Source organism: Thunnus thynnus, chromosome 22, assembly GCF_963924715.1.
Source record: "Thunnus thynnus chromosome 22, fThuThy2.1, whole genome shotgun sequence".
Lineage (NCBI taxonomy): Eukaryota > Metazoa > Chordata > Actinopteri > Scombriformes > Scombridae > Thunnus > Thunnus thynnus.
This window is the reverse complement of record NC_089538.1, coordinates 15,555,061-15,627,149: the sequence shown is the minus strand read 5'-3', so window position 1 is coordinate 15,627,149 and position 72,089 is coordinate 15,555,061. Positions and strand designations below refer to the sequence as shown.

At 36.7% G+C, this 72,089-nt stretch overlaps 3 protein-coding genes and 1 long non-coding RNA gene across 4 annotated transcripts in view; 2 read left to right on the top strand and 2 right to left on the bottom strand.

Annotated features, from left to right (window-relative positions):
• The first annotated feature begins 22,220 nt into the window (after nucleotides 1-22,220).
• On the top strand, nucleotides 22,221-27,450 carry LOC137174649 (uncharacterized). Its single transcript, XM_067580070.1, has 4 exons — nucleotides 22,221-22,318; nucleotides 22,459-22,559; nucleotides 26,227-26,376; nucleotides 26,527-27,450. The coding sequence occupies exons 1-4, from the start codon at nucleotides 22,231-22,233 to the stop codon at nucleotides 26,980-26,982; spliced, it is 795 nt and encodes a 264-aa protein (XP_067436171.1). The 5' UTR covers nucleotides 22,221-22,230; the 3' UTR covers nucleotides 26,983-27,450.
• A 10,705-nt stretch (nucleotides 27,451-38,155) lies between these two features.
• LOC137174715 (E3 ubiquitin-protein ligase RNF19A-like) lies at nucleotides 38,156-41,091 on the bottom strand. The gene is made up of 4 exons (XM_067580173.1): nucleotides 40,792-41,091; nucleotides 40,535-40,635; nucleotides 39,149-39,298; nucleotides 38,156-39,019 (listed from the first exon to the last, which is right to left on the bottom strand). Exons 1-4 carry the CDS (start codon nucleotides 40,856-40,858, stop codon nucleotides 38,558-38,560), a joined length of 780 nt encoding a protein of 259 aa, XP_067436274.1. The 5' UTR covers nucleotides 40,859-41,091; the 3' UTR covers nucleotides 38,156-38,557.
• An 11,882-nt stretch (nucleotides 41,092-52,973) lies between these two features.
• Nucleotides 52,974-54,013, top strand: LOC137174719 (uncharacterized). The gene is made up of 3 exons (XR_010925446.1): nucleotides 52,974-53,048; nucleotides 53,152-53,277; nucleotides 53,911-54,013. It is a non-coding gene; the product is annotated as an uncharacterized lncRNA (long non-coding RNA).
• A 14,155-nt stretch (nucleotides 54,014-68,168) lies between these two features.
• Nucleotides 68,169-72,089, bottom strand: part of LOC137175111 (ubiquitin carboxyl-terminal hydrolase 47-like) — a 6,567-nt gene continuing 2,646 nt past the window's right edge. Inside the window, exons 7-13 of the mRNA XM_067580807.1 lie at nucleotides 72,075-72,089; nucleotides 71,297-71,392; nucleotides 70,995-71,126; nucleotides 70,784-70,909; nucleotides 70,616-70,653; nucleotides 70,491-70,531; nucleotides 68,169-70,379 (exon numbers count right to left, since the gene is read on the bottom strand). The exon at nucleotides 72,075-72,089 is cut by the window's right edge and continues 111 nt beyond it. Coding sequence (XP_067436908.1) covers nucleotides 69,283-70,379; nucleotides 70,491-70,531; nucleotides 70,616-70,653; nucleotides 70,784-70,909; nucleotides 70,995-71,126; nucleotides 71,297-71,392; nucleotides 72,075-72,089 — 1,545 coding nt within the window. The 3' untranslated portion in view covers nucleotides 68,169-69,282. The remainder of the gene's footprint in view (nucleotides 70,380-70,490; nucleotides 70,532-70,615; nucleotides 70,654-70,783; nucleotides 70,910-70,994; nucleotides 71,127-71,296; nucleotides 71,393-72,074) is intronic.

The following is a 72,089-nucleotide window of genomic DNA, read 5'->3' as shown; positions in this document are numbered from 1 at the left end:
TCGGCTTGTGGCCATCATCAGGGTCGTCATAAAACACATTACAAACACCATTTAAATAAAGTAAGTTGGGTATGAAAAAAGGCAAAAAAAGTTATAAAAATATAAAAGACAACCAATCATATACATCCAGACAGATGTCAACCAATGGGGCATCTACAATGATGGGTTGGATGTATGGTCATGTGGCTTCAGGCCAATCGTTGTCCAAGATTACCAAAGGCAAGAGGAGTGTCCAAGAAGGGACATGGGTGACACCATATTTGGTCCATTAACTAGAAAGGTGCAACTATGGGGTGGTACTTTGGTTTTTTGTTAATCCAAAAATGTGCCTATCAAATATGGCATACATAAGAAACAATTTGATTAGGATAATAACAATAATAATAATAGTAGTAATAGTAAAGATAAAAGGCTTTATAAAGTGCTGTGTATAGAGAGAGCAGAATGATGTAATATAGAAAATGTTGCTCCTACAGGGTCAGGATCCACACTGTCCCAGAGGATCACAGTGGTGATCTGTAGCCGTGAAAAACTTTGAATATAAACTTTCAGTGTTGAGACTTTAATGAATTCTTACTTTGTGTGTGACTCATTTGTTGTTTAAATTATAATTTTGATGTGAAACAGAAAATCAATCAAATAGTATATTTTGACTTTTATTTAACAGGAAATCGAGCAAAGTTTAAAGGAAAAAGAAACAGTAAAATAGTATAATAATAAACAACAAACATTGATATAAACAGTAGAAATAACACACTGAATAAAAACATTATAAAGATGAAAATGACTAAATAACAATGATAATGAATATTTTATGACAAAAAAGTAGAAATTAAAGTATAACTACATGTGTGTGTATATATATATATATATTTTTATATATATATATATATATATATATTTATATATATATATATATATTAGTAACAGGCAGTAATGTGAACTTGATATGTTTAGTTGTCAAAATAAACAAAAAACAAAGTTTTGAAACAATAAATCATGATATAGACAAAAATTTCCTGGGTAATTGAAAATACTTTTTTCACAAATAAAACACTTATTCCAGGTAATTTACAATTTCTGAGTTGCTAAATGCTTCAGATTTACAGTATATGTTAGATTTGTCATCTTCATCATTCAAGCCTTACTTTCAAACAAACAGCAGTTATGATGATGATGATGATGATGATGATGATGATGATGATGATGATGATGATGATGATGATGATGATGATGATGATGATGATGGTGGCCTATGCTGCCATTTTCTCTCAAGCAAAACACACAGCTGTGAACATTCATCAAAGACCACAGTGTTGCATCAACAAACACACAGTCTGGTGTTGTTAAGATTATTTCCTCTTCCACACAGGTATAGAGGTTTGTCTGGGGGCGACACCACTGGAGCATGGTAGGCAATATGAACTTGATTTCAAACACTCTTTGGTGGGCTTCAGACACACAAAGCAGAACTCCACCTTACATCGGGGACAGACGATGTTTTTAACTGAGTTCTGTTATGCTCCACCAGTTGGCCACAGGTGGGACAGGCACGGATGGAGGGACAACCAGTGACATCCTTCACAGACTCAAAGATGATCTCTGGACACTTTCTCAGTGTTTCAAGTGTCTGATTGATGCAGTCATAATTTTCACAACGATCTGAACGTGGAAATGGAGCTTTCCATTCCCTCGAGCACTGACAGCAGAATCTGTAGACCTTCTTTTTGTCAGCTGTGCAAACTGAGCAGAGGACACTCAGATCATTCAGGTCAGCTCTCTCCACACGAGACTTGCAGCCAGGACACTGTTAAGTTGTGTTGTAAAAAAAGAAAGAAAGAGTATTTTTTTAATTTAACTTTCAATTGAACTTTATTTAATTGAAATGAAACCTTCCTTTCTATGTAGGAAAATATAAAAATGTTATCTAAAATAGTTAAATAGTCATATTTACCATTTAGACTCTTAATTCTACAACCAGCATGGATTTTATGAAACCCTCTGATGAGTAGTTATGTGGTTTGGATAAAAAGAAGACAGGTTGTAAACTCTCCTGCAACAGAGTGACTGACACAAACACCACTGTTGTGTGAACACAATCGACTTTAAAAACACAGGGTATTAACATCAAACACACCCACAAGATTAAACACAAATTTACATAAAATTATATGCACCATGTACACAATATAATAACCAAGATCACAAAGTGATCACCATGCAGTGAACCTGGTGCCAAGAGGAAGTTATTTCACTACATGTATGATGATGTAATCACAAGGTTTTATTGAGGACTTTCCAATGTGCTGTTGCAAGTGAAACTATTTTAGTGCAGCTGCATGTGTAGACAGTTTCCCACAGAGAATAGCGCCTTATAAAACAAGGGTGTAATCACATGATGTGTATTCTAACTGCTGGTCTAATCTAATCTAACCGTGATAATATTAAATGTAGGTGATTAATTTACAGTTTCTAAAAAACTGTCCTGACTTGTGGTTTGAAATGTGACATGATTTGAAAGAGAAAACAAACAGCAGTCTACTGTTGCAAAGTTCACTGTCATGTTACAGCCTCACATGACCCCAAATGAGGAAAATGGTAAACGTTTATATACGTCATCTGAACTGCCAAACCTGTCAAAATGTCCAAAATGATTTGCATTTCTTACATTTTCCAAATTCTGTGAAGCAGGAATAAGTGGTCAGCTCTATATTTTTGTCCATTTAATTGTGATCGTTGCCATTTCATTGCCAACCCAATCGCCAGAACAAAACATTGGCATTGAGTGTTTGTGCAAACTATGAATACGTTGAATGTCTACGTTTCAATGTTGGCCATTATCTGTTGAATAATGATGTTTTATGGTGTGACAACGCTGTGGTTAAGGTCTGGTTAGGTTTAGGCACAAAAACCACTTGGTTAGTGAAAGATCATGGTTTGGGTTAAAATAAAACAAAAAATAAAATAAAAATGGCTGCAGATGTCCCAACGTCTCACTAAAAACACCCGGTTTTGTCAATTGAAACAGGAAGTGGGCATTAATTAATTGGTCCAACACTTCCACCTCTTAATAAGAAAGTCATCTCATATAGATCTCATGTGAATTACGTCACTTTGGAAATGTTAATATGATACGTATTACATGTGTTGAAACGTAGATATTCAATTTATCTGTTGTTTGCAGAAATGTACAATGCCAACGTTTTATTCTGGTGACCAGGCTGTTATTGCTATTGCAGCTCCACATTTTAACTCTTTTTTCCTCCTCTTGTTCTTCAGAGTGAGTGTTGGAAAAAGGAAAATGACTCAGCTGAATCAGCTGAAGAGGACTGGAGCGGAGAAGTCTTTGGCTTTGATAGTCGTCGTTTCTTCTCCGGCCTGAACAGACAGGTGTGTGAGTGTGAATGTTTCTCTGTTTACCTTTTCAGAGTATGAATATGCATCTTAACTCCTTCCTATGTGTAACATTAATGTCCTCTCTCTCCACCTGTCTCTCTTTTAGAGTCATTTTCTCTTGTCCAGCAGCTCTGCAGAGGGTCACTGTTACAGACACAGGTGTACTGGACCTAACAGGTACCAGACCCAGGTGTCTGGTTCTGAATGGGTGGACTGTCCAGCAGGAGGCTCCATTCAGGTAACATGACACAACACTTTATTGAACGTAACTACAGTATAAATCAGTTGGGTTGTTGTGAGATACTGTTCATGCTAAATGCTGGATCAGAGGTATTTTAAAATGTATGTTCCTATTACTTAAATAATAACTGTACAGTATACAGTAATATTTTGAAATATGTTTGACGCATAAGTTCTTATCTTTAGTTAACTGTAAGCAGGATAACTCCAATCCTCACTGTACAGGATCAATGGAAAAATGTGCATCCTGGTGAATGCAATTGGACCCAGAGGACATGAAAAGCTCATCAATCTGTGCGAAAATGAAGAGCAGATGAAGAAGATGACTGTGCAGCACCTAAGAGAGAAAACCGTTCAAGAACTCAAACCATCTACAGGTACATTTAAGGGCACAATGGCTCCTCTACAAGACAGTGCCTCATGATCAGGTGAAGATGCAGGTGCCATCTTTAGGCCCTCTCAATGTAAGTTTGTGCCATAGTGGTGAACAATACAGTGGCCCTGAAACTGTAACAGCTAAATGAAATTCTGCCATCATTAATGTTATTATTTACACCTGTTCTTTTCCTACTGTGTCATAATATGTCTTCCAGGAAAAAAGACTATTTATTGACAGTAAGACTGACACTTTTGCATCTGCATCTGCATGCATCAATGTTGTTTTGTATGAATCATTGCCATCACTGCAGCTGGCACATAGCAGGTATTTACCATACTTGAATAACAAGAATACACTGTAACAAATTTCCTTGTAAAATTACAGTTAACTTCTGGCAGCTGTAGTTATACTTTAACAGTTAATTGGTGTAAAAAATATTACAGCATTTTGCTGTAGAATGTGAGGTTTACAGTTTGATACTGTAGTTAGACCTGCAGTAATACACTGTATTTTTACAGTGTTGCTCTTGTAATTTACATGAACAGTTTCACACTGTAAGTGTTACAGTAAACAACTGAAAAGTTTTCTTCTTATTCATATGAATAAAAACAGTATAATGTAATGTATGTAATAATGTAGAACAAATCTAGTACTTCAAGATTTTCAGATTAAGGCTTTTTCCAAATTAATTAACAAACATTTTACTGTTAATTTTAACTATCAAACAATGACAGAGATGACAGCCTTTCAGCTTTGGACCTCAAGGACCTCAAAAGGGAAAAGATTGACCATGTGGACTTTAAAACAACACAGAGGAGTGTATCTGATGCCCCTATTGGCAGTAATCAGTAGGACAACATCATTTGTTTGTGCTTCCCAAACCATTACACATCAGTGTTAAAAATAATCATGTTAATTATGCGACAACACTGTGGTTAAGGTCTGGTTAGGTGTAATCACAAAGAGTGCTTATACGTATAACCAATTTGGACATAATTAATTTTATGATTTACATCTGCGTTATTTCCTACTGCGTTATATTATATCTTCCAGGAAAAGGGACTATTGACAGAAAGGTGGACACTTTTGCATCCCCATCAGCATTTATCACTGTTGTTTTGCATGAATCATCATCATCATCATCATTATTATTATTATTATTATTATTATTATTATTATTATTATTATTATTATTATTATTATTATTATTATTATTATTATTATTATTATTATTACTATTTACCATACTTCTGAATAGTTGAAGTACCTGCTTTTGTTGCTTAGTAATCCTGTGACCTTCATGGAAGTAATTGGTTTACAGGCTTGAGAAGATTCGTGTCAGATCGAAATATTGTCTGCTTGATTTATTATTTGTTTGAATTGTGTTATGCTAGAAGCTGGCACGGGGTATTTAGGCCTACCATAACCTATTATACCTACCTGTAATAGCTGACATACCTGCTTTTGGTGCTAAATCATTATTTGAATCACGTGAAGTTCTATGGCCTTTAATTGATTTTCAGACCTGAAAAGGTCCTTGTCTTATCAACATTGTCTGCAAGTGTTTTCAGTATAATAGTCTATATGCAGTCAGCACTGCTGAGGAGATAACAGGTGGGATTTCGTTTCATTTGAACTTCCCAAAATGGCAAGAATCTAAAACCAAAGAAAAAGGCTGTCTAATCGGATGCAAATCAACCGATTCAGATTTTTTCTATTGTGCTATTTTTTTCCAAATTGATTTGCAAACATTTTACTGTCTTCAATCAAAAGAATGACAGGACGATAAACATTCAGCTCAACCTGAAAACAAAAGAAAATCTCTATAAAATGATTTTAAATGTGAAAATTACTAGAGTACTTTCTTTGGTTGCAGTTTTTAAAGATTAAATAGGTTTAAATAGTTTAAATAAATAGTAGACAGGTGGTAGGCAAAGTAAAGCAGGTCCTGAAAAGTCATCTGAATGGGAGGAACAAGGTACGCGCCATCAACACCTACAGCCCTGCCAGTCATCAGATACCCTGCCGGTATAATAGGCTGGCCAAAGAAAGGAGTGGCGGATCGAGGGAGGCTGAGGACTAGTGAGTGTCAGAGCCACTGTCCAGGATGAAACAACCAAGATCCAGGAATACATCAGGAAGATGGCCCCCAAAGATGAGCTGCTAAGTGAACACCTCAGGCAGCAGAAACCCGATGATGCAGAGGAGGAGGAGGAACCATCATGGAGGGACAAGCCCTACACGGCATGTACCACCGACAGATAGAAGAAGTGGCTGATATCAAGAAATCCTACCAGTGGCTGGAAAAAGCTGTACTGAAGGACAGCACAGAAGCACTAATCATGGCAGCACAAGAACAGGCACTTAGTACAAGATCAATAGAGGCGGGGATCTACCACACCAGACAGGACCCCAGGTGCAGGCCACTATAGGCTGTGCAAAGATGCTCCTGAGACAGATCAGCACATGATAGCAGGGTGTGAGATGCAGGCAGGAAAAGCATACATGGAACGCCATAACCAAGTGGCTGGCATAGTGTACAGGAACATCTGCACTGAGTATGAGCTGGAAGTCCCAAGGTCAGAATGGAAGACACCTCCTAAGGTGGTTGAGAATGACCAAGCCAAGATCCTGTGGGACTTCCAGATCCAGATGGCAAGCTGGTGATGGTGAACCAACCGGTCATCGTGTTGATCAACAAACAACAGAAGAAGGCAGTGGTGATAGACGTAGCAATCCCAAGCGACAGCAACATCAGGAAGAAAGAACACGAGAAGATCGAAAAATACCAAGGGCTGAGAGAGGAGCTAGAAAGATGTGGGGAGTAAAGGCAACAGTGGTGCCAGTGGTCATTGGAGCACTGGGGGCTGTGACCTACCAACTGGGAGAGTGGCTCCAGCAGATTCCAGGTACAACATCTGAGGTCTCTGCCCAGAAGAGCACAGCCCTAGGAACAGCTAAGATACTGCGCAGAACCCTCAAACTCCCAGGCAAACTCCAGAGGACCAGAGCTTGAGGAAGACACAACAACCCCCCCGGGGTGAGGGGTATTTGAGGTCACTGTGGCCACAGCGCTCTGCTTCACTGCTGCTGTGTGTCTCCTGGCTGCAGTCATGGTGTCTTACGGGAAATGTTGCTCCTACAGGGTCAGGATCCACACTGTCCCAGAGGATCACAGTGGTGATCTGTAGCCGTGAAAAACTTTGAATGTAAACTTTTAGAGTTGACAGTTTAATAAATTGTTACTTTGTGTTTGACTAATTTGTTGTTTAAATTATCATTTTGATGTTAAACAGAAATAATTCAATCAATCAATCAAATATATTTTCACTTTTATTTAACAGGAAATCAAGCAAAGTTTAAAGGACAAAGAAGCAGTGAAATAGCATAATAATAAACAATAAACATAGATATAAACAGTAGAAATAAGAGAATGAATAAAGACATTATTAAGATGAAAAGGGCTAAATACCAATGATAGTGAACACTTAATGACAAAATAAAAAAATGAATTAAAGTATAACTACATGAAGATACTTTATATATTATGTAGTTATGTGGCTTAATCAAAAGCAAACTGTATATTTTCTGATAAAATGTCTTTGAATACGAACTTGATGTGTTTAGTTGTCAAAATAAACGCCAAAGCTTTGAAACAATAGATCGTGATAAAGACAAAGGTTTCCTGGGAAAATGAAAATAGTTTTTCACAAATAAAACACTTATTCCAGGTAATTTACAATTTCTGAGTTGCTAAATGCTTCAGACTTACAGTATATGTTACATTTGTCATCTTCATCATTCAGGGTCTTACATTCAAACAGCAGTTATGATGATGATGACAATGATGGCCTATGCTGCTGTTTCTCTCAAATGTAACACGCAGCTGTGAACATTTGTCAAACATGGAAAATCATGTCAAAACAATTTAAAAATAAAATAAAAAATTACAAAATCTGAAAATCCACAAGCCTCATTTTGTGCAAAAATGTGTTTAAAAGTTTATCTGAAGCTAATATGAAGCTTCAGTCGTCCAAATTCATCAAATCAAGTAGATATCTTTCAAAGTTAGAGTTTTTAGTGCCAAATTCATTCTTTTTGTTACTATACTTCCACTGCAGCTCAACAGGGAAACACTGTGTGAGGAAACATAAAGAGGGAATTGTTTTTACTGAAAAGACTGTAAATGTGGCAGATATCCACTCAATTTGTCTAAGTACCTGTTGTCTGAAGCCTCATATAAGTCTCAGATCAACTTTTAAATACATTTTTGCAAAAATAATACAAAATAGCAAAATAATTCAACTTCAGCAACATATGAGCAGCCTGTTGAAATCAACCTGAAGCCAGACTCTGTATAATCAATTATACAGAGTTTGGCTTCAGCACCATTAAACATTCAATAAAAGGCGATACTGAAGAGAAAAACCACAACAGACTGTCCAGAAGTCATGTGGATTCCTGTAAATGTGCAAGAAACTGAAAGTAAAAATCTAATCTCAGTGAACACAGTGACACAGCACAGTTTATTAGATATGTATTCAGGGCGGAGGCCAGGTGATTGAATTCTCAGCCTGTATGAGTCAGTGGAAGAGGTATTTATATCTCAAAGATGTATTTCCTGGTACAAAGTGTTCTTGATATTATGATATGATCTCAGGTGAAGTTAAACTAGAAGAACAAGGGGAAAAACACCAGTCACAGATTGTGGTTGTCACTAGACTCTGCCCCAAAGAGGTGACAGATCTGATGATTTTAAGGACAAGTAACATTCAACAGATTATAAATTCATACAAAATTGACATTTTTATCAACACAATTAATTGCATATTTATTGCATATATATTATTTTGTAACTGATAATCTCTTCAACCATCATAATCTGTGACCTTCCACAAAACAATGATTTATTTTGTTTTCTTTTTCTTTTTTAAAATTTTACATAGTGTGTGTTTTTTATTTTTAAAATCACCACCAGAATCTACAAATGACACAGAAATTTAATGACAACACAATAGTTTGGTTCAAAGTGATAAACATTAAATTCAAAGCATCTTATTCTGTGGGCAGTAATGGTTTACAATTATGCTTTTCTATTTAACAATACTGACACCAAAAGGAGAGTTACAATAATTCAGTACATAACAGTAAAATGACAAAACACATAAAAAGTAAAAAATGAAATATTTATACGAACATTTACATTACAGGGTCTGAGGATCGAGGATGTTATATTGCTGTACAGATTGTAAAGTCCCCTGAGGCTAATTTGTGATTTGTTTTTTTATTTATCTATTTATTTTAAGTGATAAACATAAAATCTAAAGCCTCTTACATGAAATTAATATGTGGGCAGTATTAATTTACAAGTGTAGTTTGCTTTGCTGATAAACAATGAGACCAAAATGCCTATTTTAAGAGAGTTAATTTAACACAGTAAAATAAGAAAACATAAAATGTAAAAATACAAAGATTTTCATTGAGAATGTCATTTCCTTTATAAACAATCTCTTGACTGAAATCATATTACACATTGCATTCTGTGCCATCTATTCATATATTTATGAACATTTTAACTAAAAGTAACTCATTAAACCTTTTACATTTGCTGCTCCTGTGGAAAACAGGAAGTGATGCATTTTATATGATCAAAAACCAGCAAAGGTGATCTATTACAAAGACTGAACCACACTGAACAAAGAAAACAGACACTCAAAATACATCAACAAAAAAGTCAAAGGGAAAATATATCACAGTACTGTCCACACTGCCTGATTGCTAACTGATCTCTGGCAAGTACAGAGAAAAATAAAGCATCAATCAATAAATAAAAACATCAATCTTGTGGATCACCATGATCACATGCAGTGTTGTAAAATAACGTCTCTTATCCTCATTAAAAAAATGTATTTTATCTTATTGCAACTCTGAAATCTAGTCTGCATTTTTCTGTTTTCTTCTTAAAGTACAAAAACACCCAGAAGTTTTGTTCTGCTTCTTTTCTTCTTTTCTGTGTTGCTTCAGTGGGACATTGAGATTTTTACTCTTTTGCCATTTTTCCAGCATTTGACTCAATTGCGCTATTTGTCTAATTTTCCTCTTCTACCTCCTGGTAGAACTGAATCATTTAGCTTTAAACTGCGAACACGCTCTGACAAAGTGTTCAGTTCATCTTCATTTGGATCAAATTTTTTTATATCTTTACTTTTATCATCACTTAACTGTCTTCTCAAGTTAAGCCCAAAGGTTTCTGTTTTCGTATTTATGTTGCTATTTTGAATACTACTATGAGTTGTTTGAACTTCGTTTGGACGGCCTCCACCCTCCATCACATTTTCTGCCACCTTGATCCTTGTCTCAACACCAACATCTTTGTGTCCAATTTCCTTTTCCAGTTGCTCCTGTGGTTTGTCCTCCACACCCTCACTACCGTGACTCCCTGATGTTCCTCTCCTTTGTGCACATTCATTGTCTCCTATCTTTCGCTGTCTATTTCCCTTACCATCCGACTTCTCTCCCTCTTTCTCCACCAAATATCTTGAAGAAACATTTAACTTGCCACTGATTTCCTGTTTGCCCTCCTGCTCATCATTTGGTTTGTTCTGTCTAAAGTCATTAGCTGTTCTATTCTCCACGAGAGAATTTCGTCTTGATCTCTGTTCCTCTCTAACATCACCTAATTTTCTACTGTCCTGGTGTGTCATGGATGTGTCTCCCACTTGTGCATATTTACACTCTCTTGTCATTTGTTTCTTGTCTTTCTTAACATCCCTGTTCTCCTCTCTCAGTTGCTCATGTCTGGTAGGTGAAGTGTTACTGATTCCCTGATTGTTTGACATGTTCCCATAAAAATAAACAAGGTCATATTTTGTGAGCTTTTGACTCACTGATGCCTTTTTTTCCATCAGCTCCAGTTGTACTTTTCTTTTCTACCTTAACATCTTTTACCAGCTTCTCATCTCTCTGTCTGTCTAAACAAACAGAATCTTGCTCCTGTTTACCTTCCTGATCATCTACTCGTCTCTTCTCCTCATTTTCCTGTTTCTCCACAGTGTTATGATGCTCTTCTGCTGCTTCCTCATCCTCCTTTCTCTTTCTGGTCTTTACATCACATTGCTCTTTGCTATGACTGGTATCAGACTGGGAGCCTCCATTGGCGGACCCCTCCTTGATGTCTTGAGAAATGTCTGTAACTTTCACTGGAAAGTGAAACAAAGATAAAAGTAAAATTAATTCAGACAAACTACTAATGTCCTTCAATCATTCAGACAACACATCAGTGAGCATAATGGAAATGGTTGCTATCTTACCAGTCTTTTTCCTGTAAAACAGAAGATAAGCACTGTTGGATCTAGCAGGAAAAACATGACAAGAATGAAATGTCTGTTTCATATTCAGCAAAATGTATGTTGAGGAAAAATAGATGAAAACTTACTTCATAATGTTATCCATCTGTATTGGCTGGTTATCAGGCTGTTGATGATAAGAATAACAAGGTGTTACATGATGAATAGTTTTTTTTGTCATCTGTCACATAACTGCACAAGATGAACTACTGATACTTTGGGAACAATAACACTGGAGTGGAGGTGATCGGTCTTACCAGTCTGGTAACTATGGTATCATCAAACTTATACCATCTCTCGTCATCCTGGCACTTGATTGTTGCGGTGTAATGTCCACCTCTCAGATCACCAAAGTGATCAACAAACCCATACAGTTCATATGTCTCGTCCTGGAAACCAGTAGAAAAAGTGTCAGAAATCAGGACCAGGAATATAAAGATTATGTTATAAAATTGTAAAATATACAGTATATACCTCTGGTATCTGTAGGGTGCAGGGAACATCCACACTACATCTGACTTTGACGTAATTCTTGTAAAAGTTGTCAAACTTAAACCTCTTTAACAGCAGCGTCAAAACTTCTGGATGATGCTTCATCACACATTTCTAATTGAAACACAAAAACAATGAAATTAAATGAAATTAAATGTGATGCAATAGAAACAGTGATTATAAGATGACGTAATGTGACAAACTTTACATGACATCATGACCTTTTTAACAAATAAACTCATAATGCGACCCCTAAATCAGAGTTGATTTCACACAAACCATAAAGCATAATTTTCCATCACTTACAATAGTTGCATCAGATTTGGCATCACAGTGATCACAGTACATCTGGTTGGCTCCACTGACATCCAACCCTCTGAAATACTTATCAATGCCGTCCACCTGAAAAATGCAGATATGTTTCTTGCCCCTGAAATTTGTTAACCAATAAACTGAACAGGTTGTTTGTACACTCTCATCTATATATACACAAGGAGAAAACTTTCAAGCAGATTTCTCTCACTGCAAACAATTATGTCACAGCAGGTGTTTTCTTCACTAGTTGAAGGCAAAACATTTGCTGTGACATCAGTGAGCACTGGGGTGCAGCATGGTTGACAGTTTGAACACATACAGTGGAGGGCAGTGAAGAAACATTCCTCTGAAATACCAACAACTGTGTCATTGCTAGTTTACAATGAAAAAGTTGTTGACAAGCAACAAGAACTAAAACATAAAAAATATTCTGACTTTGTAATTCAGTACAGTGCTGAAATACACTTCATGCCAGCATTCACATGAGTCATTTTGCATCAATCCAATTCAAATCTGAATCATAAAATAATATAAAACAATAATATAATAATATAAAACATCCATTTGTTATTTTTGTGGGTTTTTCCAAACATTTTAAAGCTGAATCCATGAAGCAGTTTCATGGAGCTCTAGCAAAAGTTCAGTCAGGAAGACTATCTTTTGCATGCTCACATCTGTAGTTTTATGTCTTCAAACCCTCTTTCATTCCCCTCCCTATCGCATGCTCACTCATGTATTAAAAATGGCAGCTTAAAAGATATGTGTCCTTACCACACTATAGCCTTTCTTGTCAGAAACGACCAACTCAAGAGGTAGACTCCAAAATGGTCCATGAGTGTCAGTCTCTGTGTCACACTTAGAGCATTTGTTCTGGTGTGTCAGCTGTCCCTGAAATATCTTAAAGAACAAGAACACAGACTGCTAGCATTGTTTTTATTTTTTAAACTTACAGATTCTTCAGTTTCAGTGATGCCTGGTTGATGTAATATTATGTTGATACCTGTGATGCCTCAGGACTAGTCAGACTGGTCAGAATCTTCTCAAAGTACTCCGCAGCATCCCGATGTTCAAACACTGAGGGTGGGAAGATTAGAAATCAAATGTGTTTGTCTTTCCATAGAGGGCAAAATAACCATATTGACCATTTTGGCCAACTAAGAAATTATATCAGAAAGAAAAGAAAAATACAAACACCAACTCTGGATTTTCTAGGAGCTGGGACTGTCCTTATATCAGATATGCTGTCTATTAATGAGGCTTAATTTACTGATAACTGTTAATGTGTTCTGCACACAAGATGCAGATATCTAAATCACTAGATATTATTTTAGGCTGTACACTACATGCAGTTTTCCAAAGTAACTGTAACTTTGGTCATGTAAGGTGTAAAGAATATACTGTACCATTGTTGATGCCCAGCTTCTTTGTGATGTTAAAGGTGTAAACTGGATTGTATCTCTTTAAGTCCTCAAACAAGTTTTTAAGATGAAGCTCAAAACACTCAGTGTCAGGATTTTCACTGGTGTGCCTACAGAAAGTAAATACAGACCATGAGTGGTGCAGAACAGCACTAACCTCAGTTCAGTTCAAATAAAGACAACATTATATTACAATATAAGTTTTGTAACAAACCTTTCCACAGCTTCTCTGAACTCTTTGGTCATGAACAACACCTGCAGCACACTGTTCAAGGAAGACATAGCTCCTTGGTTCACCAAGCCATTATAAACTGTAACTGTAATTGTAAAGCAAATATAATCAAAATACATGTTATTGCAGAACTGTCTTGATATCATTATTGTAAATACAAACCGGTCAAACAGCATGCATTTCTCACCTGGAGTGGTAAACATGCGGGAGAAATATGATATGAAGCTACTAATAAGCTAAAATAAGGAACACTTTATTTTTCACTGAGCACCACCCCCACTGAAATGCTGCATTCCAGGTTTTCGGAATTTTAATAATTACGCACATGACCAATGTTGACGTTTTAATACACGATATATTTCGCCTTTGGAGATGTTCACGGTTTCAGATTTTTATACGTTACTATAAGATTGAGCCTCCTCGTGTGATTATTGCCTCTAAACAAAGTAATGTGCTGATTTTATTCCAAAAACAAAACAGCCAACAAGGTGCTTATTTTTATTGAAACTTGTAAAAACTAACCAAGTTTCCTTACAACTGTTAGTTAAGGGGAGTTTAGTCAAGTAGCCAGTGAATCGTTTTCACCATCGTCAATCGTGTAAACTGGTGAATTAATCTATTGTTACCGTGAAAGCATCATTACTGTGCATTATTTATATTTTACCCGTAATTGACAGTTGTAACTGTCCCATCAGTTAATAAAGAGCATTATACAGCACTACCAACCTAACAAGTAGTTTGGTTTGGGATGCAGCATTAAGTTCTTTCATAGCAAAAGACAGATACAGATGAATTCTTGATGAATATGTAATCATTAGTACTGAAGCAAATAAAGCATTAATAACACATTCACGTGTCAGCTAAACAACCACCTCCAATATCAAAACATTTCAGATGTGTTGAGACCGAAATCTAATGTTGCTTCTGTCACTGAGTGTGGTATTCTTGGAAAAGACTCATGGTTGTGTGACTTGTAATTAGCCCATTAATGGCCAATGTTAATTATTAATCACCTGATATTCCCAGCAGCTGTGATCAGGACAAGACTTTGTTTACCAGCTCATCTGTTTACTGTTTGTCTGATGCTCAGACACCGCACACCAATTTGTTTCAGTCCCTTGAATTAAGCTATTTGAAGACCTCAGTTTAACTAGACCATTATAGAGTCTATACCTTCAGCACCATTAATACAGTTTAGTGGGAAGACATACAGCGGACTATCTGTCCTGAAAACAAAGGTCAGAATACTTTGTTTTTCACTTGATGATGCTCCTCCTGAAATGCTGCATTCAAGGTATTCAGATATATTGGAATTATGAACTGTCCTTTAACCTCCTTCCACAGACACAGACACTATTAAAGGATTTGTTAGATACAGTAAAACTTCCCCATTAATGCCTACAAATGAAGTTTGGTACTGATGGGACTAAACTGAGACATGAATCATCAGAAAGTCTCTTATATTCATTAGCATTTTCCTAAGACTTTTATATTCTTTATGGAGTCAAAGCTATTTTAGCAACAAGCACATCAGTTGCTGATAATATTAGGTGTTTTAAGGTTTTTTATGTCAGACCCCTAAATGTGAAGGCAGGGGCTACTAAACCAGATCTTACCACACCTGGAAAGATTTGATTTGCTCATACAGCCTAGAAATGTTTTTTTTTTTTTTTTTAGTTGTCATGTGTGGACAGATTCATTATAAAAATATGAAGTTATTTAACCTTGAAAACAATGATCAGGCTGCATTTTAACTGTGAAGTAATCCATGAATGCTACATAGCAGAGACAGAGTCTAACTTCAGTACCATTAAACATTCAATTATAGGAGATTAGAAGAGAAACACACACCTGACTGTCCAGAAGTCAAGTGAATTCCTGTAAATGTGCAAGAGACTGCAAGTGAAAATCAAATCTCACACACAACACAGCCTATGAAATGTGTATTTATGACATTTATGGCAACTTAATTTAGGTCAGGGTTCACTGTGCAGGAATTTCACAGTGGCAGAGGTATCTAGATCTAGATATATTTCCTGGTTCAAGAGTTCTATCAAAGTGTACATAACATTATCTCAGATCAGGTTAAACCAGGAGAACAACAGGAAAAACATGAGTCAGGCTGACTATGGGGAAGATGACAGTGTGAAGGAGCATGACAATAATCCTGAACACAGTCTTGCAAATTGATTCTGCCACAAAGACAAATGTGGTCAAAAGTCTTTAAATGATCAAATCTGGCTGCACCGACAGTGAGAAACAATTTGAATCAGCAAAGTGATTTGCTGTTTCCACCTCCTTGTAGTTCAGTCCACTGATCATTTGTTTTTATTTAGATAACTTGAACATTTATAGTGAAAACATTCTCAACATCTATTTAACATGTTTTCCAACTTTATTCATCTTCCATCAGTAAAATAGTTTCAAGTGTGATTCCCTCATGTCCAACACTCCCCAATAACAACAACTATTTCTGTACAGGTGACAGTCACATGATGTTCAATAGATCATGGTTTACAATCTGTAGCTGAAGTGTGTTAGAAAGAGTGCAGGGAGTGTTTGCAGTGGACACATATCAGAGAGATGATAAACAGGGAGAAGACCATGTGACTCATCAGAGACACATGTATAAAATCACACACAACAAACTTCATTAATGACTTTCCTCTAATTAGTGACTTTAACACAAACACAATGCATGCTGGTCCTTAGTTTCTAAACACCTTGATTTGATGTGATTAGTGAATGAGTGAATTTAGTCAACACATGCATTGTAAAAGTTCCAAAAGTTCATAGAAATTTGGGTAACACTTTAACTTTTACCACTTTCATTTTTAGATTATAACACTACATGTAATTGCATATTTATATCACAGTTAACACTTGTGTCTCTAACTGTTCAATAAAAGTCAATAAGGCAGGGCAATCTCTCCTGCCCTCATAACTATATGACATGTGAGATGAGTCCAAGGCATTTGTTTTTTAATCTTTATGATCATTTTTGAATGTTTTTTTTTTAACTTCCATTACAATGTTGAGACATCAAGGTACAATTATTTATTAGAAGATTCCAAAAGTAACATTTCCTTCCTGTAGTACACATTACTCACATCTTACATCACAATTTATACATTCTTTCCAGTGTACTTACATCAATGCAATTTTTTTTTTTAAAAATCAAAAATAAATTCAGCTCATTTTTGGTTCAAAGTGACACACAAACTTTAAAATTTTTCAACTTTTTATACATATTTTACATAAGTCAGTGAGTAAGGTTCACAACGGTACTTCGCTCTTCAGAATGCTAAGATTAACTGATCTTGCCTAACTGAAAGTGGAAGACAGATTAATACATAGTCTTCTAATTTTATTCAGTAATATTTCAGAAGAACCCTACTGCTTATAACTTTTTCTCAGGACAGACATGACCAGGAAAAAAGACGGGTTAGGAGGGGTGATGTTACAATTCTTCAACCTAGAACAAATGTAATGAAAAAACCTATTATATGTAGAGCCATTTCTCAGTAGCATAGTTTGTCCTATTTTATTACTCAAGCAACAAGAAAGTTTTCTTGGGTAGAGGCCTGTTACCTTACTGTTAGTATATGCATGTGTGTGTGTGTATATATATATATATATATATATACATACATACATAAAGAGAGAGAGAGAGAGATATGTATAAAGTTTCACATGGTTTTGTTGACATTGTATTTGGTGTGTGTAATGTTTATAGTGTTTTAATTGGGGTGGGGTTAGTGATGTAATTGTATTTATGTATGCATGTAAGTTAAAGCATGTGTATACATTTAAATTCTTAACATGGACCCCAGGAAAAGTAGCTGTTGCCTTGGTAGCAATTAATGATCCAAATAAACAATTAATGATAATAATAATAGTAATAATAAAAAATTAAAAAAAATACTGACATCCTTAGAATTAATTTCCTCTTACACTTTCTTGCACTAGGTCCAGTTGTAATTTCCTCATCTATTACCAGCTTCTCCTCATTTCTCTGTTTGTCCACACAAACAGAATCTTGCTCCTGTTTAACCTCCTGAAATTCACTTTTATTCTGTCTAACATTATCTAATGTTGCTTTACCCTGATGCTTGACATCCTTGTTGTGGTGCTGTTTTGAGGGATTTCTTCCTTTACTTCTCGTAGACTGTTTGTGTCTTGTTGTCTGTTCACTGTTCTGATAATCAGATGTACTTTTCTGACTGGTTTGATCAACATTGTCTTGTCCCTCACCATGGTTATTTTTCACTATGATCTTTTCTCTCTTTACTGCAGGCTTATCATCTCCAGTCTTTATCTCAGTGTCTCTATTATTATCCACTTTTTTCTTATTATTATTTTCCTGTTTGTCCACAGTGTAACAATCCCCTCCTGCATCCTTTTTCCTCTTTCTGGTATGATTGGAATCAGACTGGGAGCCTGCATTGTTGGACACCTCCTTGTCTGCAGCTTTCACTGGAAAGTGAAACAAAGATAAAAGTAAAATTAATTCAGACAAACTACTAATGTCCTTCAATCATTCAGACAACACATCAGTGAGCATAATGGAAATGGTTGCTATCTTACCAGTCTTTTTCCTGTAAAACAGAAGATAAGCACTGCTGGATCTAGCGGGAAAAATATGACAAGAATGAAATGTCTGTTTCATATTCAGCAAAATGTATATTGAGGAAAAATAGATGAAAACTTACTTCATAGTGTTATCCATCTGGAATGACTGGTTATCAGGCTGTTGATGATGAGAATAACAAGGTGTTACATGATGAATACTTTTGCCGTCTGTCACATAACTGCACAAGATGAACTACTGATACTTTGGGAAAAATAACACTGGAGTTGAGGTGATCAGTCTTACCAGTCTGGTAACCATGGTATCATTAAAGTTATACCAACTCTTGTCATCCTGGCACTTGATTGTTGCAGTGTAATGTCCACCTCTCATATTACCAAAGTGATCAACAAACCCATACAGTTCATATGTCTCGTTCTGAAAACCAATAAAGGACAGAAAAGACAGATATCAAGTATTAAATTAAAAATGTTTTATGAAGTAGAAAATAATCTGTATATAGTATACCTCTGGTATCTTTAGGGTGCAGGGAACATCCACACAGCGGCTGATTTTTACATATTCCATGTAACGATAGTCAAACTCGAACCTTTTCAACAGCAGCACTAAAACCTCTGGATGGTGCTTCATCACACATTTCTAATCAAAATACACAAAAACAATAAGAGGAGATGAAGATTAGTTGGTACCTAAATAAGAAGAAACTATTTGTATCACACTTTGTCCAATAAATCAATACAATGTGAAATGTGTTGCTCTAATCAGACAGATTATCAGTATAATATGACAGAGACTGAACATCTGTGTGTTCTGTCCAAAGACTCTTCAGATAACAGGCAGAGTAGGTGAAATATTCCTATCACACCCACATCACTATACATCATCTAGCTCCTCAGTGTAAAGTGCAACAGGACCGCTGGTGTTATCAGCTGTTAGCATCAGTTTACTGCCTTGACTGGTGTTCTTAGAGTTCATGTACACAATGAGTGTTTACTTATAACTCACCATAGTAGCGTCCGCTTTGTCATCACACTCATCACAGTACATCTGGTTATCTCCACTGACATCTGAAGCTTTGAAAAACTCTTTAAACCCATCCACCTGAAATACATTCATGGCAACTGAGTTTTACTTGATACATGGAATATTTCCCATCCTGTGATATATCACAAAGGCCCATGTGAATAATTTTTCATGAGATTTTATTTTCCTCAGTCACAGTTCTGAACTAAATGTCTGAAAACATTTAATTTAGTCTGCAAATGGCATATTTATTCCAATAAATGACTTCTGGCGAAATAAAATGTTTTAAAGCTGGCAGTTTTGTTCTTACCACTCTATAGTTCTCACTGTAAGAGTCCTTCAATGCAAGAGGTAAACTCCAAAATGGTCCATCAGTGTCAGTCTCTGTGTGACACTTAGAGCATATGTTCTTATGCGTCAACTGTCCTTGAAATATCTAAAAGAATACAGAGAAAGCTAAAGTGGTATCATCTGAATTTACTCACTAACACTTCACTTAAGACAACAATGTCTGTTAGATTTCATGTTGATAATGTCAATACCTGCGAAGCCTTTGGACTGGTGTGACTTAAAATCTTCTCAAAGTACTCAGCAGCATCACGTTGTTCATGCACTGGAGGTGTAATGAGTACAAATTAAATGTGCTTCTTTACTCGAGGGGTACAGTTATCATGTGACTTTTCAGAAAACTGGTCATTTGTTTAACTTATACTTTATCTGATGACAGCATTGACAGAAGAAACACTATCTCTAAATCTATAAAATGTGTGTATTCTTATGCAGACTTCAACTGAGGTTTTTCATGTTAAGAACTACTTTAAGATGTTGCTTCATGTAACCAAATGTAAAATGATCAGTGAAAGATTTTTCCATTTTGTCTTTAAACATTCATGTAAGTCTACTTGCTAACATATACTGTACCTCCACTGATGCCCAGATTCTCTGTGATCTGACAGGTTTGAGCTGTACACTTTGTTAAATTATCAAACAACTTTGTAAGATGAAGATCAATATTCTCAGTCTCAGGTTGTTCCCTAAACAAAATAAACACATATTGGCCATGAGTAATGCAAAAAACACTGTAGCGTCACTTAAATATACATGAATAGATAATAAAAGACAAAAATAGCATGGCATTATAAGTTTGGTAACAAACCTTTTCACAGCCTCTCTGAACTCTTTGGTCATGAACAGCACCTGCAGCACACTGTTCAAGTAACATGTAGCTCCCTGGTTCTTTATGCCATGGTATCTATTGGCTGTTGAAAGGTGAGAATCAGTAATGCACGTAAACTACACATCTATCTCCAAAACGTTGTTTTGAATGAAATACTGGCCTTGCAGAGGCGTGTATTTTACCTAAAGGGATAACACTCTTTTTGCTTTCTTTCATTTTGATTCCTTCGATCTGCCGAAAATATCAGTCCACGACTGCCAAATCTTCATCGGGCTGTTAGATTAACAATTCAAAGGCACTCCTGAAGATCTTGTTCTCGCGTTTGTCGTGCATGTACACTCGTATCATACAAACCTCGGAATACTTTCTATTTCGCGTAACGCCACACCTACCGGAATGCTGCATTCATGGGTATTGGAAACATTGCATTAGAATCAGGTTTAGCACGACCCACAAGGAAGGTTTATAGTATTATGAGAACCTATTTCAAAACTAAATGATAAAAAATAGAAATGCAAGTAGGATTTGGCTAATAATGACACATCCTACAATGGTGCTTGCACATTTTGAAAAATTAAATTGCGTAACTGTGTAATTATTTCATCATGAAAGAGCGTTTCAGAATAGGATATATTAAGTATCAAAGACCCCCAAGTGTCAAGTGAAATTTGATAAATGTAATTTTGTCAAAGATAGCCCATTTTTTAAAAAACATGGCTGTAATTGTAATTGTTTAATTTTCTGCAATATGTGGAAAAGGCAGGCTATTGTTGTGACAGTTGAATTAATTATTAACACGTTATTTCTTGTCCTCATGTTGTTGGGGACTTGTTAGATATTTCAGGGCCCTCAGGATCCTATCAACCAGAGAATGTACTGCTCTAGTCAAGAATATGTGCTTTGGGTCATTGGCTAGACCTCCTATATCGGCACTAATGGCTTTATGACATGACATAATAATCATTCATGTGATTTCTTGTAACTGCCTACAGGAACTGATACTAAAACCTATCAAACAGGATGTGCCTGCGCGTACCACAAACATATGCCTATGCGTTTGTGGTACGCATAGGCATACGCATAGGTAATACTGTAATACAATCGTCAGAAAATATTTAATGTCCAAATGTTCTCATACTGTTGAGTTATTTTATATTTTATGTTTACACGGTATTTGCATTTAGCATTTTTTGCCTTTATGTCATTACAAATAATATAATGGATGTGACTTATAATGTGCTTTGAAGAAAACTGTTTTGGTGGCTGGTGATCATAGGCATATTATGCATAATGGGTCCTTATAAATGGCACAGACTATTATCATTGATGTCTTCTACGACATTTTTAGAAGACTTGCCTGATGTGTTACTGTGTTAGTTAATGTTATTTCTCGTGATATGTTCCTGTTATTTTGTCCACCCTTTGTAGACCTGGTAAGCTACTTTTTATACAGGCTTCATACAGGTCACACTGGCTTGTTTACATTCCAGTTGATGGAAAACCACGTTACTTATTCATGTGAAACCTAATCAGAAATGAAACCGAAAATGTTTTGTCTTGTAGCATAGAGACTCGCCTACCACTGCTGTTTGTCGTCATTCAAAGAAGACAGTGGCGTAAAATGGACCCATATTTTTCAGCTGGAGAGAAGTGTTATGACCCTCGCGACAAAAGTCTTAAATTCGTCGATGGAGATGATGATTTAGATTGTAAGTAGCCGAATATGTCCTCGGTCAATTTTAAATTTGCCGAAGCATGGAAAGAATACGGATTTTAAAGTATTTTGAGCTAAGATAAACACAAGCCTAATGCTCAAGCTTTTAATAACGCTTTCGTGTGTTTTTCTCAGTTCTGTGTGAAGGCTTCAAGTCTAGAAGAGCGCAGATGTCCTGTGGTCATGCTGTAACTCCGACGTCTCTCACCAACTGGTGTCGCAGATTATTAGACGAGGTAGGATGTTATGACCTGCATTTCAAAAATACTTCACGGAAGACATTTTGAAATGTCGCTGTAGCAAAAGCTCAGGTGTAATTAGGATGAATTCCTTTTAGCTGCCTGAGGTGCTGTTATTGTGCAGTTGAGGAAGTACTTTTAGGTAAAAAGCAAAATGTAGGCTACAAATAATATCAAAAGTAAAATTAGCCTTCATGTTCTTCAGAAAATGGACACTGTCACTTATTTAAGACTGTACACAGCCCTATGAAGTTATTATCCAATTCAGAACCCAATTATGTTCCAAACACAAAAAAATATTGTAATAGTGTATTTCTACTCTAAATGCACTCATAAATCATTAGCAATAAATACTTTATGTATTTATTCTGTCCATGCCAATGAACATAGAATCTGAATGTGAGAAACCAACTAATAGTAAAAAATTACTATAGTCTTGAGAACTTTTTTTCAACAAAAAGCATGAATTTATTTATTTTTCATGAATGTTAAACTCATATCAATGAATAAAGTGATGTTTTAAAGCACATACATACATAGGCTATATATTTGGTATTATTTTAACAATCATTCAGATCCCCGACCATTACAATGGATGGATTTTTTTTTTTAAATCCTGAGTAAAAGCAATCTGTCATATGATATTTTAACATGTATAAGTAATATAATGTCTAAACATAGTTTAAACACAAATTATGTTCTATATTAATATGATTAATAGATTAAAATGTGCCATGTGCTTCCTCCTTGCCTCACGGTCAGCCATGCTTGCTGAAAAAGGGGGTGAGGCTTTACTGCAGTCCACTTTAGATGATGTGAACACTGGCTTAAAGACATCCTTATAGACATCCTTATAGGCTTATAGACAAAAAAGTTTGTCCACTTGTGTCAAGTGAGATGACAATAATCATAGATCTAGACAATCCTAGAAAGTCCATTTGAATGGTCGGGGGATGTGAACGTGTTATGTTAATACTGATTTATCAGAGTGCAAGTATCATTTTACTGTTGTAATCTAGACCTCATGTTTCATAGACCTATGAAAATTTGTCAGCTGAATAGGCCTATTTGTAACTGACCGGTGCATCAAGATCGTCCAAAAGCTTAAAGACAGCTTTATCTACCTCAATATTTGGTGTTAAACTGGCTTCAAAACACCTTAAAATTACCTTAAAATTCAATTAAATTACCCATTATTAATTATGGAATTAAGGTATTTATTAATGGGTACTTAAGGGAATAGTTAATGAATAAATTATTGGATTGAAATAAATCAAGGTAAGGTGTTTCAAAAATAAAGTTCTAATTAAGGATTTTGTACCCCTTAAAATGGATCAAAAGCCACAAAACCATCCTGGAATTTTCCCCTTAATTAGAAAACCACATGCATTTCAGTCCATTAAGTTACACATTAATCAAATTAAAATTAATGTTATTTTCTAATATTTCTAAACTCCTTGAACTATGAATATAAATGCTTAAAAATACCATAATATATTGAAATTCATGTATTAATCCATTTTAATCCCCACTTTAAGCATAAATACCTTTATACTGTTTGGATACAAATCTCTCAAAATATCATCAATTTCACCTGAAAATATTTCAGACTTTCAGGTAAACCAAGATTTTTATGATTGCCTAAAATTAATTTAAATAATAAATAAACCCAAATACTGGTTGGAGGTAAAATTATAATTCTTTAAAATATCATTAAAATATTTCTGCTAATTAGTATAAATCTAAATCCCTAATCCCATGATTCCTAAGAGAAGACCAAAATTGATTGACATGATCACTAATAGCCTACAGTACATATATACCATTAATACGATTTGTATTAACAATATTTGGTAATAACATAAATTAATAGATTATATATATATGTGTGTGTGTGTGTGTGTGTGTGTGTGTGTGTGTGTGTGTGTGTGCGTGTGTGTGTGTTAGTGAGCCAATTAGGCAGGGCTAACTCGTTTAGGTTTGGCAGTAAACAGGATGGTGTATCGGTCAGGATACAGGAATAAAGATGAGGACACGTAAAATCTTCTCTGAACTGTGCTGTGGTCCAGCCGTGTTTTTTGGGGGCAGTTCAACACTAGTATTGTCATCAGGACATAAGTCAGGACATAATCACTGTTAAGCATGAATAAGAAATGTATATATACATATATACACACATTGTGCCACCAAGACTCAGTTAAACATAAATATATCCATAAGCATCGCAGTCCCCATTTTTTAACACAACAATAGCTCAGTTACATACAAATGAGAATACTCCTCAGAGAAATCAACAAACCTCCCATATGTATTACTGACCAAGTCCCGTATATATATATATACACACACACTCCCACGTATAAACTTACAAACACAATACAATTCTTTTTCTCTTTGTTTACTATACCATTTGAAGTTCTGCCACTTATTATACGAATCAGTATGAATCTATCTTCAGCTGTTCCCACATTACTGAAACTGAAAATAGGTGAGCTTCATAAAAGTAGAATTTATGGCAGAGCTGTTGTATTGGATTGTATTAGATTGCACAGGCGTCCCTAATAAAGTTCTTGGTGAGTGTGTATCTACTGTACAGGTATATACATGTACATAAATACAGTAAATAGTTGGTTGAGGAGCTACGGGTCAGGCTAATTTTGAGGGGTCGTGAGATGATTAACAGAGAAAGAAACAAGAAAAAACTAAATGTATATTTATATTTGGGTTTTTCACCCCTTTGGACCCCAAACAGTTATTTAAATTAAACCATCTGAAAAGTTTAGCGTGAGAAACACTTTTTTCTAGAGATGGTAACAACTCATAGACATCTGAAACAAGTCAAGCAGCCCCGCACTGCCAAAAAGGGTGGCAATCACTCATTTAATCCACTACAGCAATGTCTTGTGTGTTATAAAATTATCATGTTTTTATTAAAAATTGTAATATGAAAAGTAAGTACAAACTATGTCTCTTAAATAAGTACCGTGAAGTAAAAAGTACACAAATTGCCTCTAAAATATTTAAGTAGAAGTAGCCTTTAAAGTAGCAGAAAATACTCCACAAAAATACGAGTTCCACAAAATTATACTTAAGTACAGTTCTTTAACAAATGTATTTAATTGTTGTCCACCACTGATACTGAGCATGCTGGATCACTGGGAAACTTAGAGTAATTGTAATGTTATTAGTAACACCTGTTTTTTCCTACTATGACAAATCAAAGTGTCTGCTGTGAAAATCCATTAATACTTGATCATCAGTCACAATATTGAGCAATAATTGATTTGACATTGAAATTGATTACAGTAAGTTATGAAATAATCATATATTTGATACAACCCTAGAAATACCAAGACTAGGATATTATGTTTCATTAGGTGATAGAGGGAATTAATTAACAAATGTTTAAATGCTATTTACACAGTAACCCTTCACAATATGACACTTGTAGTCAAAGTTTGACCGTGACCAAAAATCAAGACTCCAAGTGAATTCAAAGTCATTCAAATTTCCAGGATGCAGATTCTTGACACTGACATTGTTGACTCATAGCAGCCGTAGAGCATGGCTGTTAGTACAGTCTTAAGATTTTGCATAGTGTTAGTGGCTTGTTTCCAACTTGCGATTCTAATGAATTAATTTACTTTTCAATTTTTCAATAAAGGGTAAAAGCAGATTTGTGTGTGGCCATTGTCGTCAAGAGTGGTCTTACGTGGAGGTTCGTAAAATGGCCCTTCTGACCCCTGAAGAAATGGAGTACTTTGAAAAGACCATGGCTGTCAATGCCATCAGGGACAACTTTCATGCCAAATTAGTAAGTGTCTCATTGAAACCACAATATTTAATAGCTGTACTTGAAAACAACATTTGCTATTTAAATGTGTTCTTCATGCTAATAAAATGGTGAAATATAATAATATCCTTCTCTATTTTCCCTCTTCTTTCACCACCTACAATATCACAGTGTCCTGGATGCAAATCTTCTGTGGTGAGAAAGGATGAATCTAATCTGAGTGTCCGCTGCACATTTTGCACTGCTAATAAACAAAAGCCCTATGAATTCTGCTGGCAGTGTTTAAATGAATGGAAAGGTCCATTTCCACGATCAGACTGCTGTGAAAATGATGGCTGCTGCAACGAGTCACTAAAATTACTGAGAACCTGTCCAGACATCGTCTTTAAGGACGTGAAAGGGGTCATTGGTTGTCCCTCCATGCGTGCCTGTCCCACCTGTGGGGCACTGCTGGAGCATGACAAAACTCAGTGTAAAAACATAGTCTGTCTCCGGTGTAAGGTGGAGTTCTGTTTTGTGTGTCTGAAGGTCACTAAAGAGTGTTTGGAGTCAAGTTCACATTTCATACCATGCTCCAGTGGTGTTGCTCCCAGACAAACCTCTATACCTGTGTGGAGGAATAAGTAATATTAACACCATACTGTGTTTGTTGATGCAACACTGTGGTCTTTGACGAATGTACACAACTGTTTCTTTGAAAGTAAGGCCCCAAATGATGAGGATGACAAATGTATCATATAATATAAATCTGATATAATATAAATATAAATCTAGCAACTCAGATTAGATTATCTGGAATAAATGTATTATTTGTGAAAAAAGTATGTATTTTACTGCTGTTTCAAAGCCTTGATGTTAATTTTGAAAACTGTTTTACAACTATACGCATCAAGTTCATATTCAAAGACATAAAAGTTTATCAGAAAATATGATTTAAAACCAGATTAAGCGACATTACTCTCCATTACAAATATATAAAAGTATCTTAATGCTGTTATACTTTTAATTTCTTTTTTCTATTAAAATAGTCATTATCATTCTTATTTTTATCCTTACTTTACCCTTTTTATCTTTATGTCTTTATTCAATCTGTTATTTTTACTGTTTATGTCAATGTTTGTTCTTGATTATCATGCTATTTTACTGCTCCTGTCTTTTAACTTTGCTCGATTTCCTGTTAACTAAAGTCAAAATATACTGTTTGATTGAATAAATTATCTCTGTTTTACATCAAAATGATCATTTCAAAAAACAATTAAAACAAAGTAACGATTTATTTAAATCTCAGCAGTGAAAGTTTACATTCAAAGGTTTTCACAGCTACAGATCACCACTGTGATCCTCTGGGTCAGTGTGGACTGTGACCCTGTAGGAGCAACATTTCCTGTAAGACACCATGACTGCAGCCAGGAGACACACAGCAGCAGTGAAGCAGAGCGCTGTGGCTACAGTGAACTCTGTAGGAGGTCTGAGGGAAAACCAGGTCCTGTCCTTGACTGAGAGTAATGTCTCATAGGGTTCACTGAAAAAAGCAATTACATGATAACAAAGTACAGTGTCTTTTGAGAACATATGCTACTATAGGCAACAAAGCAAGGCTCCATAAAGCGGGTGCTTCTATAACCCGCCTTGTGATAGAGATAGGAAATGTGCTGACATCATCTGAGGGAGGAGTGATGTCAGCGTACAGACAAACTTCTGTCAGGGCAGAAAACTAAACCCTGGTATCCTTTTATCTGTAAAAACAGCAAAGAAAAGACAGATAATATGATTAAATGAAAACCAGTTTGTAAAATATGCTGTGTGCATTTTTAACACCAGTACATGTTGCTCAGTAGCATACTGAGTAGTTTTTGCTTTGTTTTTGTCATGATGAACAAACTATTATTAATATGTGATATGCATAAAAAGTTATTCTGAGCTGCAGTGATGGTATAAGTGTTAAAACTAGAGAATGAAAGAAACTTTAGATTAAAGGACAGGTTCACAATTTTTTAAGTCTTAAAACAACAGGTGTCCATATGAACAGTGAAAGAGGTTTTCGTCACTGTAATTATTCCTCCTGTTCATACTGGCTATTAAAAGATCCCCTTCAAATAGCTTTCAATGTAAGTGGTGGGGGCCAAAGTCCACAGTGTGTCCACACAGTCATTTTATGCAAAAATGCATTTAAAAGTTTATCTGAGGCTTATATGAGGCTTCAGCAGGGATGTCACTAGAGATTTATGGATAGGGGGGCTAAGCCTTTAGCAGTGGGGTCTAAGGGGAGGAATTTTTTTTTAAAAAGTCAGTTTGTCATGAATCTTTGGAGTAGCAATAGGTGTAAAATCAATCAAAAAAATGGCTATTTGGTCAAGTTGGCTCACAGTAGATCTGTCTCTTATCATAGTTTGTATTAGACATGGATCTAATATGACTTAAATGCTATCCATCCACTTACAACAGGCACAGATTAAGCAAAGGTATTGAAGTCAAGGAATGCTGGAAAGTATGGAAACCTGATCACTGTACTCTCAAAAATGTTAAAGAATATTTGTTAAATATTGTTCAAAAATTAAATCATTAATTTTAATCATGTGAAGAATCATTAACACAGCTCTCCAAGGTTCTGAAGCCTCTTCTGCCCCATTATTTCACGGAGCCAGGAGTGTAGCAGTGTGCAAAAAGCCCTTTCACAAGAGCAGCTGCTCACTGGTATTGTTAGGGCAACTTGAACGATTGCCTTTAGAGAGGGAAAAAAATCTGGATCTATGAGGTTGTCCACAGCTAACATGTCTTGGGGTGGACATCCAGCCTGTTTTGTGGGCAAGAAAGTTTTTGGCCACCAGCACCTCTTCTGTTTTGAGATCAATGTTGTAGTGCTTGGCAAGCTCAGCTAAATATGATGCACTCAAGAAGTGCTCTAAATTAGGGCTGCATACCTGGATGCCTTTTAGTAGGCTTGCATCTACACTAGAAAATCATTGTTCAACAGCAACTCTGTTTTCAGGGTTCCTGAGCTGAACCAATCTGTGCCTGAACCCAAGGTTGTCTCCATCACAAAATATAGCAAAAGATCGCAGCTGGCATGTCCAGCAAGTGGCTGAAAGTTGTACAAGTTCAGCTGATGTCAATCCAAGTTTGGACTGAGCTTCTTTGAACTTGTAGTGGTTAACTAGAGAGGTGCTGAAAAAGTAATAGACACTCTACAACAAACTGACAAACTCTGTAGCCTCCAAAACAGCCCTGCAAGTATGGCACAACAATAAGGTCAGCTCATGAGCATAACAATGCACATAAATTGCCTCTGGATGCAGGATTCTGAAATGTGGTTGCACACCCCCAGTGGACCCACTCATAACGGCTGCACCATTGTATGTTTGTGCAACACATTTTAGCTCTGCTAACCCATTGATTTGGAGCTGTTGCTGCAACTCAGTTGCTTTGGACTGGGCATCGAATGACTTCATTTCTGTTAGTGCTTGAAAGTGCCCCTTAGCTGCCCCATCTGTAACATACCTGGCCTCATCTGCCATAATGGCATACATTCTGGACTTTGTCATCTCAGAGATTATGACATTAGTAATTTCTTGAGTACAACACTCATTCACTCTCGTTTACATGAGCAGATGCTACAATCTGAGCAATGTTTCTCTGGCTGCCAGTTGCCTGGTAGCTTTGCTATGCTACAACACTGTCTTTATGGGTTTGTACCATCTCATGCTCTCCAAAGATAAACAAGGCTTTCTTCCAGTTTTTACAGCCATTACTGACCAAAGCATCATGTTTTATGTTTTTGCCAAATACTCAACATGGAAAGCAGAAAGCTGTGTTTTGGTTGACAGAATATTCTAGCCATTTGTATTTATCAAACCAACAGTATAGAAATGACCTGTTCTGTGTACCAAAACTGTCTTGTGGGTAGCTATTCAGCTTTACATGTCTGGGCCCAGTGTCTTTGTCACCAACTGAGAACATGTCACCTAAACCATCCCTGTAACGTCTGGAAGGAGTTGCTGCAGCTGCTTGATCACTTTCCAACGTCGGTTTGCTCCCTCTCTCTCTCTGGATGCGTTTTCTCCCTTTCACTCAAACAGCTTGCTTCTTTTCTTCTCAGCCTCTCCTTCTGCATGACCTTTTAAGATAAGGCCACACATTTGATAAAATAATCATTAAATGAATGAAACCCTGAAGCCTACTCCATTTTTGCTAAAATGTACTTAACCTGTTAACTTAGGTTCGGGAGCAGAACCACGCCTCAACCACACCTCTAATCACCTCGCCAAGCCTACTTATACCAGGTCAACCCATCCTACCCTGTTTGTCTCAGATTTCTCGATCCACCCTCCCTTTCCCTTCCCTTTATCCCTTCAGCCTCCTACCTCATCCTTCCCTCTGCTCATCCCTTCATCCCTCATCCGAATCACCCATTTAGTGGATTTCTATGGTGGAAAGAAAAATTGTCATGAAAGACTGATGTTTGATGTGTGAACCTTTAACACTAAAAATGTCATAAAATAATTTAGGTTTAGGTTAAGTTTATGCCTAGTATGAGTAAGAGACCTATGTCATAAAATTCAGTATTAATTTTAACTGAAAGCTTTAACAACTCCCACTCGCTTTCTTCTTGATCACTAACCTCCATCAGACCTGCTCCTTCAGTCCTGTCAGTCTCATCCATCTTCCTTCTCTCTGTGACCTATTCACTGACATTAACTGATTAATGTTCAACCTTGTTCAATGCTTCTCTGAAAAACACAGTTCCTAAACTTGCAACAATGTGAGATACCACTGCTGGACTTAGAGGCAGAGTCTCTAGAACTGACCTGGGCTCATGATGTGGATTTGGGTGAGTTCCTGCATTTACTCTTTTACTCCTGCGAGGGGCAGGTGTAGGGGGCTGAACTCTTGACACAGAATTCAGTTACTGTCTCGGCTGAACAGTTGGAACAGGAGCCTGCACACAGGATTTTTGATCAGACCTGGACTCAGGCTCAACAGACTCTGTCTCTTCCTGACTGAGCAAAGGAACCTCAACTTCTCTCAGTTCAGATTCAGACTCTGCCGACTCATACTCACAGTCCCTGACAGGACAACTCACAGTATCAAGATTTGGGTTTACAGCAAAGGAAACCTCCTCAACTATAACTTCCTCCTCCACCTCTCCATCTGAACTTACTGAACCAGTTTGTGTTTCCATGACCATATTAGGTTCACAGACAGGTTCTGTCACATTTCTGGGGGTTTGGATTAGCAGATTAACACATGGTCTGATATCCACCCTGTTTACCCTCTTTTCTGGTCCTCCTTCTACAGGCTGTACTGTGTAAGTGGTCCCTAGTATATCTACAACTTAGTATACAGTTGCAACCCATGCATCCTGTATCTTGTTGCGACCTGCGGGCCTATGTCGCAGATACACATCCTGGCCTACATCTTCTGACGGGCAGTACACTTCGTCACTTTGATGGGCAATACACTCTGCTGCTTTTTGCTCTGCATATTCCATAGCCCTGACATGTGCCTCTTTCAACCTTTGCTGATGAACTGCAAGCCAGTCAAGTTTCTTGTCTCCAGAATAGGAGATGGATGCAAGAAAAGACTTCATAGGTGGGTGAATCTTGGGATGTGGCATTTTTGTTAAAATACAGCACTGGCAGTTTTTAACCCACTGTTCAATATCTCTGTGCATACCCACCCAAAATGCTCTGTCTCAGCAAGTGTAGGGTCCTCCCTATACCTTGGTGCCCCATAGAGTCATGCACACTCTCCAGTATTTGTTTCTGCAAACAGTTAGGAACAAGCAAGTGAAAACACTCCCCTTGATGTTCATCATCAACCGCCCGGTACAAAAGTCCATCTCTCTCTCTGATATGTTTCGTCTGCTTGAACAGTGACTTTACAGCTCTGCGAAGACTTTTCCTTTCCTGTGGACCTCGCTTACGCTTTTGATCCAAAATTTGCAGAAAACACTGAGCACTGAACCCTGACCCTGAAATGTCTGTAACTCTTCCTTGGAATGGCCCTGGAGAATTGGTGTGGCTTCCTTGACACCTGACTGGCACAGACCCGCTTCTAGAGCCCTGACCCGACTGACCTGGCAGCATCTCACCCCTGCTTTGACTACCTCAGGCTCAAGGGGTGTTCCCCTACATTTCACGTTACAAATAGCAATGCAGTCATCAAACTCTACATCATCTCTGTCAGCTTCCGGCTCCCCTGCTAAAGGGTGTTGTGAGAGAGCATCTGCTGCTGAATTGCATCGTCCTGGATGATACTGTACGTCAAAATCAAAAGCAGCTAAATGTGCCACCCACCTTTACTCAATGGCTCCAAGTTTTGCGTTTTGGAGATGACATAAGGGATTATTGTCAATTATGACAGTGAACTTTGAGCCCAGCAAGTAACCCCGAAATTTCTCTACTATGGCCCATTTGAGTGCTAACAGCTCTAACTTCATGCTGCTATAGTTTTTATCATTTCTCTCTGCATTTCTTAGCCTTCTGCTTGCATACACAATTACCCTTTTCTTCTCATCCTGCCACTGGTATAGGATAGCTCCTAAACCCTGACCACTTGCATCAGTTTCTAAAATGACAGGGCGAGAGAAATCTGCGAACCCTAAAACTGATGCAGTAATGAGTCTTTCCTTTAACATGTCAAAGGCCTGTTGACACTCTGTGTCCCATGATGCACTGAGCCTTTGGCTGGCCTTAGCTGAACTGCAAGCACCTTGACAGTGATTCACCACATCATGCAATGGGGCAGCAATCTTTGAGAACCCTTCAACGTATTGTCTGTAGTAACTACATAAGCCAAGGTAGGACTGTAGCTCCTTCACTGTGGACGGCACAGGCCAGTCCTTAACTGCTGCCAAATTGAGGGATCTGTTGCAATATCATCTGCGGAAATCTGGTGCCCTAGAAACTTGACTTCTTTCTGCAGGAAATGACATTTCCCCCACTCAACCTTGAGTGTTTGAGACGCTTGAACACTATGCCAAGTCTTTCTAAGTGGGACTGGAAAGAGGGTGAGTACACCAGAATATCATCTAGATACACTAGCGTTATCTCAAAGATCAAGTCATTCATAGTTGCCTGCATTAAACTTTGAAAAGTTGCAGGACTGTTGCAAACACCCATAGGCATGTGCAGATACTCAAAAAGCCCAAATGGCGTTGTGAAAGCTGTTTTCTCCCTATCATGCTCATCTACTGCCACCTGGTGGTAGCCGCTAGCAAGATTGATGGTGGAAAAGTATCTGGCACCTTTCAAAGCGTCGAAACTCTCGTTGATGTGAGGCAGTGGAAACGCATCTTTCCTTGTTTTCAGGTTCAGCTTGCGATAGTCTACACATAGACTTATGCTGCCATCACTCTTTCGGACTACAACCACAGGAGATGCATATGAACTTCCACTTTCCTGGATTATGCCCTTTTTCAAAAGCTTTGAGATGTGTTCCTGAACTTCCTTATACTGGTTGGGTGGGATATGGCAGTAGGGTTGTGCTACCGGCACATCATCAATCAAATTAATTTCATGCTTTACTTTGTCAGTAAAACCAATGTCATCGTCATTATCTGTGAACATGTCAATATACCTGGCCAGTAGCGTGCACAGTGCAGCTCGCTCATCATTTGTACCACCAATGTCAAGTTTGTCTAAGACAGACTGCACTTTACTGTCAAACTGTTCATCTTTTGTGTCAACAGAAACCTGCTCAATACCTGCAGAGATATGCTGAAACTTAACTTCGCATGTCAGGTCACTTTCAACACAGTCAACAGCAGAGATGATGCCTAGCCTGGTCCTTGGGCACAGCCACACATCCTCCTGTGAGAAATTGAAAATCTGGACTGGAAGGATGTGGCTTTTGCTGTCTACAAGTGTTGGGATAACAGCTAGACCTGGTGGAAGTGGTGCGTTTACAGGCTCGATTAGCAGTGGTGTTTCTTTGCCTCCCACTTTGGAGTGACCCTTTGCCATGACAGTTGCAAGAGTAGCCGCTGGTACATGCACCCTGTCTCTGCCTGCAACCCTGGCCATCCCTTTCCTCTGAACAGTACATGTCTGCATTTGCTGGAATGCAGCTCTCCAACCAGAATCTAAGGTCCCTTCCAACACGGTATCAAACTCTAATGTGACAAGCTGTCGGCACCTGCGAATGACATTCATACCAATGACGCAGTGTCCTTCAATGGCTGAACTATCAGTCTTTTAGAACCAAGAATCTGCAGTTTATTTTCAAGCCTATGGTCTCAACTTCCAGTTCCACATAACCTTGATAGGGGATTTCAAGGCCATTTGCTGCAGCAATCTTAAGCCAACTAGAAGTAGCAAGCATGGCTTCATCATCCCCAACCAAATGCTTTCGGAAAAAATTCATCTTTGATGGTACCAACTTCACTACCGGTATCCAGCAAAAAGCCAGCTGGTGCACTGTTTAGCTTAAGGTTGACTACTGGACATTGACCTATGGCACGCACAATCACTTGCTCTCGCGTAAGTTCAGGTTTGAATGAGTCTAACGTCTGCCCCGGCATTGCCCAACTCACTGCAACCGGGGGTCCTATTTCCCTGCTGACTTGAAATGGGACAGCTTTCAGCATCCCTACAGCTCCTCTGTGAGCATTGCTTAGCAACACGTCCTTCAGTCTGACACTTAAAGCATATTGGTTTGCAATCAGCTGTGAACTTTGGCAAAGTTTTTGGCTTACTAGCTGCTGTAGTGCTAGGGCTTTGGTTCTGAGTAGTCAAATCCTTAACTGCCTTAGTTAGCTCAGTGATTACTTTCCTTATTCTGCAAGTACTAGCATAACATAAAGTGAAACAGACTTTTCACTTGATTTGCCAGTTGTGATAACTTTCCCTTGCTCTGTAAGAACCTTCATGACATCCTCAAGATACACTTGTTTCTCATTAGCAGTAACAGCTGTACACTGTGCATCTGTTGTCATATGGCTACAGGCTTTCACTTTAGTCTTTACATTTTTTGCACTTACTGCTGGCTCCTCTGAAACCCACATGTAAGCTTCTTCACGTACATCTATCAAAGATGACTCAGGATGAGCTCTGACATATTTATGAAGCTCTCATCTCAATGAAGGGTCTTGTACACCCTCTACAAACCGATCCCTTAATGCCACTTTCTCATTAGCAACCGAGCAGGGATGGTGTTTCAATACTGAGTTTGGTGCTTGTGATAAGGCATGTGAAAAGTCACGTATGTCCTCTCCTTCCTTTTGTCTGCAGCTATAGAAGTTCTGTGACAGCTGAGAGGCACTGCGTTTATCTCCAAAAGCTTCTCTGAGATAACAAAACAAGTCACTTATCTGGTCAGTTTCCTCACCTTTGCGTAAATGCACCTCCTGACATCACAAAATGAAACTGCTCAGATGGGGACTGGTTTCTGGCAGACAGAGCTCATTTTACCTCTTCAATTAATTCATCTGCCGACCTTCCATCTTTATCAATATCCCCACTAAAAGGTGCAATATGTCTCTCCCTAGGCACATACATATATGACCTTGTAGGCACAGTGTTCAATGAGGATATGGCAGTCATGACTTCTTGTTGTTTTTTTAGCTAACTCACTTATCTGCTGTTGCACATCAACTTGTTCTCCTCCATCCTCAGACCCACTGTCCTGGTTACTTCCAATCCCCTGTCCATGCTCAACTGCACCATCTTCACCTTGGATTGACATTTTCCACCTCTATTTTCCACAATGCAGTCTTTAAAGTTCAGTCTTTATTGCACAGGTAAAGGATAAGTTTGTCACAGGAGTTCAACCAATGTCCCTGAGTGATGTCTGCTCCAGCCTGGAGTCCCTCTCCATCTGGTCTGTCTCCGCAGGTCCTGCACACCAGCACCCTCTGGAAATCTCCTTGGTCCTTTGCACCGGTGGTCACGGCTATCTCTGTCCTCCAGGATGTGCCGCGAGGCCCCTCTTCACCACTGCCATATTTATTATATTGTACTGTGCACACTATTGCCCTCAAATTTAGAGTTGCCAAAAAAAGGAAAAATAGACCCCAAGATTTGGAGCCGGGGATAAAGTCAACACACAATTTCAAATGCTAATTCGTGGGGGTTTTATTCTTCTTATTTTGTTATCCAATTATGGAGAGCAACAAAATCTTGGCCTTATCTTCCACCAAAGGCCAGGTTGTCAAATTTACAAAAGAAACATTTAGCAAAAATAAATTAATAAATAAAGGCCTGAGACACAGGCATGTAGCACGCTCTCATGCGCAACCTGAATGATGCCGACATGAGATTAAAAACTACATATACTGTGAAATACAGAGAGATTTACCTGGCGGTGATGGGCTTAATCAGCATTGTGTGAACTGTCAGCATGGTGTCTGTGTAAGGAGATTAAAGGACAGCTCCTTAATTAAATAATTCGGAAAGCCATGAATGCATTTCAGCAGGAGCGTCATTAAGTGAAAAACAAAGTATTCTGGCCTTTATTTTTAGGGCAGATAACTTGCTATATCTTTGCAATAAGCAAAAATGCAAAATTAACTTTTCAGTTATGGGTTTAGACATCTGTAAATACCAGCTGAGGGTATGCTAATATCTCCTCCTTCTGTCCTGCATTTGGATTTCTCTTGTAATCCAGTGTATCAGTTTCTAGAAAATGTGTTGTAGTTGATGACCTATAGGCCTATATGATCTTCAAATGAAAGCTGTCAAAATGAATCTCTGGGAAAATGGCTGGCATTTTTACCTCTCAAGGTAAGATAAGTGTTATATAATATCATACATATAAACATAATACATATACATATAAACATGCATTATTAAAAATCTCATCCCAGCAGACAAGTACCATAGTTTGATAAACCAGGGAGCAACAGATTATTTGAACAGTGTGCTGCAGATGCTGTTCATGACCAAATACTTCAGAGAGGCTGTGGAAAGGTTTGTTAAGTCCAGCTTTGTGCCACAATGTTTGCATTTTTAAATGTACCTCTGTGTCACTTTATGGGATAAAAAATGATGTTTTTGGTTTTGGATGACTAATCGTTGATGGTTTCATTTCTCTCTCTGTTTGTGTGTGTGTGTGTGTGTGTGTGTGTGTGTCTGTGTACAGGAGAGAGTTTGGAGACTGCTCTGCTCTCATTTTATTGCTACATTCCGGTGAAAATTTCATGTTTTTTGTTAAATAAAAAGGTAAAAGTCCTCTCTAATGCTTCATCTTTGCTTGAATATGCAGATATTAGGAGGCCTACACTACGCAAAGAAAGTCTCATTGCTATTTTCTGACAAATGAAGCACAGTAAGCTGTAATTTAGAGCATCAGGCTCTTTGATTGTTGTACAGTGTTCACCATGGCTCGCTGAAAGGGTTTTAGTGACCTACAACAATTCCTAAAACTTTCAAATCTCTTTTTAATTTGTATCACATTATAGAAAGTTTGATAATTAAATTTTACATCAGCAGTATACAAATCTTGTGTCATACAAAACTCCTATTTTGGTTGCTGAACTACAAAAGCGAAACTTAGGGTTTACTTTATGACAATTTCTCTATCTTCTCTCTGGCTTATTTGGGACGAAATTATATTTATGAAATTTCACTTGACATTTGTTTGCCTTTAGGGTTTCTGTGATATACAATACCAATCAATAATCAATCAATCAACAATTAGTACAGAAACTTGAATAAAATATGACTTTTATGGTTTGATTTTCTAATCCAGGTCTAAATTACTATTTTTATGTGAAACAGAAATTATTTAGTTAAACAAATAGCATGTTTGTATCTTAACTTTTATTTAACAAGAAAAACAGTTAAATTCTACAAGGATAACATTGTCTGCTGTGGGCCTGACAGTTGTCCCACAGTGAGGACAAAGGAACAAAGTAGTATAGTGATAAAATAAGACAAAAAATATACAAACATTGGGTAACATTGTGGAGATTACAAGGGCTAAATTACAATTAGCTGACATTAAAGAAGCAACACACAAAGAAAGGATAACAAATAACAAAAGGTGGTGGTGGATATGAAAGGATAAGTATATGTATGTTCCAGCTAAGTTTCAAATTTCTGAATTGATAAATGCTTCACATTTCAGAGACTAGTTATGATGATTACATTTAGTTGCCAATTTCTCACCAACAAAACACAAAGATGATTATATTTGCCAGAAAGATGCCTCTATGCCAGATATCAACAGAAACCAAAGCACATATGGTCTGGTGTTGTTTACATTATTTCTGCTGCCATACAGGTATAGAGGTCTGTCTAGGTGCTACACCGCTAGAACAGAGTGTGTTATAGTCGGACAGCTTTTCCTTCTTGCAATCTTTATTGAGTTTCAGACACACAAAGCAGAACTCCTTCTCACACCGGAGACAGACTATGTTTTTGCATTTTATTTTGTCATGCTCCACCAGTGCACCACAGGTGGGACAGGCACGGATGGAGGGACAGCCAGAGACCCCCTTAACGTCCTTAAAGACGATGTCTGGACAGGTTCTCAGTAATTTTAGTGTCTCGTTGCAGCAGCCATCATTTTCACAGCGGTCTGATCTTGGAGATGGACCTTTCCATTCATTTAAACACTGCCAGCAGAATTCATAGGGCTTTTGTTTATTAGCAGTGCAAAATGTGCAGCGGACACTCAGATTAGATTCATCCTTTCTCACCACAGAAGATTTGCATCCAGGACACTGTGATATTGTAGGTGGTGAAAGAAGAGGGAAAATAGAGAAGGATATTATTATATTTCTATATTTATAATAGCACATTTTGTTTTCAAGTACAGCTATTAAATATTGTGGTTTCAAAGAGACACTTACTAATTTGGCTTGAAAGTTGTCCCTGATGGCATTGACAGCCATGGTCTTTTCAAAGTACTCCATTTCTTCAGGGGTCAGAAGGGCCATTTTACGAACCTCCACGTAAGACCACTCTTGACGACAATGGCCACACACAAATCTGCTTTTACCCTTTATTGAAAAATTGAAAAGTAAATTAATTCATTAGAATTGCAGGTTGGAAACAAGCCACTAACACTATGCAAAATCTTAAGACTGTACTAACAGCCATGCTCTACGGCTGCTATGAGTCAACAATGTCAGTGTCAAGAATCTGCATCCTGGAAATTTGAATGACTTTGAATTCACTTGGAGTCTTGATTTTTGGTCAAGGTCAAACTTTGACTACAAGTGTCATATTGTGAAGGGTTACTGTGTAAATAGCATTTAAACATTTGTTAATTAATTCCCTCTAACACCTAATGAAACATAATATCCTAGTCTTGGTATTTCTAGGGTTGCATCAAATATATGATTATTTCATAACTTACTGTAATCAATTTCAATGTCAAATCAATTGTTGGTCAATATTGTGACTGATGACCAAGTATTAATGGATTTTAACTTTGATTTGTTATAGTAGGAAAAATACAGGTGTTACTAATACTCTGTCTAAGTTATCCAGTGAACCAGCATCCTCAGTATCAGTGGTGGAAAGTAATTAAATACATTTATTAAAGAACTGTACTTAACTATAATTTTGTGGAACTCGTGCTATTGTTGAGTATTTTTTGCTACTTTAAAGGCTACTTCTATTTAAATATTTTAGAGGCAATTTGTGTACTTTGGGTAAAAACAACTTAAAATGGTGCAAAAACCATGAAAACCACCCCTTAATTTATACCTTTAAATGCCTTAATTTTCTAATTAAGGCAGTAGTTTTCCAGGGTTTTGGTCCATTTTAAGGGGCACAAAACCCTTGATTGAAAATTAGAACACCTTACTTTAATTTATTTCAATCCAATAATTTATACATGAATTATCCCCTTAAATACTCATCAATAAATACCTTAATTTCATCACCATTAATGGGTAAATTAATTGAATAGGGCTATTTTCAGGCTTTATAGCCTACAGTAATAGATCAGTGACAGGATGCTTTTTCTGTGGACGTGTACTTTTACGTTTGATACTACTTTTAGTCTACATTTTGCTGCTAAGTACCCGTACTACTTTTAGTGTAGAGTGTTTTCTTTAAAAATTGGAGCATATTAGCCTTCTTAAAGGTAGTACTTCCTCAACTGCACAATAACAGCACCTCAAGCAGCTAAAAGGAATTCATCCTCATTACACCTGAGCTTTTGCTACGGCGACATTTCAAAATGTCTTCCGTGAAGTATTTTTGAAATGCAGGTCATAACATCCTACCTCGTCTAATAATCTGCGACACCAGTTGGTGAGAGACGTCGGAGTTACAGCATGACCACAGGACATCTGCGCTCTTCTAGACTTGAAGCCTTCATACAGAACTGAGAAAAACACACGAAAGCGTTATTAAAAGCTTGAGCATTAGGCTTGTGTTTATCTTAGCTCAAAAAACATAAACTGATTTTCAAATTACTTTTCTTTTCATGCAAATTACTTTTCTTTTCATGGATTGACCGAGGACAAATTCGGCTACTTACAATCTAAATCATCATCTCTATCGACAAATTTAAGACTGGTGTCGCGAGGGTCATAACACTTCTCCATTTTACGCTGCTGTCTGCTGTAAATAACGACAAACAGCAGTGGTAGGCGAGTCTCTATGCTACAAGACAAGACGTTTTCGGTTTCATTTCTGATTAGGTTTCACATTGATAAGTAACTTTCATAGAAAGTACCCAGGTCTACGAAGCATGGACAAAATAACAGGAACTTATCTCGAGAAATAACATCAACTAACACAGTTACACTGTTATGATATTCTTGTCAATCTTTGCGGCATTGAATGTGCCATGTACGAGGACCCGATATACATAATAGGCCTATGATCACCAGCCATCAAAACAGTTTTCTTCAAACCACATTATGAGTTACATTCATTATATTATTTGTAACGACATAAAGTCTAAAAAGCTAAATGCAAAATAGAGAAGTAGGTCTATGAGTTACAGATAAGTACAGACAGCTACAATATATTCTGCTTAAATATATTGATGATCATGATTAATAGAAATATCTTTAAAAAAAAAAAAAAAACGACAGTGATAGGCGTGCCCTCTGTGACGTAGGTAGCATCCCATTTATAGAGAACAACACACTCAATCTGCATTCCTGTTAAACCCGGTGAGCCTCACACACGAATATAGTGAATAAAATGGGTAAAATCTACCAGGTCAAGGTGTTCGGGATTACAGGTGAGATGAAAATGATCGACCTGTGCACCACAGAGGAGGAGATGAAGAGCATGACTGTGCTGATGCTGAAGAAGAAAATATCGGATAAGTTTCATTGGGAAGAAGGTAATAGCTATACTTAAAACTGATGAATAGAAAATTACAGTGCCATGAGTGAGCTTAGCCATCTGACACACTTAAGCTAGAAAATCGAAGTATTTACTTCATACATGTCGAATGTTTTCAAATGCAATTCATTGTTGTATATTTTGAAATACAAACGTAGCTTTGAACTATTTCATAACTCACTGCCACCTGCGATTTTCACTGTGTTTCCAATAGCAATAATAACATTTAATGCAGCTGAGTATTAAATCAACTTGCGATTAAATTTTAACGATCAATGATGAATTTATTTTGTTTGTGTGTGTGTGTGTGTGTGTGTGTGTGTGTGTGTGTGTGTGTGTGTGTGTGTGTGTAGATATACGGCTGATCTTCACAAACAAGGAGCTGGAAGGAGACGCCACCCTGCTGTCTGGATATGGAATCCAACACATGTCAGTTATCCAGTTGGTGGCGAGACTTCCTGGAGGACTGACAGCTCTGACAGCTTAGAGAGAGGCAGAGACCATCATCATCATCATCATCATCATCGTCATCGTCATCGTCATCGTCATCATCATCATCTCCTCGTGCTTCTGCTGCTTTATGTCATATCTTCAAAAGACCCTTGATGCTAATAGATTCCAAGGCTTTACTGCCCAGACTTTTATTACAATATGTACATCTTGTTGACAGATTTTTGAAAAATAAATTGTTGTAATAGAAAAAATAAACAGCTTCTCTCTGATTCTCTATTTAAAGCAGACATCGTCTCCTCATCGCATACATAGAAGGTCTAGCCAATGACCCAAAGCACATAACCTTTCTCTGGTTGATGTGTAAGAGACTGTGGGCCCTGAAGCAGGTCCCCAACAACATGAGGCCTAAAATAATGTTTTAAATTAATAATTAATTAAACTGTTAAAACAATACCTTACCTTTTCCAAAGAATGTAGAGAATTAAACAATTACATTTACAACTACATTTTTTTCTATGATGGATTATCTATGACAAAAATAAATTTATCAAATTTCACTTGACACTTAGGGGTCTGTGATACATAATATATCCTAATCTGAAATGTTCTTTCATGATGAAATAATTACGCAAATAAGAAATTTGCCAGTTCTCTTCTCCTCTAGGTCTACATAACATACATAACTTTGTAAATGGTCTTGTACATACATCTTCATTTCAACTGATTTTGGCTGACGATAAATAAAGCTTTTGGGTGTTAAGGAAGTTCAGATGTTTGTGCAAGCACCAATTGTAGGATGTGTCATTATTGGCCAAATCCTACTTGCATGCATCATTTTTTTTATCATCTAGTTTTGAAATAGTGTAAACCTTCCTTGTCAGTCGCGCACAACAGTGGCTCTCAAACTTTTTGGCCTGTGGCCCCTTAAAATAAAGCAAATTCTACATCAGAACCCTCATTTACATCTTACATAGATTTGTCTGACTAACGGTCCAGAACTCAAAGATATTCAGTTTATCATCATGTTCCTCAAAGAAAATCAATAAATCACCATATGACTAAAACGATTATTCAATGATCAAATAGTTGTCGATTGATCTTCTGTTGATTGACTAATCAATTACTCGACTATTCTTGCAGCTCTACAAAGAGAACTTATTTTGTTTCATTTGAATAACTTAGAGGCACGAGGAGGTAAAATACAGACATCCACAAAAAATAAAGCAATGTCAGAAGGAAGGTTGAAGGAAAATCCCAATTTCCAAAATATGTTGGGGTTTTTTATCTTCCTGTATCGTATCATCTCACGACCCTTTGATTAACCCAGCAACCCTTGCGAGGCTTTCGACCCTCAGGTTGGGAACCACTGGTTTATAATGCAATGTTTCCAGTACCCATGAATGCAGCATTCCGGTAGGTGTGGCGTTAAATGAAATAGAAAGTATTACGAGGTTTGTATGATGCGGCACTAGCTTGTGTACATGCGCAACAAACGAGAGAACAAGATCTTCAGGAGTGTCTTCAAAATGTTAATCTAACAACTCGACATAGACTCATATTTTGTTTTTTCTTTCCTCTATTTGCTTTCATTCAATAATCCAAGATGATATGGACTGATATTGTCGGCAGATCGAAGGAATCCAAATGAGCACTTGCAAAGAGAATTTTATCCCTCCAGGTAAAATACACGCCTCTGTAAGGCCAGTATTTCATTCATAACAACGTTTTGAAGATAGATGTGAAGTTTATGTGCATTACTGATTGTCGCCTTTCAACAGCCAATAGATACCATGGCGAAAGTCATTTCATTCTATACTGTCCTTTATATCATGATTTTTTTTAAAAATTATGTCACAGACTTCTCCTCCTATCCTATGCTTTAGAAAGGTATTCAGAAAATGCCAAAACATTATCATAAAGATATTCTCGAAAGCTACATTCTCAAAACCTATCAGATCGAAAAGTAACATATGATAGTTAAATTCCTCAGACTTTATTGTATACGGACTGCAGACTATTGGTTTATGCACTGGATCCTGGAGCATTATTTGTGGCAGGTTTATGTAGGTATATCACTGATTGAAGGAGGTGGAGAACGAAATTCATACTGTCCTTTATATCATGATTTTAAAAAAAGTTAATGTCCCAGACTTCGATTTGATAGGTTTTGAGAATGGAGCTTTTTAATTAAATATCTTTTTGATAATGTTTTGGCATTTTCTGAATACCTTTCTAAAGCATGGGGTAGGAGGAGAAAAGTAACATATGATAGTTAAATTCCCCAGACTTTATTGTATATGGACTCCAGACTATTGGTTTATGCACTTGATCCTGGAGCATTATTTGTTGGAGGTTTATGTTTTAAGTTTGATGACGCTTATGTTCATGTTTGGCTGATATGTATGTATTGTGCTGTTAGATAATGGTAGGTAAGATGTCAGAATGTTTGGTTTGTTGTTGGTTAATGTGTCTGAATAATCTCATGAGGGATGGATCATGTAAATGACCAGAAAATAAAATAAAAAACTATTCATTTATTCATTCATTCTTTCGATTCTCACCTTTCAACAGCCAATAGATACCATGGCTTAAAGAACCAGGGAGCTACATGTTACTTGAACAGTGTGCTGCAGGTGCTGTTCATGACCAAAGAGTTCAGAGAGGCTGTGAAAAGGTTTGTTACCAAACTTATAATGCCATGCTATTTTTGTCTTTTATTATCTATTCATGTATATTTAAGTGACGCTACAGTGTTTTTTGCATTACTCACGGCTAATATGTGTTTATTTTGTTTAGGGAACAACCTGAGACTGAGCATATTGATCTTCATCTTACAAAGTTGTTTGATAATTTAACAAAGTGTACAGCTCAAACCTGTCAGATCACAAGGAAACTGGGCATCAGTGGAGGTACAGTATGTGTTAGCAAGTAGACTTACATGAATGTTTAAAGACAAAATGGAAAAATCTTTCACTGATCATTTTACATTTGGTTACATGAAGCAACATCTTAAAGTAGTTCTTAACATGAAAAGCCTCAGATAAAGTCTGCATTAAGAATACACACATTTTATAGATTTAGAGATAGTGTTTCTTCTGCCAATGCTGTCATCAGATAAAGTATAAGTTAAACAAATGACCAGTTTTCTGAAAAGTCACATGATAACTGTACCCCTCGAGTAAAGAAGCACATTTAATTTGTACTCATTACACCTCCAGTGCATGAACAACGTGATGCTGCTGAGTACTTTGAGAAGATTTTAAGTCACACCAGTCCAAAGGCTTCGCAGGTATTGACATTATCAACATGAAATCTAACAGACATTGTTGTCTTAAGTGAAGTGTTAGTGAGTAAATTCAGATGATACCACTTTAGCTTTCTCTGTATTCTTTTAGATATTTCAAGGACAGTTGACGCATAAGAACATATGCTCTAAGTGTCACACAGAGACTGACACTGATGGACCATTTTGGAGTTTACCTCTTGCATTGAAGGACTCTTACAGTGAGAACTATAGAGTGGTAAGAACAAAACTGCCAGCTTTAAAACATTTTATTTCGCCAGAAGTCGTTTATTGGAATAAATATGCCATTTGCAGACTAAATTAAATGTTTTCAGACATTTAGTTCAGAACTGTGACTGAGGAAAATAAAATCTCATGGTTCAATCAAACATTACTCACATGGGCCTTTGTGATATATCACAGGATGGGAAATATTCCATGTATCAAGTAAAACTCAGTTTCCATGAATGTATTTCAGGCGGATGGGATTAAACAGTTTTTCAAAGCTTCAGATGTCAGTGGAGATAACCAGATGTACTGTGATGAGTGTGATGACAAAGCGGACGCTACTATGGTGAGTTATAAGTAAACACTCATTGTGTACATGAAGTCTAAGAACACCAGTCAAGGCAGTAAACTCATGCTAACAGCTGATAACACCAGCGGTCCTGTTGCACTTTACACTAAGGAGCTAGATGATGTATAGTGATGTGGGTGTGATAGGAATATTTCACCTACTCTGCCTGTTATCTGAAGAGTCTTTGGACAGAACACACAGATGTTCAGTCTCTGTCATATTATACTGATAATCTGTCTGATTAGAGCAACACATTTCACATTGTATTGATTTATTGGACAAAGTGTGATACAAATAGTTTCTTCTTATTTAGGTACCAACTAATCTTCATCTCCTCTTATTGTTTTTGTGTATTTTGATTAGAAATGTGTGATGAAGCACCATCCAGAGGTTTTAGTGCTGCTGTTGAAAAGGTTCGAGTTTGACTATCGTTATATGGAATATGTAAAAATCAGCCGCTGTGTGGATGTTCCCTGCACCCTAAAGATACCAGAGGTATACTATATACAGATTATTTTCTACTTCATAAAACATTTTTAATTCAATACTTGATATCTGTCTTTTCTGTCCTTTATTGGTTTTCAGAACAAGACATATGAACTGTATGGGTTTGTTGATCACTTTGGTGATCTGAGAGGTGGACATTACACTGCAACAATCAAGTGCCAGGATGACAAGAGTTGGTATAACTTTAATGATACCATGGTTACCAGACTGGTAAGACTGATCACCTCCACTCCAGTGTTATTGTTCCCAAAGTATCAGTAGTTCATCTTGTGCAGTTATGTGACAGATGACAAAAAAAACTATTCATCATGTAACACCTTGTTATTCTTTTCATCAACAGTCATTCCAGATGGATAACACTATGAAGTAAGTTTTCATCTATTTTTGCTCAACATACAATTTGCTGAATATGAAACAGACATTTAATTTTTATCATATTTCTCCCACTAGATCCAGCAGTGCTTATCTTGTGTTTTACAGGAAAAAGACTGGTAAGATAGCAACCATTTCCATTATGTTCACTGATGTGTAGTCTGAATGATTGTAGGACATTAGTAGTTTGTCTGAATTAATTTTACCCTCAATTTTGTTTCACTTTCCAGTGAAAGCTGCAGACAAGGAGGTGTCCACCAATGGAGGCTCCCATTCTGATACCAGTCATATTAATGAGCAATGTGATGTAAAGACCAGAAAGAGAAAGGAGGATGAGGGAGCAGCAGAAGGGCATCTTTACCATGGGAATAAACAGAAAAATAATAAGAAGAGAAAAGTGGATGATCAGGAGGGTAAACAGGAGCAAGATTCTGTTCGTGTGGACAAACAGAGAGATGAGAAGCTAGTAAAAGATGTTAAAGTAGACAAGAAAAGCACAACTGGAGCTGGTGAAAGAGAAAAGGCATCAGTCAGGGGAAAGGGGAACTCTGACCCCTTTCATGGGTTTCAGAACAATGACGGAGTCGGTGATAGTAAAAAGAACATGTCAAACAATCAGGGAATCAGTAACACTTCGCCTACCAGACATGAGCAACCGAGAGAGAAGAACAGAGATGTTAAGAAAGACAAGAGACAAATGACAATAGAGTGTAAATATGCACAAATGGGAGACACATCCATGACACACCAGGACAGTAGAAAATTAGCTGATGTTAGAGAGGAACAGAGATCAAGACAAAATTCTCTCATGAAGAATAGAACAGCTAATGACTTTAGACAGAACAAACCAAATGATGAGCAGGAGGGCAAACAGGGAAAAAGCAGGGATAGTGACAGAGACAGACAGCAGAAGAGAGGACACAATGAATGTACACAAAGGAAAAGGACATCAGGGAGTCACGGTAGTGAGGGTGTGGAGGACAAACCACAAGAGCAAGTGGAAAAGGAAATTGGACATAAAGATGTTGGTGATGAGACAAGAATCAAGGTGGCAGAAAAATGTAATAGACATATTCAAAACAGAAAGGAGTCTTTTAGACAAACAGGATCAGCAGGAAGCAGAGATCTGACAGAGAACCAGAGAGTACACAGTGGACAGATGAGACCATGTGACCAATATAAAAGACAGGGGGATACTGCAGAAGAGGGATCAGAGTTGTATAGTCTGAAGAAAAATGTGATGGAAGGTGGAGGCAATCCAAAAGAAAAAGTTCAGATAACTCATAGTAGTATTCAAAATAGCAAGACAAATATGACAACAGAAACTGCAGCAGAAACCTTTGGGGGCAGTTTGAACAGAAAGAAAGAGAAAAGCAGGCAGGCAAGAAAAGATCCAAAGGCAGATCTGGAACCCTCACCAGGACCACAGGAACACAGAAACAGAAAGGTGATTGGAGAGGTAGAAGAGAAAAATGAGACAAAGCAATCCAGAAAAGGAAGAAGAGTTAAGAGGTTCAGGATAAGAGAATTCTGTTCATGTAGTTGTTTCAACAGCAATAAAAATGCAGACCAGAGTTCAGAGTCAGAATAATATGAACCAATACACACAAATTGTTATTTTACAACACTGCATGTTGTCATCTTGACACATAAGATTATTGTATTGTTTAGTTTTTGATTGATGCTTTGCAGTTTTACACTCTCATTGCCAGAGATCAGTTGGCAACTTTGGCAGTGCTGTAGAATCATTTTCTTTTGATTTTTGTTTCATGTATTATGAGTTTCTGTTTGTAGTGCTCTGTTGTAAGTCTTTCATTGTCTTCTTCAGTCCATCTAACGATAGAACCGAGGAAATTCAATCTCACATGTATCTTAGATAGATATTTCATGTAAATATATGCATCAGTAGATATTTCATAGATATTTTAAGTTTTTTTCATTTTTGTTTGTTTTTTTATTTTACTGTTATACACTGTAATAAACTACTTTAATCAGGGGAAACGGCCTTTTGGTCTCAGTGAGTACACTTGTGAACCAAACCCACTGACTATTGTTGTGTAAAAAGGTTTAAATTTTGTGTGTCACTTGTATAAATTACACATCAAACATGTGGCTGCAGATATGTGTAATCTGTACTACAGGATATATTAATAATATAAAATATTAAAAAACAAATGCCTTGGACTCATCTCACATGTCATATAGTTATGAGGGCAGGAGAGATTGCCCTGCCTTATTGACTTTTATTGAACAGTTGGAGACACAAGTGTTAACTGTGATATAAATATGCAATTACATGTAGTGTTATAATCTAAAAATGAAAGTGGTAAAAGTTAAAGTGTTACCCAAATTTCTATGAACTTTTGGAACTTTTACAATGCATGTGTTGACTAAATTCACTCATTCACTAATCACATCAAATCAAGGTGTTTAGAAACTAAGGACCAGCATGCATTGTGTTTGTGTTAAAGTCACTAATTAGAGGAAAGTCATTAATGAAGTTTGTTGTGTGTGATTTTATACATGTGTCTCTGATGAGTCACATGGTCTTCTCCCTGTTTATCATCTCTCTGATATGTGTCCACTGCAAACACTCCCTGCACTCTTTCTAACACACTTCAGCTACAGATTGTAAACCATGATCTATTGAACATCATGTGACTGTCACCTGTACAGAAATAGTTGTTGTTATTGGGGAGTGTTGGACATGAGGGAATCACACTTGAAACTATTTTACTGATGGAAGATGAATAAAGTTGGAAAACATGTTAAATAGATGTTGAGAATGTTTTCACTATAAATGTTCAAGTTATCTCAATAAAAACAAATGATCAGTGGACTGAACTACAAGGAGGTGGAAACAGCAAATCACTTTGCTGATTCAAATTGTTTCTCACTGTCGGTGCAGCCAGATTTGATCATTTAAAGACTTTTGACCACATTTGTCTTTGTGGCAGAATCAATTTGCAAGACTGTTCAGGATTATTGTCATGCTCCTTCACACTGTCATCTTCCCCATAGTCAGCCTGACTCATGTTTTTCCTGTTGTTCTCCTGGTTTAACCTGATCTGAGATAATGTTATGTACACTTTGATAGAACTCTTGAACCAGGAAATATATCTAGATCTAGATACCTCTGCCACTGTGAGATTCCTGCACAGTGAACCCTGACCTAAATTAAGTTGCCATAAATGTCATAAATACACATTTCATAGGCTGTGTTGTGTGTGAGATTTGATTTTCACTTTCAGTCTCTTGCACATTTACAGGAATTCACTTGACTTCTGGACAGTCAGGTGTGTGTTTCTCTTCTAATCTCCTATAATTGAATGTTTAATGGTACTGAAGTTAGACTCTGTCTCTGCTATGTAGCATTCATGGATTACTTCACAGTTAAAATGCAGCCTGATCATTGTTTTCAAGGTTAAATAACTTTTATAATGAATCTGTCCACACATGACAACTAAAAAAAAAAAAAAAAAAAACATTTCTAGGCTGTATGAGCAAATCAAATCTTTCCAGGTGTGGTAAGATCTGGTTTAGTAGCCCCTGCCTTCACATTTAGGGGTCTGACATAAAAAACCTTAAAATACCATATAATATTATCAGCAACTGATGTGCTTGTTGCTAAAATAGCTTTGACTCCATAAAGAATATAAAAGTCTTAGGAAAATGCTAATGAATATTAGAGACTTTCTGATGATTCATGTCTCAGTTTAGTCCCATCAGTACCAAACTTCATTTGTAGGCATTAATGGGGAAGTTTTACTGTATCTAACAAATCCTTTAATAGTGTCTGTGTCTGTGGAAGGAGGTTAAAGGACAGCTCCTAATTCCAATATATCTGAATACCTTGAATGCAGCATTTCAGGAGGAGCATCATCAAGTGAAAAACAAAGTATTCTGACCTTTATTTTCAGGACGGATAGTCCGCTGTATGTCTTCCCACTAAACTGTATTAATGGTGCTGAAGGTATAGACTCTATAATGGTCTAGTTAAACTGAGGTCTTCAAATAGCTTAATTCAAGGGACTGAAACAAATTGGTGTGTGGTGTCTGAGCATCAGACAAACAGTAAACAGATGAGCTGGTAAACAAAGTCTTGTCCTGATCACAGCTGCTGGGAATATCAGGTGATTAATAATTAACATTGGCCATTAATGGGCTAATTACAAGTCACACAACCATGAGTCTTTTCCAAGAATACCACACTCAGTGACAGAAGCAACATTAGATTTCGGTCTCAACACATCTGAAATGTTTTGATATTGGAGGTGGTTGTTTAACTGACACGTGAATGTGTTATTAATGCTTTATTTGCTTCAGTACTAATGATTATATATTCATCAAGAATTCATCTGTATCTGTCTTTTGCTATGAAAGAACTTAATGCTGCATCCCAAACCAAACTACTTGTTAGGTTGGTAGTGCTGTATAATGCTCTTTATTAACTGACGGGACAGTTAAAACTGTCAATTACGGGTAAAATATAAATAATGCACAGTAATGATGCTTTCACGGTAACAATAGATTAATTCACCAGTTTACACGATTGACGATGGTGAAAACGATTCACTGGCTACTTGACTAAACTCCCCTTAACTAACAGTTGTAAGGAAACTTGGTTAGTTTTTACAAGTTTCAATAAAAATAAGCACCTTGTTGGCTGTTTTGTTTTTGGAATAAAATCAGCACATTACTTTGTTTAGAGGCAATAATCACACGAGGAGGCTCAATTTTATTCAACTTCAACTTCAGTTTATTTAAAGTGCACATCACCCAGAGAGTCTCTGTACATTTTACAAGACAATAAGGACGACAACAGAAAGAAGAAAAAAGAGGCACACGATAATACAAGTAAAAGTACATACACATACACATATACCAGTGGTAATGTTAATACTACAACACAAGGTTTAGGTTATTGATTTTTAAACAGAGATCATATGACCTTAACAGAGTTGGAGTAGCTTCATGTTAAAGAGAAAAACAATTAGTTATTTGGGTTCACAGCCAGTGAAATTAGGAACGTTCATAGTAATTTTATTCCTCTGTCAATTCTCTCACGTATAAAACAGCGAACATCTCCAAAGGTGAAATACATTGTGTTAATAGGTCATGTGCGTATTGTTTTAATTTCTTAAAACCTTGAATGCAGCATTTCAGTGGGTGTGGTGTTCAGTGAAAAAGAAAATATTCCTTATTTTGAAGACAGTCATATAGAGTGCTGCATGCTTGTGTATATCTATTAAAAATAGCAAAAAGTGCTTTTTTCCAGTTAAGCTATCTGTAGGAATCTTATCAAAGTGTGATATTTATTCCAGAAGTAATAAAACTGCAGAACAATCAATGACATTTACATGGACAGGAAAACTCAGCAAAGTAACGACAAATTCCTCTCTCTATTACACACCCTCCAGGTGAGATATGCGTGCTGTTTGACCGGTTTGTATTTACAATAATGATATCAAGACAGTTCTGCAATAACATGCATTTTGATGATATTTGCTTTACAGTTTATAATGGCTTGGTGAACCAAGGAGCTACGTCTTCCTTGAACAGTGTGCTGCAGGTGTTGTTCATGACCAAAGAGTTCAGAGAAGCTGTGGAAAGGTTTGTTACAAAACTTATATTGTAATATAATGTTGTCTTTATTTGAACTGAACTGAGGTTAGTGCTGTTCTGCACCACTCATGGTCTGTATTTACTTTCTGTAGGCACACCAGTGAAAATCCTGACACTGAGTGTTTTGAGCTTCATCTTAAAAACTTGTTTGAGGACTTAAAGAGATGTAATCCAGTTTACACCTTTAACATCACAAAGAAGCTGGGCATCAACAATGGTACAGTATATTCTTTACACCTTACATGACCAAAGTTAGTTACTTTGGAAAACTGCATGTTGTATTGCAGCCTAAAATAATATCTAGTGATTTAGATATCTGCATCTTGTGTGCAGAACACATTAGCAGTTATCAGTAAATTAAGCCTCATTAATAGACAGCATATCTGATATAAGGACAGTCCCAGCTCCTAGAAAATCCAGAGTTGGTGTTTGTATTTTTCTTTTCTTTCTGATATAATTTCTTAGTTGGCCAAAATGGTCAATATGGTTATTTTGCCCTCTATAGAAAGAAAAACACATTTGATTTCTAATCTTCCCACCCTCAGTGTTTGAACATCGGGATGCTGCGGAGTACTTTGAGAAGATTCTGACCAGTCTGACTAGTCCTGAGGCATCACAGGTATCAACATAATATTACATCAACCAGGCATCACTGAAACTGAAGGATCTGTAAGTTTAAAAAATAAAACTAATGCTAGCAGTCTGTGTTCTTGTTCTTTAAGATATTTCAGGGACAGCTGACACACCAGAACAAATGCTCTAAGTGTGACACAGAGACTGACACTCATGGCCCATTTTGGAGTCTACCTCTTGAGTTGGTCGTTTCTGACAAGAAAGGCTATAGTGTGGTAAGGACACATATCTTTTAAGCTGCCATTTTTAATACATGAGTGAGCATGCGATAGGGAGGGGAATGAAAGAGGGTTTGAAGACATAAATCTACAGATGTGAGCATGCAAAAGATAGTCTTCCTGACTGAACTTTTGCTAGAGCTCCATGAAACTGCTTCATGGATTCAGCTTTAAAGTGTTTGGAAAAACCCACAAAAATAACAAATGGATGTTTTATATTATTATATTATTGTTTTATATTATTTTATGATTCAGATTTGAATTGGATTGATGGCTCATGTGAATGCTGGCATGAAGATGTTTTAGTTCTTGTTGCTTGTCAACAACTTTTTCATTGTAAACTAGCAATGATACAGTTGTTGGTATTTCAGAGGAATGTTTCTTCACTGCCCTCCACTGTATGTGTTCAAACTGTCAACCATGCTGCACCCCAGTGCTCACTGATGTCACAGCAAATGTTTTGCCTTCAACTAGTGAAGAAAACACCTGCTGTGACATAATTGTTTGCAGTGAGAGAAATCTGCTTGAAAGTTTTCTCCTTGTGTATATATAGATGAGAGTGTACAAACAACCTGTTCAGTTTATTGGTTAACAAATTTCAGGGGCAAGAAACATATCTGCATTTTTCAGGTGGACGGCATTGACAAGTATTTCAGAGCGTTGGATGTCAGTGGAGCCAACCAGATGTACTGTGATCACTGTGATGCCAAATCTGATGCAACTATTGTAAGTGATGGAAAATTATGCTTTATGGTTTGTGTGAAATCAACTCTGATTTAGGGGTCGCATTATGAGTTTATATGTTAAAAAGGTCATGATGTCATGTAAAGTTTGTCACATTACGTCATCTTATAATCACTGTTTCTATTGCATCACATTTAATTTCATTTCATGTCATTGTTTTTGTGTTTCAATTAGAAATGTGTGATGAAGCATCATCCAGAAGTTGGAAACATATGACAATAGAGTGTAAATTTGCACAAGTGGGAGACACATCCATGACACACCAGGACAGTAGAAAATTAGGTGATGTTAGAGAGGAACAGAGATCAAGACAAAATTCTCTTGTGGAGAATAGAACAGCTAATGACTTTAGACAGAACAAACCAAATGATGAGCAGGAGGGCAAACAGGAAATCAGTGGCAAGTTAAATGTTTCTTCAAGATATTTGGTGGAGAAAGAGGGAGAGAAGTCGGATGGTAAGGGAAATAGACAGCGAAAGATAGGAGACAATGAATGTGCACAAAGGAGAGGAACATCAGGGAGTCACGGTAGTGAGGGTGTGGAGGACAAACCACAGGAGCAACTGGAAAAGGATATTGGACACAAAGATGTTGGTGTTGAGACAAGGATCAAGGTGGCAGAAAATGTGATGGAGGGTGGAGGCCGTCCAAACGAAGTTCAAACAACTCATAGTAGTATTCAAAATAGCAACATAAATACGAAAACAGAAACCTTTGGGCTTAACTTGAGAAGACAGTTAAGTGATGATAAAAGTAAAGATATAAAAAAATTTGATCCAAATGAAGATGAACTGAACACTTTGTCAGAGGGTTTTGGCAATTTAAAGCTAAATGATTCAGTTCTACCAGGAGGTAGAGAGGAAAATTAGACAAATAGTGCAATTGAGTCAAATGCTGGAAAAATGGCAAAAGAGTAAAAATCTCAATGTTCCACTGAAGCAACACAGAAAAGAAGAAAAGAAGCAGAACAAAACTTCTGGGTGTTTTTGTACTTTAAGAAGAAAACAGAAAAATGCAGACTAGATTTCAGAGTTGCAATAAGATAAAATACATTTTTTTAATGAGGATAAGAGAGGTTATTTTACAACACTGCATGTGATCATGGTGATCCACAAGATTGATGTTTTTATTTATTGATTGATGCTTTATTTTTCTCTGTACTTGCCAGAGATCAGTTAGCAATCAGGCAGTGTGGACAGTACTGTGATATATTTTCCCTTTGACTTTTTTGTTGATGTATTTTGAGTGTCTGTTTTCTTTGTTCAGTGTGGTTCAGTCTTTGTAATAGATCACCTTTGCTGGTTTTTGATCATATAAAATGCATCACTTCCTGTTTTCCACAGGAGCAGCAAATGTAAAAGGTTTAATGAGTTACTTTTAGTTAAAATGTTCATAAATATATGAATAGATGGCACAGAATGCAATGTGTAATATGATTTCAGTCAAGAGATTGTTTATAAAGGAAATGACATTCTCAATGAAAATCTTTGTATTTTTACATTTTATGTTTTCTTATTTTACTGTGTTAAATTAACTCTCTTAAAATAGGCATTTTGGTCTCATTGTTTATCAGCAAAGCAAACTACACTTGTAAATTAATACTGCCCACATATTAATTTCATGTAAGAGGAAGATTTTATGTTTATCACTAAAAATAAATAGATAAATAAAAAAACAAATCACAAATTAGCCTCAGGGGACTTTACAATCTGTACAGCAATATAACATCCTCGATCCTCAGACCCTGTAATGTAAATGTTTGTATAAATATTTCATTTTTTATCTGTTTTGTTATTTTACTGTTATGGTTTGCAAGGTGGACCCAAACTAGACACAGACTAGAGTGACAGTAAATGAAGTAAGGCTTTATTGCCAGGGAAGTGGGGGGAATGGAGGTGGATGGAGTGGGGATGAGGCAGGCAGGCAGGCAGGCAGGCAGGCGACCAGGAGAGCCACGCCCAGGCCAACACACACACCCACACAAACATAAACACAGAAAGACAGACAGGGGAGCACTGGAAACAACAGGGAAACACTAGGGAATTTAATAACTCTCCTTTTGGTGTCAGTATTGTTAAATAGAAAAGCATAATTGTAAACCATTACTGCCCACAGAATAAGATGCTTTGAATTTAATGTTTATCACTTTGAACCAAACTATTGTGTTGTCATTAAATTTCTGTGTCCTTTGTAGATTCTGGTGGTGATTTTAAAAATAAAAAACACACATTATGTAAAATTTAAAAAAAAAAAAGAAAACAAAATAAATCATTGTTTTGTGGAAGGTCACAGATTATGATGGTTGAAGAGATTATCAGTTACAAAATTAAGAGAAATAATATATATGCAATAAATATGCAATTGTGTTGATAAAAATGTCAATTTTGTATGAATTTATAATCTGTTGAATGTTACTTGTCCTTAAAATCATCAGATCTGTCACCTCTTTGGGGCAGAGTCTAGTAACAACCACAATCTGTGACTGTGTTCAGGATTATAAATCATCGTCCTTCACACTTTCCTACCGTCAGTCTGCCTTTGACTGGTGTTCTTCCCCTCGTTCTTCTGGTTTAAGTTCACCTGAGATCATATCATAATATCAAGAACACTTTGTACCAGGAAATACATCTTTGAGATATAAATACCTCTTCCACTGACTCATACAGGCTGAGAATTCAATCACCTGGCCTCCGCCCTGAATACATATCTAATAAACTGTGCTGTGTCACTGTGTTCACTGAGATTAGATTTTTACTTTCAGTTTCTTGCACATTTACAGGAATCCACATGACTTCTGGACAGTCTGTTGTGGTTTTTCTCTTCAGTATCGCCTTTTATTGAATGTTTAATGGTGCTGAAGCCAAACTCTGTATAATTGATTATATAGAGTCTGGCTTCAGGTTGAAGCTGGACTTTTGGACTTTTGACTATTTCTTTTCTTCATTTAGTTCACTCTAAAAATATGAAGTTATTAAATTTTGAAATAAATTGTCTTTACTATATTATATATAATCAATTATAGTCTAGCTTCAGCACCTTTAAATGTTCAATTAGAGGAGATACAGAAGAGAAAAACATATCTGACTGTCCAGAACTCATGTGGATTCCTGTAAATGACTGTAAGTTTAAATAAATGAATGTGAAACTCTTATCTCAGAACACAGTGACACAACACAGTCTATTAGATTTATGATGACTTCATTTAGGACAGAGTTATTTTAATACAATTCATAACAGTAAAATAAGAAAACATATAATGGAAATAAAACATACTAAGTTATACTAACTAACTTATACTAAGGTTTACAGATAATATTTAATTTCCTTCAAACAATCTCTTGTCATAGATCATATTACACGTTACGTTCTGTGCCGTCTTTTCATGTATCTTTGAGCAATTCAACATGAAAATAAAATGTTAGCCTATAGGTCGATACATTTGTCTGTATACATTGTAAATTTGAAGAAACTTCTAAGGAGCAACAAAAGACAAAAAGAAATATGATCACTCAGCCAGTAAATGTGAAATGAATTTTACACACACAAAAAAACATATTGCTTCATACCTTGACATTTTTGAAATTAAACTTTTATACATTTTTTGCTCTATATACACACAAAAAACAGAGAGTGATGTATTTTACATTACCAAAAAACAGAAAAGGTCATGTTACATGAACTGAACCATACTGAAAATCAAAAGAGACACTCAAACTGCATTAACCAAAAAACAAAGGAAAAAGCAAAAAAGTATTTTTCAAAGGAAAAATATGTCATAATACTGCTGACACAGTGTAAATCACCAGCTTATCAATTGTTAAAATGAGAGTCTACAGTTATGCTAGTAGCTCTGTGAGGCTGTACTTAGACACAGCAGTGTTTTTAACTAAATGCTAACATTAGCATGCAAATATGCTCACACTGATGATGCTTACATATTAATGTTAGCAGGTATGTTTACCATGTTCACCTCTTAGTTCAGCGTCTTATGCTCACATTAATATAGCACTACATTTACATACTCACAGCAGTAAACACAAGAGGAACATGACTGTCTGTACCAAGTTTTATCACAATAAATCCAATACTTTTCTAAACTAATCACTTAACGCCAAAATGTCATCCTTGTGGTGGCACTACAGGAAGATTCAGGGGATCACCAAAGTCAGGAGGATTCATCTTCTGGGGACCATGAATGATTTAACAAATTTCCATGCAAATCAATCCAGTACTTATACAGACATATTACATTGATGGACCATTTAACAGTGCCTATTATAGAGATCATCATAAAAGCTAAGAAATATAATCTTGAAGATCACTGAAAATAAAATATCTATGTGTGTTATCATGAACATGAAACAAAAAGTGGTTTTGTTTTGTCCCTTTTTTCCCTTTTCCTTTTTCTTCTTTTTTCCCATCCACATCTTTTTTCTTACTTTTATGTTTTATTCCGGCAGCCTGTGCATCAGGTGCAACTTGCAATTTCTTGGCATTTGAATCAGATGCAAAGTTTATTTCTTTGACTCATTCAGGCTTAAATTGCAAACACCCATTGACAGAGTGTCCTGTGGCTCTGTTTTTGGATCAGATTTTCTCTTAGCATTTATTTGAAAAAATCTTACTATTGGAGCCAATATGGGTGGTTTTTGGTTTCTTTTTTGAAAGACTTGTTTATATTTTTGGGTATTAGTATGCCAGGCTACAAGAGGGCATTTAACATGTTAGTGATAGGTAATGTCACACAATCAAGCAACAAATAAACACAAAAGTGTAGCCTCATTGTGCTTGGACTGCAGGCGATGTAATGGTTGTCACCACAAAATGGTACAATATAGATCAACCCAATTAAGTAACACAAAACAATAGGCTAGATTCTAAACATTGTGCAAGTACTACCAAAGCCAAGGAAACTACATTCTGCAATCTACAGTTACACCAAGACAGAAGAAGTAAGTGACAAAGGATTAACTAAAGGTATGAGCGTCAAAAACACATTGTAGCATTCCATTCACCACCGTGGCTATTGGTCTTGGGTCACAACATGACTCTTAATGCTGCCGTCTGGGGTTTCCTTTATAGTTTTTATTATGTACTCTATCACTTTTATTTCAATACCACTATCAGTTTCATATTCTTCCTCAATCATCACTTTACATATTTTTGTCTGCTTTTGAAATCCAGATTTTGCTTTTGGCTGAGAATTCACATTTCTTGTCATCTTGTCACCAACTTTATGGTTCTGTGTCAGTCTGCCGCTTCCTGCTAATCCTGCCTGTCGCAGAGAAGAGTCCTCCCTGTTTTGCATATGTTCATTATCTCCTTTCTTTCCCTGCTCTGTGGCTTGTTTCTCCACACCAACTTCTTGATGTGTTGTAACACTGCTTATCTGCTCTGGTATGTTCTGCCTATTATCAAATCCTACATTGTTCTGATCCTCTACACCCTGACTGAAGTGCTGTTGTTTATGTGATGCTCTTTCCCTTTGTTCATCATCTCTTCTCTCTTGTTCCTTTTCTCCCGTAACACCCTTCTCCTCCTCTCCTCTCTGTCTCCTCTGTTGCTGATTTCTTTTAGACAACATGTTACGTGATCTCCTCTGTGTAATATCATCTAGTCCTCCATTGTCATTCATCTCATCCTCTACAGTCTCATCAAAGTAAGTTTCTGCAGAGAGCACTTTTCTCTTTTTTGCCTGGTCATCAGCTCCTGTCTTTCCTCCCATGTCCTCCTCCTCAACCCTCATCATTTTCACTTGTCTAGACCCAAAACTGTCCATGACTCTGCTCTCTTTCTCTTCATATCTGTCAATGGAAACAGCCTCTGCAGTGTCATTACTCACTTCTACTTTTTCCCCACCCTCATGTTTCTCTCTAATCTTTACAGCATCTTGAAGTTGCTCGACATTATCACTGATGTCCATTGGTAGGCCTTCAGAAGTGGACATCTCCCTGGTGTCTTGAGTACAAGTATCTGCAGCATCCGTTAGAAAGTAAGTATAAAATCAATCAAGTACCAAATAATTTGATGCAGTCATTCACACATACATAACTATAAGTACAATGAAAATGTATGCCTCTTACTTTTCTTTTTCCTGTAAAAAAGAAGATAAGCAGTCTGGGATCTAGAGGAAAAAATATAGAAAGAAAGTAAAGTTATTTTCATATCAGCAAACTGTACGGTGGGAAAGAAAAGACAGATGGACACTTACCTCTCAGCGTTATCCACCTGGAATGGCTGGTAATCAAGCTATTGATGAAAAGAATAACCGAGTATTTAGATGATTAAATAATTATCATATAAAGTAAATTTGGAACATTTTTCCACAATACTATAGTTGAAGTTATCATTCTTACCCTTGACACTCTGGCATCATCAAATTTATACCATATGTCATTATCATCAGACTTGATTGTTGCAGTGTAATGTCCACTTCTCAGATCTCCAAAATGATCTACAACTGCATACAGTTCATATATCTGATTCTGATCAGCAGTGGAAAAAAATTAGACATTAGGATCAGAATTTAAAAAGAAATGCAATGTGATGCCCATTCATCCTTCTCTAAATGTACACACACACGCACACACACAAATACATGCATAGGATATACTGTATACACATATGATTCATATATATCAATCTTAATGTTGTGTTTATGTTCATATTACTGTTATTGTGTACTGTCCAAATATTTGGACAAATTGTACTTAGATGTTTTGGTAACATTGTTCTTGAAACTTTCATGCTAATAAGGCCCTTTGAATTGAATTAAATTGAAATAAAATAGTAAAATATTCAGCATACCTCTGGTATCTGCAAGGTGAAGGGAATATTCACAAAGTGGTTGATTTTAACATATGCCATGTAACGGTAGTCAAACTCGAACCTTTTCAACTGCAGCATCAAAACGTCTGGATGATGTGTCATTAAAGATTTCTGAAAGAAAAACACCGGTCCCCAACATTAGTTGTTATGTCGTTATAATTCCCTTAAAACATCATAAACTCTTAATGTTATCATTGCACAACTATAGAGTTAATATACACAAATTAGATACTCACAAAAGTAGCATCAGCTTTGTCATCACACTTTTCACAATACATCTGGTTTTCTCCGCTGACCTCTGAGGTGCTAAAAAACTTCTCAATGCCATCCACCTGAAAAATACACTGATGTCATTTGCGTTTGAAATTGGCCTCTGCACAGATGTCCTAAACAGCTTTATGAGTGTGTCAGAGGTCAACTGATATTTAAAAGATTGTTTATGTTTATTATTTTGGGTATTTCCTACTGTTACCTGTTTTGTATTGGTCATAAGGGACCCCACTGTTTCTTTTAAATGTAATTCCATTTATTTAATTTAACAGACTACTTTAATTTTGGTTGTAGATATTGAATATCACTGTACTTGGTCTTACATGTATTAAAAAGAAGTGACGATTAAAAAAGGATGTCTGGCATGCGTCAGAGGCAGACTAAAGATGAGTTAGGAGGTTGGAGTAGAGCCAGGGCCATATAAATAGTGCTTACATAATGTAAATAGTAAATGACCTAGACCAGACCCCTGTGGCACCCCATTATTGATTGCAAGAAATCTTGACTCAACACCATCACCAACAACAGTCTGAGTTTTCCCTGTAAGGTAAGCGTGCTACAAATTGAGTGCAACATCATCTTGACCTAAAGACTAGTTTATTAAGTAGAATTTTATAATGAACCTTAAACGGCATCATTACAGGTTTTCATCTCTTTCATCACTCAAATTAAGACACCTGCTGTGACCTCATTGACCATTCAGCTGTGTCATCCTGTGTCATCAAAGGTTTCAACACATGCATTAGAGGGCAGTGCAGCAGCATTTCTCTGTGGACCCCAAGACTAACAACAACTTTGAGGAGGCTATTGGGGATCTAAATAAAGAATCTTTCCAATCTGTATGATTCAATGCCATTTTCATACAAGACATTTAGCATTGATTTTATTCAAATCTCATCAGGTCTGCACTGAAACATCTCATGTTGCATCATTGTGGGTGTTGCCAAAACCTGTAAGACTGTCTGTTCAAATATCATTATATAATGAAGTCTGTTGGTGGATGACTTAAGCTTCATCTTAAGTATAACTAGCTGAAATTGTGGACTGTGACACACCCCAAAAACATATAATATATAACAATATTTCCCAGTTTTTGATATATCACAAATGTTTCATTCAACTGACTTAACAAATTGAATATCTAGTCTGCAAATGGCACATTTAGTGTACTGAATGTGTCCTGGTAAAAGAAAAATGTTTCAAAATGTTCAGGTTGTCAGATCCTTAGACAAACAGGGTGTAGAGTATGCACATCCAAAAACTTTTACAGGTGTTGGGTCAAAAATCAAACTAAAGGCAAGAATCAGACAAAAGATCTGCACACTGTACTAACAGCTTCCAGCAATGTTATTCAAAAAATATTGAAAATGTTTTGATCTAACAGAGATCTTTGTCAGGAAAAGTCAAATCACAAAGCACAACAAGCAATATATAGATCTGCATGACTGAGAGTCAATCTACTCTCAAGTTGGACCAATCAGGGCAGAGCTGGTCAACACTGTTGGATACTCCCACATTGGGGACAGAGCACGCCTCTATGAAAAGGGCAAAAACAACTGGAAACATCAAGATCAATATTACACAGGCATACCTCTTATCATGGCTGCCACTTAGATACTTCATTTACTGCATACTTCATTTAACTCAGTTAGTAATCTTCATAAGAAAAAAAAACTATTTGACTGTAGCCTCAGTGTATCTCAGTGTGGGCAGGCTGTGTTTGAATGAGTTGAAATGCACAGCCACAGGGACATTTGGAAATGCCCCTGTGGCTTGGCTTACATAAGAGAAACAACACGCTGTCTCAAGACTAGTATTTCAGAGCATACAAGTAGCATACATACTAACGCTGTCCAGTTGTTCGGCTGAACTTGTCTCTATTCCTGAAAAACTTTTTATCTTTTTCTATGTATTTTTCTAGTAGTTTTCATGATAATTATTTTTTTCTGGACGATTAATGTGATTTATGATATATGTTTGACTCAAATTCTGATGTGTGTATTTAGTATGTGCCTGTATAATACTGATCTTGATGTTTCCAGTTGTTTTTGGCCTTTTCATAGAGGCGTGCTCTGTCCCTCATGTGGGAGTATCCGACAGTGTTGTCCAGCTCTGCTCTGATTGGTCCAGCTTGAGAGTAGATTGACTCTCAATCATGCAGATCACAGTCACCTGAGTGATAGTTATGTTTGTGTCTATATATTGCTTGTTGTGCTTTGTGATTTGACAATGCCTGACGAAAATCTCTGTTAGATAGAAATGTTGCTCAATTAAAATTGCTGGGAACTATTAGTACAGTGTGTGGATCTTCTTTCTGATGCTTGCCTTTACATTTTCAGATTCTTACCACACTATAGTCTTCACTGGAGGAATCCACCAATGCAAGAGGAAGATGCCAAAATGGACCATCAGTGTTTGTCTCTGTACGACATTCAGAGCATTTGTTCTTGTGTGTCAACTCGCCATGGAAAATCTGAAAGTACAAAAATGCAGAGATTGATATATTTTTTTAAAAACAGAAATTGATATTAAATTGTTACATTTAATTTCAGCTACAGATAATTTTCCTTGAGGCCATGTCTATTTGATTTGAAATTAATGATGAATTTACCTGCATTGCCTTAGAACTCATCAGACTTAATATCTTCTCAAAGTATTCAGCAGCATCACGTTGTTCAAACACTGAGGGTAGAAAGATTACAAATCAGTGTTTATTTCTTCAGCTATTAAATTTTGGTATCCCTTATAACTAAAGAAAAAATAAAAACACAAACTCTGTACTACTACAGGGGATATCTCCTAACACCAGAAAATCTATTTTGCTTAATTTACTGTATGTTAAAACTTTTTGTGCACACAATGCAGATCTAAATCACAAGATATTACACTTCATGTAACCTAAATTTAAATTGAGAAAGTTTCCACCAATTAAGTTTTGGTCCTCTGACACGTAGCCTATTCAAAGACTTTGTTGTTCCATGTGCCAATTTACTGTATACCCAGCGTCTTTGTGAAAAAATACAAACACCAACTCTGGATTTTCTAGGATTCGGGACTGTCCGTATATCAGATATGCTGTCCATTAATGAGACTTAATTTACTGATAACTGTTAAAGTGTTCTGCACACAAGATGCAGATATCTAAATCACTAGATATTATTTTAGGCTGTACTACTACATGTAATTACCCAAAGTAACTGTAACTTTGGTCATGTAAGGTGTAAATAATGCACTGTACCATTCTTGATGCCCAGCTTCTTTGTGATGTTAAAGGTGTTTACTGGATTACATCTCTTTAAGTCTTCAAACAAGTTTTTAAGATGAAGCTCAAAACACTCAGTGTCAGGATTTTCACTGGTGTGCCTACAGAAAGTAAATACAGACCATGAGTGGTGCAGAACAGCACTAACCTCAGTTCAGTTCAAATAAAGACAACATTATATTGAAATATAAGTTTTGTAACAAACCTTTCCACAGCTTCTTTGAACTCTTTGGTCATGAACAACACCTGCAGCACACTGTTCAAGTAACACGTAGCTCCTTGGTTCATCAAGCCATAGTACTTAATATCAGCCGCTGGGAGAACATTAATACATGTGAACTGCAGAACGGTCTTCATGCCATTACTATGAATTAAAAACACGCAACAGCACATATTGTATATCTTACCTGGAGAGGTAAAACCATGGTTGAGAAACCGTCGATCATTTTCCACCAATGTATTCATTTTGATTCCTTTTGGATATCAGTCCTCTTTTACCTCGGTGCAAAGTATTTGCAGTTGACACTCAGTTGTTTTGGGAACGAATACGTTTTTTTTCTCTGTTTATTGTCGATGGATACCATTTCTATCTCCTGCGAAATATATCCCTCTTAATGCTTTCTCTTTCGCTTGCGCAAACGCCTGCTGGAAGGCTGCATTCAGAGTGTGTCGGAAATATTGCTTTTGTTTACAGACGGCTCACGTGACTAACATGGAAATCGAATATTATTAGTGAGAAAAAACAAATGCAAAAGCCTGTATTAAAGCCTAATGTTTCAACGTATGCATAAAGACGGATGTAGATAATAGATCCGGAGAACCACATAGCCTAATAGACCTACATGTGTCATGTAGCACAAATAGCTCTATATTGATCTAGTTGTAAAATGAAGCACAAGCTTCTCTGTTATAGTTCAGCAACTAAAATAAGTTTTGTATAACACAAGATAAATGGTAACATATTAGATGTAGGAGCTTTTTTCAGGAAAACATAAATATGTACGGCTGGAAACTGGTATACGAAGCTGCAAATGGCCTATTTGTGTATCATATATTGAAGTGTTTACCATATCCAGAGCTTAAGAGTTCTTTGCATATCACAAAATCTTTATTGGCACACTGGACGTGCAGTGATTTTTTTTTATTTTTTATAATTTGAACAAATGGGTTCATGCTAAATTCCCTTGAAAGATTTGTATATTGCTGATGTAGAATGTAATTATCCAACTTTCTATAGTGTGATGCAAATTAAAGAGATATGACAGTTTTAGGAATTGTTGTAGGTTGCTAAAACCCTTTCAGGGAGCCATAATGGACACTGTATAACAATCAAAGAACCTGATGCTCTAAATTACAGCTTACTGTGCTTCATTTATCAGAAAACAGCAAACATTTTAGAGGCAATGTTATGACCTCGGGGAAGTAACATGAACAATGGGGAACTGAATAAAACAAAAGTCAGTTTATTAAATACACATCAAAAGAAAACAAAGAAGAAATAATGTAGTGTGGAGGAGACTACATCTGCAGAGTCTGCTGGCTGAGAGAGAGAGGGTGAGGAGTTGGAGGAAGGGCCTTTTTGTAGGTTGCTCAGCTGCCACTGATTAGATTAGCAATATGATTTTTTTGCAGGAATGTTGTGATAAAATAGCATATACAGTAAAATCTTTGTATCTCCAATACATAAAGCAGCAGCAGAACACAGAGGTAGAAAATCACTAGGAGTTGAAGATGGTGACGGTCTCTCTGTCTGCATCAAGCTGCCAGTCCTCCAGGAACCTTTATCACCATATGAATGTTGGACTGCTGCTGGATTCCATATTCAGACAGCAGCGTGGGTCAGGGAACTACCTGCACCTGGGTAGTTTAGGCCTCCAGCCAATTTACGTGTCCTCTTGTTAACCTCTTTCTCTCTCTCTTCCTTCCAGGCCTTCACCAGCCAGATGGGTTAGACTTTGGTTTTGTTTTGCTTGCACGCATCACACACTTCACTCATCCATACATTGCATTCATGACTGATTTAGCTGACTAACATTATTATATTCTATATTAAGTTAACAATAAATCTCATTTTTAAAAGCTTTATTCATGTGTGATTCCCTCCTTTGTCACTGACTCTGAGCCAGTTCATGACAAATGGGGGCTTGTCCAAACTTTTTGAGTCTAGCTTGAGTGTGACAAATGAGGGCTTTTTCTCTGGTAAACCTAATCCTTTGTAAATTTTTGTCAATTTTCGCTTTTTGTAGGATTGTTGTTGGCCTGTCATGTTTAAAATCTTGCATATGTTGTGGTATCCACATGGCATGTGTGTATGCCTTGATGGCTGCCTGTTGTTGCCAATGTGGAGGGGTTTCATACATGAAATTGCATATTATTTTCTTCCCTGAATTCAGGATTTGGGGTAGCAATTGTTTAGTGGGGTTTGGGGTGGAGGTGCAGCACTTGTCCTCTGTTTTGGTTTTACTTACCTAACTTTGTTTTGCCTGTTTTAGTCGAAGTGCTTTAAATCAGGTAAGTGTTGGACCATTTGAACTACAATGCCTTGGTTGGGGTAGCCATTTTTTGTTGACCCATTAATCCCCTGTTAGGTTTGGATGCCTTTACTGTACAGATATTAACCTGTTCCCTCAAGATAATTATCTTGTTATCACAAGATAATTACAACACAAGATAACAACAACAAGATAAAAAAATACCACCTTTTGAGACTTTAGGGGCTCCGTAGTTTCAAAATTCATTCAAACTTTTATTTAACCCAATTTATTTTCAATGGTGCCCTGACACACACATCAAAAGAATAGGCCACAACCTTTAACAAAATAAACTTGTATAGAAAGATTAAGACAAATGATGAGACAATGACAATGACATCATGAGACAAGGATGTTTCCTTCCCAGGGTCATGAAACAATCAGAAAATAAGTTATATTTCAGTCATTCTTTCTCTCAGAGAAAGCTTTCCAGTCTGTCTTTCTGTGGCTCGCTCGTGCTCTCAGCTCACTCACCCTCTCTTTTCTCTTATCCTCTCTCTATATCTCTGTCTCTCTTCCTTCTATGTAAAGCAAGGAATCTCTGTCTGTCTGTATGTATGTATATATGTGGGTTTATCCTTCGCATATCTCGAGAGCCTTTCATCCGATCTACTTCATATCTGGCAGATGGATTGCTGGGGAAAGGAGAAAGTGCAATGTCGAAAGTGCAATGTCGATGAGCAGTTCTCGAGAAATATATAAAAATACCTAATAAATAACGTTAATTTTCTTCTTCTTCTGCCCGTGGAGTCAACGAACAGAAATACGGACAGCGCTACTCTGCCATTGCAACCCACACTGTGGTTGGAAGTAGAGGTGGGATTACATCCATAGTGTTAATGATTTGAAAACGTTTAAGAGACTTAAGCTCTACTATTAAATAGTGTACTGTGAATGAAACTTGGCATGTACATTCGAGACTTAGTGCTGAATGTCTCAGGCACGTTCAGACATAAATCCAATCAACTTCAGCTCAACTCAAAACTGTAGTCTCCAGATAATGTGCATGTGAGGTGTTTAGGGAGCATCGTTAAATTATAGCGTCTACTGATAGCCTGCCTGTGAGGCATTTAAGGGACATCGGTAAATTGTAGCGCTATCAGTAGACACAACATGCCTCACACGTAGGAATTAAGAGTTAAGGATTTAAGGATACAATAAGGAAATAATCTGTGACCTTCCACAAAACAATGATTTATTTTGTTTTCTTTCTTTTTTTTTAATTTTACATAATGTGTGTTTTTTATTTTTAAAATCACCACCAGAATCTACAAATGACACAGAAATTTAATGACAACACAATAGTTTGGTTCAAAGTGATAAACATTAAATTCAAAGCATCTTATTCTGTGGGCAGTAATGGTTTACAATTATGCTTTTCTATTTAACAATACTGACACCAAAAGGAGAGTTACTATAATTCAGTACATAACAGTAAAATGACAAAACACATAAAAAGTAAAAAATGAAATATTTATACGAACATTTACATTACAGGGTCTGAGGATCGAGGATGTTATATTGCTGTACAGATTGTAAAGTCCCCTGAGGCTAATTTGTGATTTGTTTTTTTATTTATCTATTTATTTTAAGTGATAAACATAAAATCTAAAGCCTCTTACATGAAATTAATATGTGGGAAGTATTAATTTACAAGTGTAGTTTGCTTTGCTGATAAACAATGAGACCAAAATGCCTATTTTAAGAGAGTTAATTTAACACAGTAAAATAAGAAAACATAAAATGTAAAAATACAAAGATTTTCATTGAGAATGTCATTTCCTTTATAAACAATCTCTTGACTGAAATCATATTACACATTGCATTCTGTGCCATCTATTCATATATTTATGAACATTTTAACTAAAAGTAACTCATTAAACCTTTTACATTTGCTGCTCCTGTGGAAAACAGGAAGTGATGCATTTTATATGATCAAAAACCAGCAAAGGTGATCTATTACAAAGACTGAACCACACTGAACAAAGAAAACAGACACTCAAAATACATCAACAAAAAAGTCAAAGGGAAAATATATCACAGTACTGTCCACACTGCCTGATTGCTAACTGATCTCTGGCAAGTACAGAGAAAAATAAAGCATCAATCAATAAATAAAAACATCAATCTTGTGGATCACCATGATCACATGCAGTGTTGTAAAATAACCTCTCTTATCCTCATTAAAAAAATGTATTTTATCTTATTGCAACTCTGAAATCTAGTCTGCATTTTTCTGTTTTCTTCTTAAAGTACAAAAACACCCAGAAGTTTTGTTCTGCTTCTTTTCTTCTTTTCTGTGTTGCTTCAGTGGGACATTGAGATTTTTACTCTTTTGCCATTTTTCCAGCATTTGACTCAATTGCACTATTTGTCTAATTTTCCTCTTCTACCTCCTGGTAGAACTGAATCATTTAGCTTTAAATTGCCAAAACCCTCTGACAAAGTGTTCAGTTCATCTTCATTTGGATCAAATTTTTTTATATCTTTACTTTTATCATCACTTAACTGTCTTCTCAAGTTAAGCCCAAAGGTTTCTGTTTTCGTATTTATGTTGCTATTTTGAATACTACTATGAGTTGTTTGAACTTCGTTTGGACGGCCTCCACCCTCCATCACATTTTCTGCCACCTTGATCCTTGTCTCAACACCAACATCTTTGTGTCCAATATCCTTTTCCAGTTGCTCCTGTGGTTTGTCCTCCACACCCTCACTACCGTGACTCCCTGATGTTCCTCTCCTTTGTGCACATTCATTGTCTCCTATCTTTCGCTGTCTATTTCCCTTACCATCCGACTTCTCTCCCTCTTTCTCCACCAAATATCTTGAAGAAACATTTAACTTGCCACTGATTTCCTGTTTGCCCTCCTGCTCATCATTTGGTTTGTTCTGTCTAAAGTCATTAGCTGTTCTATTCTCCACGAGAGAATTTCGTCTTGATCTCTGTTCCTCTCTAACATCACCTAATTTTCTACTGTCCTGGTGTGTCATGGATGTGTCTCCCACTTGTGCATATTTATACTCTCTTGTCATTTGTTTCTTGTCTTCCTTAACATCCCTCTTCTCCTCTCTCCATTGCTCATGTCTGGTAGGTGAAGTGTTACTGATTCCCTGATTCTTTGACATGTTCCCATTACCATTAACAAGGTCATATATTTTGAGCTTTTGATTCACTGATGCCTTTTCTCTTTCATCAGCTCCAGTTGTGCTTTTCTTTTCTACCTTAACATCTTTTACCAGCTTCTCATCTCTCTGTCTGTCTAAACAAACAGAATCTTGCTCCTGTTTACCTTCCTGATCATCTACTCGTTTCTTCTCCTCATTTTCCTGTTTGTCCACAGTGTAACAATCCCCTCCTGCTGCTTCCTCATCCTTTATCCTCTTTCTGGTATGACTGGTATCAGACTGGGAGCCTCCATTGGCGGACCCCTCCTTGATGTCTTGAGAAATGTCTGTAACTTTCACTGGAAAGTGAAACAAAGATGAAGGTAAAATTAATTCAGACAAACTACTAATGTCCTACAATCATTCAGACAACACATCAGTGAGCATAATGGAAATGGTTGCTATCTTACCAGTCTTTTTCCTGTAAAACACAAGATAGGCACTGCTGGATCTAGCAGGAAAAACATGACAAGAATGAAATGTCTGTTTCATATTCAGCAAAATGTATGTTGAGGAAAAATAGATGAAAACTTACTTCATAATGTTATCCATCTGTATTGGCTGGTTATCAGGCTGTTGATGATAAGAATAACAAGGTGTTACATGATGAATAGTTTTTTTTGTCATCTGTCACATAACTGCACAAGATGAACTACTGATACTTTGGGAACAATAACACTGGAGTGGAGGTGATCAGTCTTACCAGTCTGGTAACTATGGTATCATCAAACTTATACCATCTCTCGTCATCCTTGATTGTTGCGGTGTAATGTCCACCTCTCAGATCACCAAAGTGATCAACAAACCCATACAGTTCATATGTCTCGTCCTGGAAACCAGTAGAAAAAGTGTCAGAAATCAGGACCAGGAATATAAAGATTATGTTATAAAATTGTAAAATATACAGTATATACCTCTGGTATCTGTAGGGTGCAGGGAACATCCACACTACATCTGACTTTGACGTAATTCTTGTAAAAGTTGTCAAACTTAAACCTCTTTAACAGCAGCGTCAAAACTTCTGGATGATGCTTCATCACACATTTCTAATTGAAACACAAAAACAATGAAATTAAATGAAATTAAATGTGATGCAATAGAAACAGTGATTATAAGATGACGTAATGTGACAAACTTTACATGACATCATGACCTTTTTAACAAATAAACTCATAATGCGACCCCTAAATCAGAGTTGATTTCACACATCACTTACAATAGTTGCATCAGATTTGGCATCACAGTGATCACAGTACATCTGGTTGGCTCCACTGACATCCAACACTCTGAAATACTTGTCAATGCCGTCCACCTGAAAAATGCAGATATGTTTCTTGCTCCTGAAATTTGTTAACCAATAAACTGAACAGGTTGTTTGTACACTCTCATCTATATATACACAAGGAGAAAACTTTCAAGCAGATTTCTCTCACTGCAAACAATTATGTCACAGCAGGTGTTTTCTTCACTAGTTGAAGGCAAAACATTTGCTGTGACATCAGTGAGCACTGGGGTGCAGCATGGTTGACAGTTTGAACACATACAGTGGAGGGCAGTGAAGACACATTCCTCTGAAATACCAACAACTGTGTCATTGCTAGTTTACAATGAAAAAGTTGTTGACAAGCAACAAGAACTAAAACATAAAAAATATTCTGACTTTGTAATTCAGTACAGTGCTGAAATACACTTCATGCCAGCATTCACATGAGTCATTTTGCATCAATCCAATTCAAATCTGAATCATAAAATAATATAAAACAATAATATAATAATATAAAACATCCATTTGTTATTTTTGTGGGTTTTTCCAAACATTTTAAAGCTGAATCCATGAAGCAGTATCATGGAGCTCTAGCAAAAGTTCAGTCAGGAAGACTATCTTTTGCATGCTCACATCTGTAGTTTTATGTCTCAAACCTCTGTCATTCCCCTCCCTATCGCATGCTCACTCATGTATTAAAAATGGCAGCTTAAAAGATATGTGTCCTTACCACACTATAGCCTTT

Excerpts from the sequence above, each read along its gene's own strand:
- LOC137174715 (XM_067580173.1), bottom strand. The coding sequence starts at position 40,858 with ATGGAGAAGTGTTATGACCCTCGCGACACCAGTCTTAAATTTGTCGAT. Across the intron at positions 40,636-40,791 it reads TAGAGATGATGATTTAGATT|TTCTGTATGAAGGCTTCAAG; the intron begins GTAAGTAGCCGA and ends TGTTTTTCTCAG. Across the intron at positions 39,299-40,534 it reads GTCGCAGATTATTAGACGAG|GGTAAAAGCAGATTTGTGTG; the intron begins GTAGGATGTTAT and ends TTTTCAATAAAG.
- LOC137174649 (XM_067580070.1), top strand. The coding sequence starts at position 22,231 with ATGGACCCATATTTTTCAGCTGGAGAGAAGTGTTATGACCCTCGCGAC. Across the intron at positions 22,319-22,458 it reads TGGAGATGATGATTTAGATT|TTCTGTGTGAAGGCTTCAAG; the intron begins GTAAGTAGCCGA and ends TGTTTTTCTCAG. Across the intron at positions 22,560-26,226 it reads GTCGCAGATTATTAGACGAG|GGTAAAAGCAGATTTGTGTG; the intron begins GTAGGATGTTAT and ends TTTTCAATAAAG.